This window comes from Bubalus kerabau, chromosome 5 (assembly GCF_029407905.1).
Source record: "Bubalus kerabau isolate K-KA32 ecotype Philippines breed swamp buffalo chromosome 5, PCC_UOA_SB_1v2, whole genome shotgun sequence".
Taxonomy (NCBI): domain Eukaryota; kingdom Metazoa; phylum Chordata; class Mammalia; order Artiodactyla; family Bovidae; genus Bubalus; species Bubalus kerabau.
In genome coordinates, this window is record NC_073628.1 from 128,816,326 (window position 1) to 128,888,414 (window position 72,089).

A 72,089-nucleotide genomic window follows, 5' to 3' on the forward strand; every position below is an offset into this window, starting at 1 on the left:
ATTGTCAAATTGTAAATTAACACCCATAACGAGACTAGAAATTTATCTTAAATTTAGGACATTCTGTTTTTATTTTTTCCACTGAGTTTAAAAGCTTTCCATAAATCCTAAATATTTGGAGGCTGTAAAATTGATTAAACACCTGAAATGTGGTTCCCTGGGACATAAGGAGAAAAATATTAAGCACTTTTTTAAAGTCCATGAGTGAGGACTGAGTTATGGTTTCTTTGAATAGTGAGACTTGCGCCTTCTCTAGTGAGGTCAAGAGGAAATGAAGAGAAAGGAAATCAATAGGAAAATGACTCTCATGCTTGAACCATTATTTTCTTCTTCTACCAGGCACCTGCCATTGGTTCACATAATTAGTAGTAAAGTGATTAAAAACATACTAAAACCTTGAAACAGAGCGTGGGGCAGTAGCCTGAGAAGAAAGATCCTTGCTCCTACATCATTCCATCATTCTGCCTCTTTGACGCCCCCCACCCCCAGCCATGAAATTAAAAGATGCTTACTCCTTGGAAGGAAAGTTATGACCAACCTAGATAGCATATTGAAAAGCAGAGACATTGCTTTGCCAACAAAGGTCCATCTAGTCAAGGCTATGGTTTTTCCTGTGGTCATGTATGGATGTGAGAGTTGGACTGTGAAGAAGGCTGAGTGCCGAAGAATTGATGCTTTTGAACTGTGGTGTTGGAGAAGACTCTTGAGAGTCCTTTGGACTGCAAGGAGATCCAACCAGTCCATCCTAAAGGAGATCAGCCCTGGGATTTCTTTGGAAGGAATGATGCTAAAGCTAAAACTCCAGTACTTTAGCCACCTCATGCAAAGAGTTGACTCATTGGAAAAGACTCTGATGCTGGGAGGGATTGGGGGCAGGAGGAGAAGGGGACGACAGAGGATGAGATGGCTGGATGGCATCACTGACTCGATGGACGTGAGTCTGGGTGAACTCTGGGAGTTGGTGATGGACAGGGAGGCCTGGCATGCTGCGATTCATGGGGTCGCAAAGAGTCGGACACGACAGAGCGACTGAACTGAACTGAACCCCCACCATCCCCAATCCTTTCATCCATCTTTTGAACATGACTCATGCCTTAATGCTGCTATGATGTTACATATTTCTATGGTGATTCATCTTTCAAGAGAGCCTGTGTCTAGCCTTGCAAATGGTCTAGCAGTTTACATTTTATTGGCTCTTCCCCCAAGCACTGACCTGTGACGTCTCTGGTACCCAGAAGCACTGTGTTGGTGGGCCTCCCACTTGCTGTAAGTGGGACCTTGCCTACAGCTTGATATCCTTAGTCAAGTCAAGTCAGTGTGTTCACTGAGTACCGGTTCTCAGGCCCTACTTTTTGATGTGTAAGGGCAAGGAGGAGCAGGCTGGCCAGTTGGCATCCAGTGACTGGGGGCAGAGGCCTCTGATCCACAGAATTTGGTATCTCCATCTTTTGGGGAGGTTAACTTACAGAAGGTTCTGGACTACTAAGTGGTTTGGATTTGTACCCAGGTCTCCTTGATCCTGGGCTTCCCTGGTGGCTCAGCTGGTAAAGAATCCTCTTGCAATGCGGGTGACCTGGGTTTGATCCCTGGGTTGGGAAGATCCACTGGAGAAGGGATAGGCTACCCACTCCAGTATTCTGGCCTGGAGAATTCCATGGACTGCATAGTCTATGGGGTTGCAAAGAGTCAGATACGACTGAGCAACTTTCATTTTCTCCTTGATCTTAAGAAAACGATAAAGTAGGGAGTGACAGAGAGGATACCTGGGAAGCTTCGATGGATTCTGAAGCTGGCCTGCCATTACCAGCAGGGAGTTGTCCACACCCTCCCAGCATGCACTTGAGTGAGCTGAGTTTACTTCATGTATTGGAGCAGATGGGCATCAAGTACATACTTAACACAATTCCAATGACTGTGGGCTTGAAAATTACCAACCAGGACCTGATTTCCACAATTTTCTGCCACTTGAGTCAAAGATGAACACAGTCAGAGTCTTGGATGATGAAACCTTGGGAATCAATAATTAATTCACAGAGTGAAGCAGATGTCTGGGACCACCTGCAAAGAGGACTGTCCACAGAACTGTGGTAAGGAGAGAAAGGTAGCCAGTTCTCAGCCTGGACATGTCCCCTGAGGTGGTGGAGGAGGGCAGAGGAGCTGCTAGGGTTTCTGGGCAAAGTCAGTCCCTGGAGGCAGGTCTCTTTTCTGTCTGATTGACCTCAATTTGTCTTTGATCGATTTTCTTTCCACAAGTCCAATCTATCTACAACTAGTTACCTGACTTGAATCCCATCCTAGTGCTTTGCGCGGCCGGTCCTGCCTCTCCCTGGATGGGAAGGACTGGTGGATCATTCCCGATGCCCCATTGCTTAGGGCCTGATTGGCAACCGACACTCTTTGGGTGGTGACTGTTTCCTCTCGTATGAGTCCTAAATATCAACTGATACTTGGGTTCTTTGCCTTGTGCTATGACTTTGGTCCTCTCCCTCCCCAACAAGTGGATCTCCCTTTAGCACCTGTGACCTGAAACATTCTGGGGTGACAGCAGCCTTGAACACTGTACCTCGACTTCACCTGGGAAGGGAGATGCTTCCAGACTCTGCTCTGCTGTCAGTATCTTCGGCTCCTGTCTCACTTCAGAGTGAGGTTCTTTTTAGACACACACACGTGCACACACACACACACTTTTATCCACTTGCTCTTGGCTGTGCTGGGTCTTCATTCCCACATGGGCTCCCCTCTAGTTGCGGTGCTTCTCACCGTGGTGGTGTCTCTTGTTGCGAAGCATGGGCTCTAGGGTACGTGGGCTTCAGCAGTTGTGGTGATAGTCTCCGTAGTTGTTCTGGGCTCTAGAGCACAGGCTCGATAGTTGTGGCTCTCAGGCTTAGTTGCTCCAAGGCATGTGGGATCTTCCTGGATCAGGGATCAAACCCATGTTTCCTGCCGTGGCAGGTGGTCTTTACCACTGAGCCATTAGGGAAGCCCCAGGGTGAGGTTCTTGAGCTGATCCTAGATCTGTCCCTCTTTTTACCTCCCTGCTTCATCAAAAGAGGTCTCAAACCTGGATCCTGCTCTCAGAGATCCTGCAGACTTGCTAGATCAGCAGTAAGTATGCAAACAAGACAGATGGACAGCATTCCAAAGAAGGACACAGTCCAGTGCTAAGCTGTGTGACGTGACGGGTGGTGGGAAATCAGAGAAGAGAAAGCAGTACAGGTGCTGGAGCCAGACAAGGCTCCACGGAGGAGGTGAGGTGCGGATTGGACGGTGAGGATGGAGCAGTCAGCCCTCTATTATTTCCCCATCCTGGCTACAGAGGCTCGAACTGGAGTCCTAAGGGTGTGTGGGCTTCAGATTCCGGCTTTTGTATGCGTGCGTGCCAGCAAAGGGGACTAGGTGGTTGAGAAGGTCTGGCTTCTCTCTGGATGGCCATCAGGAGCTATTAGTGAGGAAAGCAATTATTTACCAACAGACATTAAATCTTGGCTGCTTGTCCATATGGGTAATGAACGTAATGAAATGTAGTCTCCTGCCAAATGGGTATGGATGAAGTCTTAGAAAATGAAGAGATGGATTTTTTGACAGGGAGCTGGAAGCAACATCTGTCAACAAGAGGTACCCCATCCTCCAGGAAACCCTGCAGGAAGTTAAGGCGTCAGTGGAGCTGGGAACAGGGACGAAAGGGCTGGAGTCATGTGTGGTACTGAGGCGGTGAGCCCAGGGTTCACACAACAGACACGTGTGGGACTTTTTGAACTGTTTATGTCAGCTCAATTTCTGCTCTGAGATTCTGATACAGTAGGTCGGGGTGGAGCTTGGACTAAGGTGCACATCTCCACTTGGATCATAGGAAGACATGGTTTCATCCAAACTCAAATCCCAAGCCCACTTGAAAGCTGGGAAGTGCTGAGAGAATGAATGAGAGAACCACGTCAAGAATGGATAGGACCCAGAAGCCGGGTGGGCTGGTGGTTCTCAAAGTGTGGCCTTGAAACTGAGCAGGGCCCTGTGAGGCCCTCCTGGGTCCAAATCCTTTACGTGTCCCCATTGCGCATTTGTAGGGAAAAGGCTTTGTCTGCCCAGACCTTCCCTGAGTACCACAGGGCAGGTTCAAGCACTTGCAAATCAGGGAAGTAAGGGAAGGCAGAAACAAAGGAGGAGCAGTCAAGAAAGGTGGTGCAACGATTAAAGCGGGATCCTGGATCTTCCTCAAGGGATATACATAACAGTATCTTTGAATTTTTCCTACAGAAACTAGACCGTTCACCCAGCTGGAAGAGGGCAACTTCAGGCTGAGCACAGGATTCCTGGAGCACTGCCCTGTTCAGTTCAGTTCAGTCACTCAGTCATGTCTGATTCTTTGAGACCCCATGGACTGCAGCACGCCAGGCCTCCTTGTCCATCACCAACTCCTGGAGCTTGTTCAAACTCATGTCCATCGAATCAGTGATGCCATCCAGCCATCTCATCCTCTGTCGTCCCCTTCTCCTCCTGCCTTCAATCTTTCCCAGCATCAGGGTCTTTTCAAATGGGTCAGTTCTTTACATCAGGTGGCCAAAGTATTGGAGTTTCAATTTCAGCATCAGTCCTTCCAATGAATATTCAGGACTGATTTCCTTTAGGATGGACTGGTTGGATCTTCTTGCAGTCAAGAGACTCTCAAGAGTCTTCTCCAACACCACAGTTCAAAAGCATCAATTCTTTGGTGCTCAGCTTAATGGTCCAACTCTCACATCTGTACATGACTACTGGAAAAACCATAGCTTTGACTAGAGGGACCTTTGTTGGCAAAGTAATGTCTCTGTTTTTTAAAATGCTGTATAGTTTGGTCATAGCTTTTCTTCCAAGGAGCAAACGTCTTTTAATTTCATGGCTGCAGTCACCATCTGCAGTGATTTTGGAGCCTGTTTTGGAGGTAACTGCCTGTTGCTGCTGCTGCTGCTAAGTCGCTTCAGTCGTGTCCAACTCTGTGCAACCCCATAGACGGCAGCCCACCAGGCTTCCCCGCCCCCGGGATTCTCCAGGCAAGAACACTGGAGTGGGTTGCCATTTCCTTCTCCAATGCATGAAAGTGAAAAGTGAAAGTGAAGTTGCTCAGTTGTGTCTGACTTTAGCGACCCCATGGACTGCAGCCTACCAGGCTTCTCCATCCGTGGGATTTTCCAGGCAAAAGTACTGGAGTGGGGTGCCATTGCCTTCAAACCAAACAGAATAAAGTTACATACTCCACAGCTCTTACCCCAAGTTTTGCCTATTAAAAACGTTTCCCCCCAAATCATTGGGGAGTTTGGTTTTATTTTGGCCATGAGCCACCCATTCTCTTTGCTTGATCCTGCAATAAACCTTTCTCTACTCCAAACTTCTGACATTTCGGTTTGTTTGGCCTCACTGTGTATCTAGCATGGGGAACTTGCATTTGACAACAGGCTATGGACCCTCTACAACAGAATCACTCCAGATCTAATGAACTGAATCTCTAAGAGGTGTCAAGAAGGAATCTGCCCTTTTAACAAACTCACTAAGATGGCAGATACTTATGTACTTACATACTAAGTTTTGAGAAACACTCAAGAAATCTCAATCTCTAAAAATATGAGCACAGAAGCCCACCAAGCTCGTACAAGCAGTAAGGACTGGAAGTAGGATTCATTCCCTGATATGGCTGGCAATGCTTGGGCAGAAAAGAACTAGATAATCAAAGGCTCCCACACAGAGTTCTAGACTTTCTATTGTCGCCTAAAAAATATAGTTACAACCTGAAAGGAGAGAGTTATTGTATTTGGTGGGAATGTTTAGGACTCTGAGTTCAGGAGACAGCATTTCAGGAGCTCTAAGAAAATGGCTCCAGGAGGCAGGAGGGCAAGTCAGGCTATATACAAGTTTGCAACAAAGGGCACAGGCAGTCTGAACAGCAAAGATCAGGTTATCAAGTTAAGGAATTTAGCATTCTATATATGGGAGGATGCTAGCCTCTGGGCTCCCTGAATTCATTCCTTTCATTTGCATCTCAGCTATCTGAGGTCAGTTGCTCACCTTGCCTTTTGTATTCCCCCGGCTCCTCAGCAATCAGATAGAAGTTCGGGGAGCTCATTCACATTTGGAGGCCAGAAATCACTGATGGCTGTGACATTTCTTGTTTGTTACCATGGCAGGAGGCGTTTTCATTTTATACTAGCACCATCAGCCCTCTCATCCTAGACAGACTCTGTTTACATGCTAACCCTAGCATTGCCACGCAACCCTCAAATCCTGCTCTTAGTCCGGTGATAAATATTTTCCTTTTTTTTTTTGGCTGTCCTGGTTTCAGGTGGCCTCAGCCTACAGCAACTTGAAGCAGGGTTTCAGTTCCTAGCCAGAGACTGAGGTCTCTGAGCCAAGGCCGTGAAAGCCCCGAATCTTAATCACTAGGCCACCAGAGACCGGGGGCCAGTGGCAAGGCCCTCACCTGTCAACTGTGTAGAAATGAATTTCCATACAGAGACAAAAAGAGTGAAACAAGTAACGAATAGGAGGAAAAGAATAGTGGGGATAGACACACAGATGGGCTCAGAGAGAGCTGTGCCTTCCTGGTCATTTGGAGGTAGGAGATAGAAGGGCTCCAGGCCTGGCATTTACAATTGGGCTCCTGTTCACATACTCTCAGGTGGGAAGATGAACTCCCCGTGGACATTTATCATCAGCCATCTGCCATCTGTTTACATTTTTGGAAGCAGGAGAAAAACGGACCCCAGGACTACATATCTGTAATCAAATTCCTGTATATATTTTGAGATCTACACTTTGATATAAAGACCAATAACAGGAGTAAAGGTAAATAATGGACTTTGGGCATTATCATATAGAGTGGGACTAAACTTTGTTAAAAGATCAAGAGGTCACATACTTCCCATCCTTGGGGCAAGGGAGGCACTATACGCTTGCAAAAGCCTTCAGGAGGTCAAAATGACAAGAGATGCCAAACCATAGTGAGTCCGGCTCTCCCCTCACAGAAGCCTTTACAGGGGGATCCATCTGTTTAGCCATGGGACCAAAACAATATGATTCACCAAAAAGAAGACAAAAACCCAGGATTTAAACTTCCCAATGATGATATTCTTGCTCTGAGTTCGTCCATGTATCTTTCTGCATGTCCTTTTCTTTTCCAATAAATTTTTTGCTTTTCTGTTTATTTTCTGCCTCCTCACTTGAATTCTTTCTTGACAAGGTGGGCAAGAACTGGGGACTGTGGACCTAACTGCTTGCCCTTTTGGTCCAGTGGTTAGGACTCTGGTCTGGGAACTAAAATCTTCTTCCAACTACTGTTCGCTGCCTCTTGCAAGCTGCTGCTTACTGGTAATGTAAAGTGTTAGTTGCTCAGTCAGGTCCAACTCTTTGTGATCCCATGTACTGTAGCCCCTCAGGCTCCTCTGTTCATAGAATTCTTCAAGAATACTGAAGTGGGTAGCCATTCCCTTCTCCAGGGGATCTTCCCAACCCAGGGATCGAACCCCCCTCTCCTGCATCGCAGGGGATTCTTTCCCACTTGAACCACAGCTGCCTGCATCCCAAATCAGTTTGAGTCACTCATATGAACATTTCTTCCAGGTTTCCTTTGGCCAGTTATCTTGTTTTACTTAATTCTGAGTCTGTATTTGGTATATCTCAGGGTCTTCTTCTATGCATGAGTATCTCTCAGCCAAGGTGGATTCTAGTCAAGAGGCCTAGGGATAGGTTGACATCACCTACTACGGGGTGGCGCCCCCTCCCTTTCTGACTTCCAAGGAGCCTTTCTGTGCGTGTAGAGTCGGAAAGGTCTTGACTTTGAGAATGGGGAATATGTGCAGTCTTTAATCTCTTATCCGAGCAAGGCTCTGCTTGTCCTCCGTTCTGCTGTTGTGGAGCATCTGTCCACTGGGGATGGACTCCAGCTGCTCAGCCTGGGACCCAGCAGTCTTCTGCCCCAGTCCCACATCTCATCTCCTTTTTCATATTTGGAGAATTCTTGACTCTAGAAGTCTTACTGAAAAAACAGATCATGGCTCTGCTACAAAGTTTAGATACTCAATTTCCAGTCTTCTATACTTAGAAGTGGGATAAATGACATAAAGTGGGATAAATGACATAAAGCCACCTGGACTTTGCTTGGGAGCTGGTTTCTAAGGGCAGCAGAGGGTAGGGCTGGTGTCCTGTGCCAGTACAGATGTTGGGAGTGTGGCCCTTAGTTCCTGTGTTCAGCAGTAGCTATTCAGGACCACTCACTGTGGTTCTGTGGATTGAATTTGGCTATGGTCTTGTTGGTTTTTCCAGTAGTCATGGATGGATGTGAGAGTTGGACTATAAAGAAAGCTGAGTGCCGAAGAAGTGATGCTTTTGAACTGTGGTATTGGAGAAGACTCTTGAGAGTCCCTTGGACTGCAAGAAGATCCAACCAGTCCATCCTAAAGGAGATCGGTCCTGAATATTCATTGGAAGGACTGGTGTTGAAGCTGAAACTCCAATACTTTGGCCACCTGATGTAAAGAACTGACCCATTTGAAAAGACCCTGATGCTGGGAAAGATTGAAGGCAGGAGGAGAAGGGGATGACAGAGGATGAGATGGCTGGATGGCATCACTGATTCGATGGACATGGGTTTGAGTAAACTCCAGGAGTTGGTGATGGACAGGGAAGCTTGGCATGCTGCAGTCGATGGGGTCACAAGGAGTTGGACACGACTGAGCGACAGAACTGAACTGAACTGAACTGAATGGGTCTTGTTATGTAGCTTCTCTCATTTTTGGCAGTTCTACAAATGACCCATCATTCTCCTAATAAATTACTTTTCTACTCAGACTAATCAGAAGGTATCAAATTTCTGATAGGAAAAAGAAACCACTCTAGGCTTGTCACCTAAGCGTATTTAATATCAGGAACTAAATACAGAGTAATGGAGAAACAAAAAACCAAACAAGGAATGTTGAAGCGACCCAAAGATTAACAGGTGCAGAAATGTGCTGCCTCTCCTAGGACCAGAGTCACGGTGGCGCATGTGTTTTCTGATCCCGGAGGCTGAGATAACCAGTGCAAATTTGAATCAGCCTGTCTCGTGGGAGGTGGAGCTAAGGAGACACAGACAGAATCAGAGACATGGCCTGAGGCAAAGCAAGACAGGAAAAAACATCCTGACTTATCCCTCCTCCTTTCCTCCAGGCACTACTGGCAGAACTTACCCGGAGGCCAGCTGCAAGGGAGCCTTGTCAATCCCTGCCATACAGGACAGAGCAAGGGGAGGGCAGAGGATGGATATAGGAGATAACGCACAAATGACAAGTTTGCTGAGTTCATCTCTGTTGCTTTCAAATAAAAGTGTTGCTGATAAGATGATAAGGGAACATCTTCAAGTGAAATACAAAAATATACTGGATATTAAAATCTACAGGGTGGGTATTTCTTACATTGAGGGTTCTCCCAGCAGGAAAGCTATAGGTACATAGTGTCAGCCCAGACTTTATTCAGTATTGTTATCACCCAGGTCCGCTCATTTTATTGTTTCACACTCATGTGCTCTCTGCCTTCTCTCCTTCAGTCTGGAACCCTGGGGCAGTCTCTATTGTGAAAGAGAACCAGTAATAACCTTGTGCATGCATGTGTGTGTGTTAAGTCGCTTTAGTCATGTCTGACTCTATATGACCCTATGGATTGCAGCCAGACAGACTCCTCTGTCCATGGGAATTCTTTATGCAAGAATACTAGTGTGGGTTGCCATGCTCTCCTCCAGGGGATCATCCTAACCCAGGGATCGAACCTGTGTCTCTTATGTCCCCTGCATTGGCAGGCGGGTTCTTTACCACTAGCACCACGTGGGAACCGCTTCTCTTCTCAAATATCCAAGTTTCCAGTCTTTTCTAGACTTCTAAGCTTCTTGGCCCTGTGGTTTTTTTCCCATTAAGTGGCTGGAGTGCCATAGCTCATGAGAATGAATTAAGCCAGTAGGTCATCAGGGAGTGGCTATATGCCTGGTGGAGGAGTGGCCCAGGGCTGGAAGAGGCTCCAAACCGTTGTCTGTGATTTCACCTAGAGCGACCCCAGCCCCAGGGGGAGATGGCAAAGGCCTGCCCTCAGGTAGAACCATATAATAATGGTAATATAATTCATGACCCCAAGACCTCAGCTTCCAGGGTTCCTTTTCCTTGTTTTGCCCTGAATAAGATTTGGATTTGCCCTGAGTCAAAATTGGAGACTGAATTTGATGGTTTTTTTCTCTTTGTAGTGGTACCTCCAGTGCTTAACATAGTCCTATAAAAGTGTGGTGAAGAAGAAAAATAATGAATGAGTAAATAAGAGAATGAAAGAATGAATAATAGCCTCTCCATTGTGTGGCCAAGTGAGATAAATGACTTATACTTCCTTTTCTGTGGCTCTTCCTAGAGATGAAGTGGTAGCCGTGCAGTCGTGCCCGACTATTTGTGACCGCATGGACTGTAGCCTACCAGGCTCCTCTATCCGTTAGATTTTCCAGGCAAGGATGTTGGAGTAGGTTGCCATTTCCTTCTCCAATCCTAGAGATGGGCATGTGTATTTTATGATATTTGCTGCTGTAAAAAGGAAGATGAGAAGCTCAGAAGCTTAGAGGCTTCCAAAATGCAGAAAATGCAAGGAGATGGCTCTTTCTCTTTGCTACTCCAAAGAGATGGCTCAGTGGCCAAAGATGGCACTGTGTTAACTTGAGTCTGCCTTTCTGCCTTTGACCTGTATCTCTCCATTCAAAGTAATAGCCAGGTCAAGCTGCTGTGAGAAATTTCTTTGTGGATACATGCAAGCCTATGGTTCTCTCTCCTAAGGTAAGAATTTTTATGATGGGAAGGAATGGGGAGTTTTTACTCTGAAAGTTGAACTCAATTTTCAATACGGCAAAAAAAAAAAAAAAAAAAAAAAAAAAAGCAAGGGGAGACACTAGTTTCTAAACTCTGCTTGTTTTATGAGACTTTTCATTGTGAGTAACTGTTTGATGACAGAGAATTCTAGAGTCCCAAAGCTTGGAAACGGCTAGGTCTCTACGGACGGGCTTCCTCTGACTCCACTTTATTCTCCATGAAAGCCTGCCTTTGCACACACCCCCAGACACCCCCAGACACACACAGACACACACATGTGCATGCATGCATACACACTGGTGTTCCCCCATCAGCTCCAAGACTGCCTTCCTGCTGTTAATTTATGATTCTTCTTGCCTGGTGTCTGTTTTGGCTGATGCTGAAGTGACTGTCTCCCTCTGGAGATCTTGGGAAACTCCAGGAATTTGGAAAAGATCAGGACACGGGGTCTGAAAAATAACAATGGATAACATCTGGTTGGATGAATAACAGGTACAGAGGGATGTCTCACAGCTTGCCAGAGACCAGGACCATATGCTCCTTGAGGGAAAATGTCATCACATCTCCTGGGTAGCTCATTTTCTTCTCACTAGGAAGTGAATGAACGTGAGACCTCCCTGGAACTGGCTTTCTGGAAAAAAAAAAAGCTATTTTTGACCATTACCCAGGTTCTCAACCTTAAAATTGAGAGTCCCTGGAGCCACAGTCATAGAGGTGGGTAATAACATGGAAACCACTAGGGATTGCCAGGAGCCCATCTAGCTGACCTTTCATACTGGAGTCCACTATTAACCCCAGCGAGAATGGTTGGATCATTTTCCAGGAGGCAGTTCAGGCCCCATTAACAGCTTTAGGGCTGTTCATTAGAGATCTAGTCAGAAAGAAGGTGCATATTTGCGGGTAATTCTTTAAATACAGAAATGTTCCTCTCTGTTTCTCATGCTTTATGTGCAGGAGTTGCGTGTGTGTTTCTTTCCTTCACCAGCACCTTTATATTCTACTTTCTCTTCCTTCTGAGTCTTGTCTCTTTGTCTCGAGTTCTGACTCCTCCTGCTTCTCTGTTTCATTTCCTGCTTTTGCCTCCTCTCTCCTCCTCTCCCCTTCCTCTTCCCCTCCTTCCCACCTTTCTCCTCCTGCTGTTTTTTCTCCTCCTCCTCCTTCTCCCTCCCTTCTCTTCTCTCTTGTGTTCTCTCTTCCAGTTGCTCAGTCTTTCTCTCCTCTGCCTGGCTCTCCTTTCCCTATTGAACTTGCTTCAATAGTAACAGTCCCTGTCCCAGATTCACATTCTACCTAGAACTTCATAATGCGAACTTACTTGGAAATAAGATTGTCCGAAGTGAAATTAGCTGTTACAATGAGACCATACAGGAGAAGGGTGCACCCTTGATCCCATATGATGCTGTCTTAAAAGGAGAGGAGAGGCTCTGAAACAGACGAGCCCAGGGAGAACCTGTGTGGCGCTGGAGGCACACTTAGGAGATGATGTATCTCCAAGTCAAGGAACGCCAGGGACAGCTGGCCATGGCCAGAAGCCAGGGAGAGGCGAGGAAGGGCTCTTCCCTCACCTTCAAAAAGCATGGCCCTGCCTTCACCCTGACTTTGTATCTCTAGCCTCCAGAATTGTGGGAGTATATGTTGTTTGAAGCCATTCTGTTTGTGGACTTAGGAAACTAGTACACTTATCACTAGGTTCTAGAATCCTTCTTTCCCCATTCACAGCTTCATTTTTTTCAGACCCAAGCTATTAACCTCATCCACTGCATTTCTGGTATCAGCTGGCTCTTTCTCTTTGAGGGCAAAGCTCACCTCTGCTGGACTCACAGCTCAACAGCCCTGTGGACTGCTTCTCCGCTCAGAAGTGTCAGGGTTTGTAAATATTTCACGAAGGGAAACTCCTTTGACCTGATCTTCCCAAGTGAGTATGCTTTCTTCAAAAAGACAGAAAGATTCAAGAATCTGGGTTTTAAATCTCCACGTGGCCTTGGGGCAAGTATCTTAACCGCTCTGTGCTCCAATGTCTTCATCAATAAATTAAGAAAACCATTTTGGTCTCGCCTGCCTCTGGAGAATGTTGTTAACAGGAAAGAACCTTCAATAGTACATTGTAGGATGCTGTGCATGTTTTATAGCCCTTTATTGTCCAGACTTAGGATGCTGGGATGAAATAAATATTTACTGAATATTCGGAAGGTGATAGGGACTTTCAAAAATACTATTATATCAAACCTTCAAAGTAACTTGCAGATGGGTGATTCCCATTTTTAAGTGAGGAAAAAACAGACTTGAAGGGTAGTGAAGGAATGTCACATGCTAAGAAATGGTCTTAATTAAACCCAGATATTCTGACGTCTAACTCAAAGGTTATTCTCACACTACACTGTGACCCTCTGATGTATTGATTACTTTTTAATGACATATTTCCTTTCCACCTTGAAATATTTCTCTGGTTTCTCAGGAGAAGAGAGTAATCCAATAGAATCTGGTCCCTTTCATAAGATTTTTTTTTTTTCAGAAATCAAAAAAGAAACATTTTGGTGGAATAATTGATGAGAGCAGATAAGAGTCTATAGGGAGGTGAAGGATGTGGGGCATTTGTAATATTGAAGTCGCAAAGCTTTGGAGGGGATACAAGAAAGGCTGCTTCCAAAAGGAGGGTTAGATTCAAGAGTCACAGTGGGCTAGACAATGTGCACGTCTGCAGTGGAGACGAATTTATCTGCATTTTGTGTGTGTGTGTGTGTGTGTGAGATAGAGAGAGACTGAGAGACAGATAATTTCTTTATTTCTTAGACATCTTTGATTTCTCTACTTTCTACACATCTTCCTGTTGCTGAGTCTCTCCTTTCTTTCCAGAGCCATGGAAATGCCAGCTCCTTCTTTAGATGGCTATCTGACAGCCGCTTCGCTGCCGAGGGAGCAGATCCTTTTCCTTCCCTTCTTGAGGTCCCAGTTGTAGCTTCCATTTTCCCATTTTGAATGTGATTAAGGTGAAGAAAAGCTCATAAAAAAGAAAATCAAGCCGTCTGATAATTACAGCCCATGATTTGTTTATCTTTAAGAAGCCCACATTGGAGAAGCATTAGTCACTCTGAGGACGCCCACATAGGCAGATGCATCACTTATACTGAAGCATATTATCTGCTGTGATATTTATGATGGAATGAGTTTGCCAGCCATCGCCTATCAGGTCATAAACATCTTACTCAGGCTTGAAAAATGGCTTTAATATGGTCTTGTTGGAAGATTGGGTGGATGGGCAGTATGTGACTTCCCGCTTCTACACCTCCTGAGAATGGGCTGTGCAGGGTTGTGGCCCAGGGTGGAGAGCTGTGTTCCTTTGCCTCGTTTCCTCAGTCCAGTGGAATCACAGGGTCTTGGGTACAGAATCCATATCTTGTTCATCTTTGTATATGCTGTGTCTGGCACATGGCTGTGCATCAACGAATTTGTAAAATGGAAGAAGATGAGCTGATTCACCCAAGAAGATGTTTAGATTCGAGGATCACGATTTCATGAATTCCTGGGGGAAAATAGAAGAAATACTTAGCATCAGGGCTAAGGGCCCTTGAGCTTGTTTATTTGTTTATTAACTTGTTCAATCATGCATCTCCTTACTTGTCCAACAAATGCTTATCCAGAGCTGTTGTGTGCAGGGCACTGCGTGGGCTGAAAGGATGAATAAGAAATGCCTTCCACCTTCAAAGAACTTACAGTCTAGAGCTGAACGTAAGAGAGAAAGAGATAGTACAAGGAAGAAAATAGAGACGTAAACACCCTGTGGGTGTGCTGAGGATGAAAAGGTGGCTTCTAACTGGAGGCGTAGGCATGAGTAGGTGTTTGAATAGGATTAGAATGGATGGTGTGCATGTTTTATGTTTGCAAGTAAAACAAGTCAGAGCTAATCTAGCTTTAGATGTTCACCGGGAGTCAGCCGTGGTATCTCACAGAATCTAAGGAAGGACTCAGCAAATAAGCCTGAGGCAGGGTAGATGCAGAGATACTCCTTCTCTTGAGAGGCCCACTGACAGTGTGATTCAGTGCTAATGCTTCTTTGTCTTTCTGGTCCAAACTTCAGCTTCCAAGAGACGTGATATGATTAACTTAGGTGAGTGTCAGGAGTTCAGTCCCCAAACTCATTAGCTCTGGCCAGAGGAACTATCCCCAGAATCATGGCTGCTAAGACCTCCTTTGGGCGGTGGAAGGAGTTCCCAGGCCCCTTGGTGCCCTTTGACGACACTGAGAGTCTGCTCTGCCCAAGACCACCCTGTCCTCCCACCCTCCAGGCTGAGGCTTTTCAGGCCAATCCCTCAGAAAGGAATTCCTCAGAACACTTCTCGTCCAGATGGCTTGTGTCTGACTGTGTGTGTGTGTGTGTGTGCACCTCTGAACACGTGTGAGTGCATGTGTAAGCAGGTGTGACTGTGGTTATGCATGGCTGTGGGAATGTGCATGTGTGAGCAGATGTGGGAATGTGTGTGTGTGAGTGTGATTATCTGTCTGCTTCCCTGGATTCTGCTTTGGGCAGGGCAGTGGGGTAAGGAGATCATAATCAACAGCCAATCTGAACCTTCTTATGTCAAATGGGCTTCTTCTTAGCATAGCTTTCACAGGCTATTATGTGAGATGTTTTTCTTGTTCTCCACCCGAGAACATTACTAAAATTACCAAGTGCACTCTTTTGTTAACCTATCTTCTCTATGTGCCATCCCAGACAGCCTACTAGAGCAGGGAAGAAAAATACCTCTTCTGCATCACAACAACAGTTTCATCCAGTAGCTTATTTTCTGCAGCATAAGTTTATTTCATCCTCTTCAACTTCCTCTGTAGGTTTCTTTTTATGATAATCCGTAGGCTGAATAGAGCCATCTCCTTCTCTCTTCCTAGCCACCTTTTTTCTAGGCAAAATAATTCTGATTCTGTATGCTCCTTTGAGCTCCCTTTTTCAGCTTGCAAAGACATGGACTGCTCCATGTAACTGCTTTCTCTTTCTCCACTTTCTCTTCGCACATTTCTCTGTATGCCCACTGAAGCCCCACGTTTTCTCAAGCAGCTTAAGAAAGGGGACTGTGTGTCCATCTATTAGAAATTAGAGATGTCTGCCTCTCCAGGGAGGGTCGATGTCTCTCGGTAGAGAAGTTATTTGCAAAGGCCAACGGCATAGAAGAACAGGCATACACTGTTGAAAAAAAAACCCTGGGTGCCCTTCCTGGAATGAAGAGCGGACCCTATCAAGATGGCACCATGAAAGACTACTGCACGTGTATCTCAAAGGACTTCTGATGAAGCGGTAAATATTTGTGGTTGGAGCGACCACTCATGCTCCCCAGAACTTCTGTGGTTATGATAGGAGAGGATAGGAGTCTTACTTACCTCTCTAAGCCTTTTATTAAAGGAACCACCTGGCTGGCCCTGCTGATTTATTCACCACTGGAGAAAGCTGGTTGCATGCATATCAAGGCTGAATCCCTGCAGCACAGGCCCTGATTTTTTTTTTTTTTTATCAGCAGCAGTTAATTTGTAAAGTATTAACTTTTCAAGAGTCAATGTTTGCTCAGGGCCTTCTCGTCCACCCTGAATATCAGTGCTGTGCTTGGGAGCTTGTGGGGGAAAGACTGAGCAGAGAGCTGGAATTGGGGAGGAGGATGGCACAACTGTTGATTGGGAGGTGTTTATCCTGTACAGCAAAGTGATTCAGTTATATATGTGTAAATATAAATATACATATGTATGCATATCCATTCTTTTTCATATTCTTTTCACATGGTTCCCTCCCAGATTTTGAATACAGTTCCCTGTTCCATAAGTGGGGCTTCCCGGATAGTTCAGTTGGTAACGAATCTGCCTGCATATCAGAGACCCCAGTTTGATTCCTGGGTCGGGAAGATCCGCTGGAGAAGGGATAGGCTATCCACTCCAGTATTTGTGGGCTTCTGTATGTAGGACCTTACTGTTCATCCATTCTCTATATTATAGTTTTCACCTGCTAATCCCACACTCCCAGTCCATTTCCCCCCAACCCCTTTCCTGCTTAGCAACCACGAGTCTCTTCTCTATGTCTGTGAGTCTGCTTCTATTTTATTTCTGTCATATTTTAGATTCCACATATAAGTGATATCTTATGGTATTTTCTCTTTCTGATCATACTTCTTTCACATAGTATGATAATCTCTGGGTCCATTCATGTTGCTACAAATGGCATTATTTCATTATTTTTTTAAAACTGAGCAATAATCCATTGTATATGTGCACCACATCTTCTTTATCCATTCATCTGTTGATGGAGATTAGATTGTTGCCATGTCTTGGCTATTCATGAATGGCTTTACTATGAACACTGGGGTCCATGTATTTTTTTAAAGTATAAGTTTGTTTGAATATATGCCCAGAAGTAGGACTGTTGGATCACATGGCAATTATATTTTAGTTTTTTGAGGAACCTCCATACTGTTTTCCATAGTTGTAGGCCAATTCACTTTTGAGGATTCAATGAAGTAGGGAGTTCTAGACACTGCACAGAGAACTGTTTCAAAATGCTGGAATTCTACTTTGGATCTTTAAATGGGAACTTCTACTTGTCTTCCTATGTGGCATACATTTTCTTGGGAGTCTTTCCCAGAAGATGGTGGGTACATTGGAAACAGAAACCATGACTTAATCATCTCTGAATCCTGAGGATTTATCAGGGACCCAGTGAATTGAGTGAATGAGCAATTAACTCTAGTTCTTTAAATTTCTCTAGATCAAAGAGTCAGCTCTTATTAAAGCAAATCTATAGCTCAAAATCTAATCTATGTACATTCAAGTACAATATAGTATGGTAAGTATAAGTCACTTATTGACTATTACATGTTGCCACCATTTCCAAAGAAATGGTCTATCATAACACGAGTAGGTGATCTTTGTGGAGACAGTCTACAAAATATTATCTCTCAAGGTCACCATCAGTGACTCCTATGATCTCATTGAATAGTTTCAGGCTGAAAATTATCTAGTGTTTCTTTTACCTATTACAGTATTTGCTGAGCAATATAAAGTGACCAAAAAGGGAGGAGGCATTACTAGGAAGGGTGTTAAAAATAAAATAAAACGATCACGTTCACTTTTAAGAAGTTAAGCATCAGGAAGACTTGAATTCTAATCCCAGCCTTACTTCATAATATGTAGCCTGGTCACATTGCTTAACAACTCTCAGATTCAGTTTCCTCATCTGTAAAATGGGGGTATTCTTCCTATCTCAAAAGGTTACTGTGAAGACTAAATACTTGGACAGGACTCAGAACAGTGCTTAACACATAGTAAGAACTCCGTAAGAAGTTAGTTATTATTTTCATCATCATCACACTGCCACCATCATGAGGACGAAGTGAGAAAGTGTATCTTAAGGGTCTTGCATAGTCCCTGCCATATAATAGACACTTAAGAGGTGAAAGTCAACTAGTACTAATAATTACAGTTAGACATGATAGATGATACATTTTTAAGTTATGCAAAAAACCAAAAGATCTTGTGTTTCAGATAACCAGCATCAGTCTATTTCAAGGTACTTGAAACTAACATTTGTTGGGCACTTAACTTTGTACCAGCTACTCACTAGGGGTTTTACAAAATTTTTTTCCATTTAAACTAATCATTATTCATAATTTTATAGACAAGTCACTTGAGACACAAAGAGATTAAACTTCTCTCCCAAGGTTGTGTTAGCTAAGATTTCAACTGGATGTATTTGGATTCTGTGTTTGGAGTCCATAGTATATGCTCTTCCCACTTTTCAAATTTACCTAAACAACAACAGCCATGTCTCAGAGCTCTCAGGAGCTCTCAGCTGTGCTGACCTTCCTCTGTTATGTAGGGAAGCAGGCACACTTTGGCTCAGGCTGAGCTCCTCTGTTTGCCAAAAGAGCCATCTCAGGGGGCAGAGCCTGGAGTTGCAGCTCAGCAAACATATGTGAGACTGCTGAGTGCCAAATGCCACACTGAGATCTGAACTTACTAAGATGAATAGGAGGTGGTGGCGGCTGCCCTTGAGGAAACCAGAGCCTAGAGAGACAAATTCCATATAATTTGATAATGTGAGCATAACAATAAGAGTTGAAGGGCAGAGGCGTGCCTGGGGAGCTAGAGGAACACAGAGGAGGGGGACTGGGGAGCCTAGGCTTTGAAGGAAGACTTTCTGGGAGAGAAGATGACAGAACGTAATGCTGAAAGGTGAACAAGAGCCAAAAGAGGAAAGGTGGCAAGCATGTTCAGGACGAGCGGAGAGCAGGAGTAAAGCCACAGAGGTGAGACAGAGCGTGGAGTACTTGGGGGAGTCCCCAAAGTGGAAAGTGTGATACAGAAGTGGGCAGATACCAAGTGAGAAAGGTAGGCAGGGTCAGGTCTCAGATGTGGTGTGTAAGCTGCCTGGGAGTTTGGACTTTTTCCTGTACATTCTAGGGATCCAATCAAGACCTCCTGGCAGAGGAGCAATAGATAGAAAGGTTGGAACTGAAGTAAAAGAGACTGGGAGTGAGGGGACCTCTTGGGTGGCTATTATTCAGAGGGAAAGATGGTAGGAATAGAGAAGGCAGAGCTTCAAGAAGCATTAGGAGGCCAAGTTTCCAGGACTTGCTGGTTGAGTGTAAGAAGGAGGGAAAGAGGATCAAGGATGATATCCAAGATTTTGACTCAGATAAATAGGAAAGTGATGATGCAATTAACACCAGAGAGTATTAAGAGGAAGAAGCTTATGGAAAGATACAAAACATTGATTGCTGTGCATGTTGAATTTGGGGTGCTTCCTGGACACCCAAGTGAGGATAAATGTCCAGCGGGGGTTGTATTTTGAAACTGAAATTAAGGAGGAGATCAAGTTTGGAAACCATCATTTCTTGGCCACATCCAAGACCAGAAATTAGCAATGACTATATGGGCTTCCCTGGTGGCTCAGAGGTTAGAGCGTCTGCCTGCAATGTGGAAGACCTGGGTTCGATCCCTGGGTCAGGAAGATCACCTGGAGAAGGAAATGGCAACGTACTCCAGTATTCTTGCATGGAGAATGCCATGGACTGAGGAGCCTTGTGGGCTATGGAGTCCATGGGGTCACAAAGAGTTGGACATGACTGAGCGGAGCGACTTCACTTCACTTTCTTTATAGGGACAACAGAGGATGAGATGGCTGGATGGCATCACTGATTCGATGGACATGAGTTTGGGTAAACTCCGGGAGTTGGTGATGGACAGGGAGGCCTGGCGTGCTGCGATTCATGGGGTCACAAAGAGTCGGACACGACTGAGCAACTGAACTGACTGACTGATATATGTCTCTTCTTGACCTGCCTAGCCTTACATCTTCCCTACTGCCTATTTGCATGTTTAAGCAGAGTAGCACTACTGTAAAGGAAATCAAATCGCTTGGCCTAGATTCTCACCATGGTATACCATCCCTGTGCCTTCGTTTATGCTGTTCCCTCCACGCAGAAGATGGGATTTTCTACTTTCTTTACTCAGTTAATTCTTACGCAGCTTTCAAGACTCAGCTTTAGGTTCAGGGGAAAATATCTCAATCAACTCTACAAATAGCCCCAGGATGTCCACAGGCTGCAACGCAGATATGCAGCTGGTTTTGACAAATCACATGAAGTCACATCAATGAACATCTTGTGTGTTGCCGGGTTTTCCTCTCCCCATTTTCCCTTCCCTCCTCCTCTAGGATTCCATCAAGTCTTCTTTTAGGTCCTGAAGTTTCAAGCACAGCAAGCCTAAGAGTAGTGACTTCAAATCAGGGAGTTTTCCTCCCAACTGTGTTCTGCATGGCGGGGTCCCCACGTGGCCCTTACCCTGGGATTTCTCAGTCAGTGCTGTGATCTGCATTGGTTTGTTTTCAGCTGTAAGTCATGTCTGACTCTTTTGCAGCCTTCTGTCCATGGGATTTCCCAGGCAAGAATACTGGAGTGGGTTGTCATTTCCTTCTCCGGGGGAATCTTACCAACCTAGGGATTGAATCCATGTCTCCCGCATTGGCAGGGCTATCCTTTACCTCTGAGCCACCCAGGAAGCCCCTGCATTGGCTTATTGAAAGTCAATACTAAGTCCAAATGACAAACTCACATAAAGGAACACTGTTGCTTGGCCCAGCAGCTCTGGAATCAATACCATTAATTGTAGAATCTAAAGTGAAATAAAAATAGAAAGGGAGAAATGAAGGAAGGAGAAGAAGGGGAGAAAGAAGGAAAAAGAAAGAAGCAAGGATTCATTGAGTTTCTACTATGTGCTAGACTTTGGTAGTGCAGTGGTAAAGAATCTGCCTGCCAGCGCAGGAGGGGCAAGTGACTCAGGTTCCATCTCTGAGTTGGGAAGATCCCCTGGAGGAGGAAATGGCATCCCACTCCAGTATTCTTGCCTGAAAAATCCCATGGACAGAGGAATTTGGTGGGCTATAGTTCATGGAATCGCAAAGAGTCAGACACGACGGAGCACACATACACCAGACTTTATACAAAAAGCTGGTGATCTATAGGTTTACTTGACCTCCGTTTATGAAGCACTTACTCTGTTCCAAATATACCGGACACTGAGGATATAGAGGTAAATAAGCATTTACTCAAGGTTCGCAACACTTTTGATTTAGGGAGGCAGACAAGTACCTAATGAATACCCAGCAGAATCATTTTTATGTACAGAAGGCTATGGAAGCACACAGGAGGGAACGATTTTCTTTGGTTGGGGAGGGAGGTGGTCAGAGAACACTTCGCAAAAGACTTATAGGAGATATGAGCTGAGATGGAATGGGGGCGTGTCCCAAGCAGAGATCTGCAGGAGCAAAAGCACGGAAATGCACACAGCTGCCTGTATATTTGGGATTGCTGAGTACTTTGGCTCAAAGTGGCTCCTACTTGCCAGTGCCCAACAGACTAGCTCCCTGAGTGTTTACTTTCTTTATTTGCCTTTAATAATTAAGCACTAAGGAAGTGGCTTTGATTGTCAGCCTCACTCTCGGGGTTAATTAGATATTTCCAACTAACTGGCCAAATGCTTGCTTTTGTCCCAAGCTTGGCTCCCCCTTTCTTTCCCTTTCCCCAAACATTGATTTCTCCAGAGAGCTGTTGTTGGAGAACTGACTGGAGCTAATTATTCGAGATAATTAAGATCGCTAAGCAAAGCAATTCAATTCCTTCTATTAAAAAAATAATTTATTTTTGGAGAAATGTTAATGCCTGCATAACACACCATCAATAAAACTCTTTTTAAAAGGTTAAGTTGGCTGAGTGCAGCATTGAATTGAGAATGACTGGGTTCAAACGAAATCCAGTAAAGATATTTAGCAGAGTAATGAAGTTTATTCGGGAACAAATGGCTTTTGCTTATCAGAGTTTGTTTTTACTCAAGGCAGTGTTGAAATGCTAAGGACCAGGTCAGCCCAAGACAACTGTATTAAAAGAAGTTTGTTTTCTGTGACCTTTGGTTCCTGCTTTGCCCACCCTCTGCTCTTCCTCTCTCCCTCCAAAGCATAAGCCTGAGAATCTGACTTCCTTTTTTCCTTCATTTCCTTCCAAGCTTGGGTCTGTCTAAGGCTATAATTCTCTCCGGTGTCCTCTGCATCACAAAGGGATGACATGTAGGTCAGAACTCTCGTGACAACTTGGGGAGGGGGGTGGGTAGAATATACAGTATTGAAAAAGCAACCTGAATTTGATGCCAACATTTAAACATTTGGAGATGTCACATAAATCCAAATTTCTAGCTCTTAGAAGCCTGGCATTCCTCCATGATAGCAATTGACTGGAAGAGAGCAGCGCTGTCCCTTTTAGACCACGCACACGAGCCAAGAGCCCACCCAGCCTCCTCCATTTGTTACCTTACCATGCTCGGTCCTCTAGGCATTGAAGTTTGGAGCCTTTGATGGAAATTACTCTTTCCACTTTCCCCCTTCGCCATTGCACCCCAACTAGCATTTTCTCTTTTCTTGGACAGATTTTAATTTTGTGATCAGAAAACAATCTGATTAAGCAAATCCATTTACTGAGAGTAAATGGCTGATTGTTTGTTTAATCCCAGCAGGGTGATTGCATTTTCAAATGGTTTCACTTGGATCTCTGTTCAACTTTTGGGTTCTGTGCCAGAGAAAAAGGAAGAATATTAGGTTATAGGGGGAGTCTTATTGGATAGCCAAATCACCTGGGCGGTCTTCAAATGCTCTCATGGTTGCAGCATGCTTTCATGGAGAGAGAAGGGGTTTGTACTCAAACAGATCCAGGTCCACATCTGGATGGTCCCTTGTTATCTCTGGTTCACAGTTTCTGAGCCTCCGGTTTGCACATCTGGAAATATAGCTTGTTCCTAGGACTGTTGAAAGGTTCTGCTGGATCAGTAGATGGAAAGTGCTTGAAACATATTAGCTGCCAAAGAAATATTACTCTTGCCACTTTTACTTTTATCTGGGCCTGGAGAGAGATATTCTGAATGTGTCTAAATGACTACAGAATCTCATTTTTTTATTTACAAAGAATTATATTCAAAATAAATGTCAAAAAACACATTTACTATTTAAAAAACACTTGCTTAAATTACCTGATTTGGTGATGCCCATATATAACCATCATCCTAGCTAGAAACTGTACAAATCATAACTCACTCCCTTATTCATTCTTTTATTGGTGCTTGCATTTATTCAACAAGCCTCTGTTGTGTCTGTTTTAATCAGCTTTCACTAGGTTATGATGTGGTAAGAAACACACCCCAAACCTCAGTGGCATACGACTGAATAGCTATTTCTTCTTCATATTCTATACCGGTTGCAGGTCAACTATGATTGTAGTCCTGTTCTGGCTTCTGGGATCCAGGATGAAGGCGCAACCTCTATCTGGGACTTGCCATTCTTATAGCAGAGTAGGGATGGGAGCTGCCATAGCACGCAGTGCCTTTTGAAGTTGCTTTTTGGAACTGTTGACCATCACTACCCCCTCACATCTCATTGGCCAAAAAAACAAGCCACACGATCATGTTGCTGTTGTTCAGTCACTTAGTCACGTCTGACTCTCCGCGACCCCATGGAATGGACGGTAGCCCGCCAGGCTCCTCTGTCCATGGGATTTCCCAGGCAAGAATACTGGAGTGGGTTGGCATTTTCTCCTCCAGGAGATCTTCCCAACCGAGGGATCGAACCTGCGTCTCCTGCATTGACAGGCAGGTTCTTTCCCACCGACCACCTGGGAAACCCCAAACATGATCCTGGGTGCTGTCAATGGGCATGGAAAGGACTTTTCTCTTAGGAGAATGCTGCAAGCCATGGCAATGGGGAGCGATGCTTAATTGTTTTACAGGGAAGAGGGAAGCAGGTGATTGGGATGGTACGCTAAGTGCTAGGCATAAAAGAATGGACGTGATATGGACTCGTCTCTCAATGAACTTACAGTTTAGAGAGGAAGATGGACCTGACATGACTGTAGGGAAATATAATTAATGGATTTAATAGCTCATCACAAGCACTGTTGTAATATGTGTAATTTACACGTATTAAGTAATTTAGTCCTCATACAACTCTGTGATGTACGAACTGTTATTATATCCTCTCCATTTTATGTGAGGAACAGGGGCACTCATGGTCAAGAAACTCACCCAAGATCACAGAGACAATCCCCGGCAGGGCTTAGACTGAGACCTGGGTGATGTGGCTCAGGTGTTGTTTGCTTGACCACAGCACTGAACTGTTGCTCTGGGTATGATGGTAGAGAGTCCCCGAGGCTCTGGTGGCATAGGCTGGAGGTAGGGATGGGGTAACAGTAGATGAGATCATCCTTAAGGACGGAGGAGGATTTAGCCAGTTGGAGGAAAAGGCACTCTTGATGGAGAGGAAAGAAGAAACAGAGGCTCAGAGTGGCCCAATGTCCTGAGGGCGGTACCAGGAGCATTTGGACGCTGCTGAAGCTGGAGATGCGTGACTGCAGAGGAGCCACATCACGGAGTCTGGCTTTATCTTTTAAGGTTCTGGGGAACCACTTAGAGTGGCTTTGGGAGTACAGGGAGACTGGTGTGGGACGATCACAATACGTCCCTCTACTATCTCCCTCCTCCAGAAAGCTTTCCTATTAGGAAATATATTTTCCTATTTACAGGATCATTTTTCCCTTGCTGTCTGCCTCTGCCTCCCCAGGGTAAGTGTACTGAGTGTGGAGCAGAGGTCAATGGCCTCTGCGTTGATGAAAGAGACGGCTGATGTGCTCTGGTTGCAGTATTTCTACCGCATCACACTTGTAGTCCACAGGTTTGCAGAAACATTGAGTATTTTTGTTTCCCCTGTGAAGTGGAATGTCGGCAGCTTTATTTTTCTCCAGGGTGTAGTGCCGAATGTTATTTATTGTTCTGACTCTGGATTCAGTGGTGTCTTTCTTTTCTATTTCCTTCTGACAGATGATTTGCTCTTGAACAATTAGCAGACTGAAGGCTGCGTTCCATCTCCTCATGCTCTCCTGCCAAGGCACCCCAGGGAGTTCAGCAGGAGGAAGGCTTTCTTCTTGATCCTGTTACTCCTGCCCAGCATCGAGAAGGATTAATTAACCCACCAGGTTTCGCCTCATTACCAGGAAGGAAGAAGTCAGTGACACTGGAATTCAAACATGGAGAAAGCCAAGAATAGGGTGCTCGAGAGCCTGAGAGCCCTTCTAAGACAGCCCAGCTGGCCAGTGGGTGACCCGGTTGGTACAAGTTATAGACCCTCACAGTCCTTGTGTAGCATCCTCAGAACTCACACTTCCGTTCTGCAAAATCGACCACAAACTCTGAGCGGAGTCCCACGGGGGCCAATAAGAAACTGTCTCATTCTTCAGAAGCTCGCTGTCTGGTCTGAACTGGGGAGCACACTCACACCCATTTCCCTGGGTTGTTGTGTGAATTAATTAAATGTGGTGCCATGTGTGAAAGTACTTGGTAACCAAGTGCTATGCAAACGTTAGTTATTACCATTTAACACGTGATATGCTGACATTCCGACAGTGACTGGGCCCTTATTTGGGAAGAGGACTGTATGTGAAGCTAATGGTTAGGTGAAAGGAATGAAACCATTTTCTTTGCTGTTCTGGAAAGCGCAACAGATGTGCACACGAAATACCAACAACAGATCCTGGGCCTCAAAACAAAGTTTCATCTCACACACCAGCCAGGGCTGGTTGGATGGTCATCCGGAGTACTTGCTAAAATGGATTCTGAAGTTGTTTCTAAGCTCAGTTTGAAAGGATGTTGAGGCCAAAATGAAGTGCTTGTTGGTCTTCAAATCCCATTGACCCAGTGTTTATCCACGAAGACAGGCTGAAGCCTGGAGCAAGACATGGAGGCGGGTGTGGCAGGTCAACCTCAGGGAAATGTTGTGCAGAAGACGAAACCTGTCCTTGGAGCCTGATCCTGCATCTGGAAAAGTGACTGATTACAGCTGGGAGTTACAGTCCTCAGGAAGGTATGACAAAAGACATCAAAACCCTGTGCTAACGCAGGCCTGGGAACCCAAGGACGAAAAGCTGGGAGCCTCCGAACGTCCAGGAACTGGAATGGGGTGTTGGAGCAAGTAACCAGCACTGCATGCGACTCCATGAGCTGCAGCTGGAAAGCTGGGGTACACACATGGAAGACGAAGTCCAAGTTTACATCTTGCACAATGAGTCCTGCAAGTCCCTTTGAACCCACCTACCTGTTGATCTTGAACAGATCCAAGACTGTAAGGAGACAAAAAAAATCTGTATGAAGGTCAAGAAGCAACAGTTAGAATTGGACATGGAACAACAGACCATTCCAAATTGGGAAAGGAGTATGTCAAGGCTATATATTGTCACCCTGCTTATTTAACTTATATGCAGAGTACATCATGTGAAATGCTGGGCTGGATGAAGCACAAGCTGGAATCAAGATTGCCAGGAGAAATATCAATAACCTCAGATATGCAGATGATACCACCCTTATGGCAGAAAGTGAAGAGGAACTAAAAAGCCTCTTAATGAAAGTGAAAGAGGGGAGTGAAAAATTTGGCTTAAAATTCAACATTCAGAAAACTAAGATCATGGCATCCAGTCCCATCACTTCATGGCAAATAGATGGGGAAATAATGAAAACAGTGACAGACTTAATTTTGGGGGGCTCCAAAATTACTGCAGATGCTGACTGCAGCCATGAAATTAAAAGTCACATGCTCCTTGGAAGAAAAGCCATGACCAAACTAGACAGCATATTAAGAAGCAGAGACATTACTTTGCTGACAAAGGTCCATCTAGTCAAAGCTATGGTTTTTCCAGTAGTCATGTATGGATGTGAGAGTTGGACTATAAAGAAAGCTGAGTGCTGAAGAATTGATGCTTTTGAAGTGTGGTGTGGGAGAAGACTCTTAAGAGTCCCTTGGACTCTCAAGGACTCTCAATCTTAAAGGAAATCAGTCCTGAATATTCATTGGAAAGACTGAGGTTGAAGCTGAAGCTCCAGTACTTTGGCCACCTGATGCGAAGCACTGACTCATTGGAAAAGACCCTGATGCTGGGAAAGATTAAAGGCTTGAGGAGAAGGGGACGACAGAGGATGAGATGGTTGGATGGCATCACTGAGTTGATGGGCATGAGTTCGAGCAAGCTCTGGGATTTGGGGAAGGACAGGGAAGCCTGGCATGCTTCAGTCCATAGGGTCACAAAGAGTCGGACACAACTGAGTGTCTGAACTGAACTGACCTGTTGATCTTGAACAAAGCCAAGACTGTAATGAGGTAAAAGTACCATTAGGTGGCGATGTACGAAAGGTTTTTTTTTTTTTTTTTTTTTCTTGTCTCCAAAGAAGAGTGCCTTGGGTTTGTCTTTAACCCTAACCCTAGGCTCACAAGCACCCACTCCAGTGTTCTTCCCTGGAGAATCCCAGGGACGGGGGAGCCTGGTGGGCTGCCGTCTCTGGGGTCGCACAGAGTCAGACACGACTGAAGCGACTTAGCAGCAGCAGCAGGCTCACAAGAAACTAACTCATCTGTACCTCTGAGTAGACAGAACAGTTTTAGCATCCCCAAGTGCCAGCGGCATGCGAGGGTTGTATGCCCTTGGGTGAACGTGTGGGTGTGCGTATGCATGCGCACGCTTCCCTATCTGTGTGTGTTCTGCTTCAATGTCAGTGACCAGCAGATGAGGCCGCAGGAACACTCTGGCAGCAACTGACCATGCGGGGCCACACTCTGTGAAAATGGATTGCCTCTGTCTTCTCTGCTTGATCCTTGCTGAGGGAAAAGACTTAAATTAAGATTTCAAGGAGCGCTCCATGGCAACCCTCTTTAGAACAAGCTCGTTTCCCTAGAAGATGCTGATTTTCCTCCCGGTCTGAAAAGGCCTCCTAGTCCCTTTGCCCCAGACAGGCTGTATTCCTTCCCAGCTCCACTTCTTCTTTGTCTCGGTGCTATAGTTGTGTGGCCAGTGGAGGCTTCTCCCCATCCTACTCTTCTCTCTCTGGGTCTTGACCACACTGCTCATCAGCTTCCCGCCTAAGCACAGGGCTGGTACCTGCTTTCACGGAGTCCCCAAAGTCAGAGGAACAAAATCAGCCTTTCTCTGTTCATCCAGGTTGGACTAGAGCCCTCTCACCCTGGGGGTGGGTGGAGGGGGGAGCACACATTGTAGTTTTGTCTTTTTAATTGAAATAGAGTTGATTTACAATGTTGTTATATGTGTGTTCTTTGTAAGATTACTATACATTATTACAAGATTTGAGTACAGTTCCCTGTGCCGTATGGTAGGTCCTTGTTGGTTATCTATTTTACAAATACTGGAGCACAGATGTTAATCTGAACCTCCTAATTTATCCCTTCCCACCCTTTCCCCTTCGGGGACCGTAAATTTGTTTTCGAGGTCTATGAGTCTGTTTCTGTTTTGTAAATAAGTTCATTTGCATCACCTTTTACAGTCCACTTATAAGCAATATCATATGGTATTTGTCTTTGTCTGACTCACTGCCAATTTTGGTTTATAAGTCAAAACAAAGACAATGTGTGATTCTGAAGGAAAATGCGTCTTGGTGAAAGACGTACTTAAAAGTGCTGAGGAATAAATTCCCTTCTGTCCTTGTGGCCGCCCTGTCAGCAACTTTACTTGATTTTCTGTTGATTATAGTCTTGCTCTGTGTGTCTAGGGAAGAATTTCACCCATATTCCTTGAATTCCTCCCTAAGGCAAAGTACTAGGCCAGGAGCCACAAAGAGACCTGGTTTGTAAAACTCAGCCTTTGCTCTGCAGTTTCTTCTACCCAATTTGTGATGGACTAGTCACCCATCGGAAACAGTGTCAGACTTTATTTTTTTGGGCTCCAAAATCACTGCAGATGGTGACTGCAGCCATGAAATTAAAAGACGCTTACTCCTTAGAAGGAAAGTTATGACCAACCTAGATAGCGTATTGAAAAGCAGAGACATTACTTTGCCAACAAAGGTCCGTCTAGTCAAGGCTATGGTTTTTCCTGTGGTCATGTATGGGTGTGAGAGCTGGACTGTGAAGAAGGCTGAGCGCCGAAGAATTGATGCTTTTGAACTGTGGTGTTGGAGAAGACTCTTGAGAGTCCCTTGGACTGCAAGGAGATCCAACCAGTCCCTTCTGAAGGAGATCAGCCCTGGGAGTTCTTTGGAAGGAATGATGCTAAAGCTGAAACTGCAGTACTTTGGCCACCTCATGAGAAGAGTTGACTCATTGGAAAAGACCTTGATGCTGGGAGGGATTGGGGGCAGGAGGAGAAGGGGACGACAGAGGATGAGATGGCTGGATGGCATCACTGACTCGATGGATGTGAGTCTGGGTGAACTCTGGGAGCTGGTGATGGACAGGGAGGCCTGGCGTGCTGTGATTCATGGGGCCGCAAAGAGTCGGACACGACTGAGTGACTGATCTGATGTGATCTGACTGTGCTAGGTGATGCTCGTGTATGCTACACGCTCTATGAGTGGGCCCACATCAGGCAATGAACCCCTGAGTGGGCTGGAATGCCATTCTTTTCTTCCTTGCCTGAAAAAAGATAAAAGAATACAAATGTGAGCCATGTTGCAGGAATACTATTGAATCTGCTCCATTTTACACATTTACAGGAGTCGAAGCTGTTTAGTCTAACAGATAGAAATGGTACACAGATAACTAGGGTAGGAAGCAGAATATGGAAAGTAAGACACAACGCATGGTGAATTCTGGGGCTTTAGGAGATGGGAGCAGTGCAGCTGAGAGCAGGGGCGTGGGCACTGGGAAAGGGCCTCCCCCGAGATAAGCATTGATGGATGAATGAACTATTTCAAGGGATATATTTTTTTAGCTTTATTGATGTAGAGCTGACAAATAAACTTGTAAGTTATTTAAAATGTTTATTGTGATGATTTGGTCTATGTATATGTTGGGAAAGGATTCTCACCACGTAGTTGATTAGCACGTCTATCACCTCTCATATCTTTTTTATTTGTATTTTTAAATGAGAACATTTAAGTTCTTTCTTAGCAAATTTCAAACAATTGTTATTAACTATAGTTACCATGTTTTAGAACAGACCCTCAGACCTGTTTATCTTGTGAAAGGTTGTACCCTTTGACCAACCTCTCCCTATTTAGACACCCCCAGCTCCTGATAATCACCTTTTTACTCTTTGCTTTTATGAGTTTGACATTTTTGGATTCCACTTATAAGAGAGATCAAATGGTATTTGTCTTTGGGTGTCTGGATTATTTTGTTTAGCATAATACCCTCAAGTCCATCCATGTTGTTGCAAGTGGCAAGGTTTCCTTCTTTTTCGTGCCTGGATGATATTCCATTAGGTGTATATGTGTGTGTGTGTGTGTGTGGTGTATGCACGCCTGCGTGTATCTTATTCTTTATCTACTCCTCTGTTGATGGACAGCCGGGTCTTTTCCATGTGTTAGCTGTTGTGAAAATGCTGCGGTGAGCACGTGAGTGCAGCCACGTCTTCAAGATAGGCATCTTATTTCCTTTGGATGTATACCCAGGGGTGGAGTAGCTGAGTTATACGGTGCCTCTACTTGTGATTTCTGAGACCCTCTGTACTGTTTTCACAGCGGCTACACGCGTTTAAATCCCCGCCAAGCGTGCACGAGGTGTCCCTTTTTGCCGCGTCCTCACCAACACGTTTCTCTTGTCTTTTTTGATGAAACCATTTTAGCAGATGTGAGGTGATACCTCATTGTGGCTCTGGTTTGCATTTCCCTGATGACTAGTGATGCTGAGCTCTTTTTATGTGGCTGTTGGCCATTTGTATATCTTCTTTGGGCAATGTCTGTTCAGTTGCTCTGCTCATTTTAAAATTAGATTGTTTGGGTTTCTTTCTATTTTTCTTACTTTAGCTGTATGCCTTCTTTACATATTTTGGATATTAGTTCTTTATCAGGTATATGATTTGAAAATATTTTCTCTCATCCAGTAGGTTTTCGATGGTTTCCTTTGCTGTTCGGTAGTGTTTGATTTTTTGCAGTCTCACTTGCTCACTTTTGTCTTTGCTTTTGATGTCATACCTAAAATAACCATTGCCAAGACCGATGTCAAGGAACTTTCCTCTTATATATATTTTTTTTTCCCAGAGTTTCATGGTTTTCGATCTTACATTCAAATCTTTAACCCATTTTTGAATTGATTCTTCTGTATGATATGAGATAGGGTTACTCTTTTGCACGTGGCTGTCCAGTTTTCCCAGCACCATTTATTGAAAAGACTATGCTTCACTATTGTAATTCTTGGCTCCTTTGTCATGTACTAACAGACCATATATGCACATGTGTATTTCTGGTTTCTCCATTCTGTTTAGTTGTCTGTTTTTATTACTACAGCTTGGTAAATAGTTTTAGATAGGGAAGTGTGATGTCTTAAGCTTTGTTCTTTTTTCTCAAGATTACTTTGGTTGTTCAAGGTCTTTTGTGGTTCTACATAAATTTTAGGATTGTTAAAAATATTTCTGTGAAAAATGTCATTGAAATTTTGATAGACGTTGCATCGAATCTATAGATTATTTGGGGCGCTATGGACATTTTAACAATATCAGTTCTTCCAATCCATGGGTTTGGAATGTCTCCATTTATTTGTCTCTCCTTCAATTTCTTTCCTCAGTGTCACGTGGTTTTCAGTGTACAGATTATCGCTCTCTTTGGCTACATTTACTCCTAGGTATTTTATTCTATTTTGATGCAATTGTAAATGGGATTGTTTACTACACGGTATTTTTTTTAATGTTTTTATTGAGATATACTTCAAATGCTACAAAATGCATCTATTTAAGGTGTGCGGTGCACTGGATTTTAGTGTGTTCATGGAGGTGAGCAATCTCCACAGCAATCTACATTTAGAACATTTTGCCTGTTGCAAAAAGAAACCCAGCATTAACAAGCAGTCGTTCCTGTTTCCCACCACTTCTCAACCCTAGAAAACCGGTGATCTACATTGTGTCTCTGTAGATTTCTGTATTCTAGGTATTTGATGTTAACGGCATTATATAATATGTGGTCTTCTGTGGCTGGCTTCTTTCACTTAGCATGATTTCAAGGTTCATCCATGTTGTAGCATGCATGTATCAGTATTTTAATTTTTTATGGCTGGAGAATACTTCATTGTATACCACATTTTGTTTATCCATTCACCAGTTGTAGCACATTTGAGTTATTTCCAAATTTTGGCTACTGTGAGTAATGGTGCAATGAACATTCATGTACAGGTTTTTGTATGAACATAGTTATCTTGGATATGCACCTAGGAGAAGAATTACTATGTCATATGTTACCTCTTACATGGAACTTTTTGAGAAACTGCCAAACTGTTTTCCAAAGTGATTGCTACTTATTTCATCCCCATCAGCAACAATGAGGATTCCAACTTCTCTTTACACTTGTTATTGTCTGTCTTTTTAATAATAGACATCCTGGTGACTATGATATGGTATCTTTTTGGGGTTTTGATTTACATTTCCCTAAATACTGATGATGCTGAGCATCTGTTCATGTGCTTATTGTCCATTTATATGGGAGTTTAGGGGAAGAAATGCTTATTCAAATTCTTTGCCCATCTTAATTGGGTTCTGTGTCTTTTTATTATGGAGTGAATGAATGAGTTTTTGAGAGGCAGAGTTTAGTAGCAAAAGCTTCCATATGGAAAAAGGTGAATGCTAGTCAAGAGTGGGAAATAAAACTGATTGGCTGAAGGGTAGCATTTATGTAGGAGATGTGAATCTGGATTTAGCAGAGATGACTGCCAAACATCTCTATTTATCTATCAAATGGGGATAACAATGAGACAAGATGCAATAAAGAACCAGTGTTTACAGATAGGATAAGCTCATATAGAAACTGATGACATTGTTGTTACTGGCTGCCTAAAATGGGTTGATCATGACCTTAGAGATATTATGTATGATCTGATTTAATCCTCCCAACCACTCTATGAGTTCTCCGCTTTTCATATGGGGTAACTAAAGGTCAGAGAAGTTAAGTAACTTGCCCCAGGTTATTCAGCTAATAAACTGCAAAAATAAATGCCAAACCCAGGCCTGTCAGCTTCTGCATGCCTTGGGAGCTGCAGTGCATCACTTGGGAGAAAGAACTACAGAAGAAAGTTTGGGGCTTTTATTGTATAGAAGCTTGACTCCTCAGAACACAAGTTTATGCTTAGTGAGAAGGCATGGGGAGCTGCCACCCATGAGTAGGGAAGACTAGAAAGACAGAGCTGGATAGTTTTGGAGTAAGGGTCCAGAAGCTGGGAGATGGGTTTGGAGGCCAGTTGAAGAATATAGAGGGCAAAACTGAAGAGGTCACAAGTCACCCAGGAGCAGCACAGATATGCGGAGCTGTGCTCAAGCCAGCTTCTGCCAGTGCATGAGGGCCAGTTATGAAATTTTCAGTCATGTGTTAAACATTGCTTTTATTATAAATTAAATTACATAAACTCAAAAATTAAAAATTCATGTTAAAAGCAAAGATAGTATCATATGATCCAGAAATATCACTCCTGGGGTATAAATCCAGAGAAAACACTAATTTGAAAACATACATGCACCTCAAATTTCATAGCAGCACAAATTACAATAGCCAAGACATGGAAGCAACCCTAATGCTCACTGACAGATGAATGGATGAATGGATAAAGAAGATGTGGTACATATATACAGTGAAATATTACTCAGCCTTAAAAGAGAATGAAATGATGCCATTTGTAGCAACATGGATGGACCTAGAGATTATCATTCTAAGTGCAGTCAGACAAAGACAAATATCATATATTACTTATCAGATCAGATCAGTCGCTCAGTCATGTCCGACTCTTTGCAACCTATGAATCACAGCATGCCAGGCCTCCCTGTCCATCACCAACTCCCGGAGTTCACTCTGACTCACGTCCATCGAGTCAGTGATGCCATCCAGCCATCTCATCTTCTGTCGTCCCCTTCTCCTCTTGCCCCCAATCCCTCCCAGCATCAGAGTCTTTTCCAATGAGTCAACTCTTCTCATGAGGTGGCCAAAGTACTGCAGTTTCAGCTTTAGCATCATTCCTTCCAAAGAAATCCCAGGGCTGATCTCCTTCAGAATGGACTGGTTGGATCTCCTTGCAGTTCAAGGGACTCTCAAGAGTCTTCTCCAACACCACAGTTCAAAAGCATTAATTCTTCGGTGCTCAGCCTTCTTCACAGTCCAGCTCTCACACCCATACATGACCACAGGAAAAACCATAGCCTTGACTAGACGGACCTTTGTTGGCAAAGTAAGTCTCTGCTTTTGAATATGCTCTCTAGGTTGGTCATAACTTTCCTTCCAAGGAGTAAGCATCTTTTAATTTCATGGCTGCAGTCACCATCTGCAGTGATTTTGGAGCCCAGAAAAATAAAGTCTGACATTGTTTCCACTGTCTCCCCATCTATTTCCCATGAAGTGGTGGGACCGGATGCCATGATCTTCGTTTTCTGAATGTTGAGCTTTAAGCCAACTTTTTCACTCTCCACTTTCACTTTCATCAAGAGGCTTTTTAGTTCCTCTTCACTTTCTGCCATAAAGGTGGTGTCATCTGCATATCTGAGGTTATTGATATTTCTCCCGGCAATCTTGATTCCAGCTTGTGTTTCTTCCAGTCCAGCGTTTCTCATGATGTACTCTGCGTATAAGTTAAATAAACAGGGTGACAATATACAGCCTTGATGTACTCCTTTTCCTATTTGGAACCAGCCTGTTGTTCCATGTCCAGATCTGACTGTTGTTTCCTGACCTGCATATAGGTTTCTCAAGAGGCAGGTCAGGTGGTCTGGTATCCCCATCTCTTTCAGAATTTTCCACAGTTTATTGTGATCCACACAGTCAAAGGCTTTGGCATAGTCAATAAAGCAGAAATAGATGTTTTTCTGGAACTCTCTTGCTTTTTCCATGATCCAGTGGATGTTGGCAATTTGATCTCTGGTTCCTCTGCCTTTTCTAAAACCAGCTTGAACATCAGGAAGTTCACGGTTCACATATTGCTGAAGGCTGGCTTGGAGAATTTTGAGCCTTACTTTACTAGCGTGTGAGATGAGTGCAATTGTGTGGTAGTTTGAGCATTCTTTGGCATTGCCTTTCTTTGGGATTGGAATGAAAACTGACCTTTTCCAGTCCTGTGGCCACTGCTGAGTTTTCCAAATTTGCTGGCATATTGAGTGCAGCACTTTCACAGCATCATCTTTCAGGATTTGGAATAGCTCAACTGGAATTCCATCACCTCCACTAGCTTTGTTCGTAGTGATGCTTTCTAAGGCCCACTTGATTTCACATTCCAGGATGTCTGGCTCTAGGTCAGTGATCACACCATTGTGATTATCTGGGTCGTGAAGATCTTTTTTGTACAGTTCTTCTGTGTATTCTTGCCATCTCTTCTTAATATCTTCTGCTTCTGTTAGGTGCATACCATTTCTGTCTTTTATTGAGCCTATCTTTGCATGAAATGTTCCTTTGGTATCTCTGATTTTCTTGAAGAGATCCCTAGTCCCTCCCATTCTGTTATTTTCCTCTATTTCTTTGCATTGATCGCTGAAGAAGGCTTTCTTATCTCTTCTTGCTATTCTTTGGAACTCTGCATTCAGATGTTTATATCATTCCTTTTCTCCTTTACTTTTCGCTTCTCTTCTTTTCACAGCTATTTGTAAGGCCTCCTCAGACAGCCATTTTGCTTTTTTGCATTTCTTTTCCATGGTCTTGATCCCTGTCTCCTGTACAATGTCATGAACCTCAGTCCATAGTTCATCAGGCACTCTATCTATCAGATCTAGGCCCTTAAATCTATTTCTCACTTCCACTGTATAATCATAAGGGATTGATTTAGGTCATATCTGAATGGTCTAGTGGTTTTCCCTACTTTCTTCAATAAGTCTGAATTTGGCAATAAGGAGTTCATGGTCTGAGCCACAGTCAGCTCCTGGTCTTATTTTTGCTGACTGTATAGAGCTTCTCCATCTTTGGCTGCAAAGAATATTACTTATATGTGGAACCAAAAAAAAATGACACAAATAAACTTATTTACAAAACAGAAATAGATTCACAGACATAGAAAATAAATTTATGGCTACCAATGGGGAAAGGCAGGAAGGAATAAATTAGGGGTTTGGGATTAGCAGATACAAACTATTTGTAAAATAAATAACAAAGTCCTACCATATATCACGGGGAATTGTGTTCAATATCTTGTGATAATTTATAATGGAAAAGAATCTGAAAATAGGTAGGTATGTATGTTCATGCTCACTTGCTTCAGTCATGTCTGATTTTTTGCTACCCGATGGACCATAGTCCGCCAGGCTCTTCTGTCCATGGGATTTTCCAGGCAAGAATACTGGAGTGGGTTGCCATGCCCTCCTCCAGGGATCTTCCCGATCTAGGGAGGGGATCCACGTCTCCTGTGTTCCAGGCCAATGTGTTACCACTGAGCCACAGGGAAGCCCCATATATGTGTATGTATATATGTGAAAAAGTGTGTGTGTGTGTGTGTGTGTGTACACATATAACTGAAATTAACACAGCTTTGTAAATCAACAAAACTTCAATTAAAAATACCCATACAGGTGGCACTAGTGGTAAAGAACCCACCTGCCAATGCAGGATTCATAACAGACACAGGTTCGATCCCTGGGTTGAGAAGATCCCCTAGCAGAGTCAGACATAACTGAAGCGACTTAGCATGTGTGCATGCACACACACACACACACACACACAAAGTTAATACAATACTCAAAATTCCTAGCTTCTGGGTTATTTGACTGCTTTTTGCTGATATCTATGCTCTTGAGGTTACTTCATCTGGTTTTCTATATGGTGGAAAGACCATGTGATGGGGCACTGATGTAGGTCTTATCCCAAGGTTCACTGACATCATGTTGGCACCTTGAAATTGTCCACAGTGGGGTAGTTACAGCTAATTCCAAGAATCCGGGGTTTCCTTGGGAGGGTGTTGCTTGTTGTTTAAACATTTACCAGCCACCAGTGGGCAGCAGAGATGTTGGTAAGAACCGGGCAGTTCCACAGATGGCGTGCAGAGGGAAAGGCCAAGGAATGGTGTGAGGGTTTCTGGTCTGAGACAGTCTCCTGCAACTTCTGCCCGTGAGGGATGTGGGGTGTGGAGCGATGGGGAGGACAGGCTGGCCGGGACTGCTTTCTCCAGGAGGCGTGTCTGTTTCAGGCTTTGAGAGAGAAGGAGGGATCGGTCCAGGGATGGTGGAGAACGTGGCACACACAGGCTTAGCCTGTGGGTTCTTTGTTTAGTCACCTGACGTCTTCAGCCACAGGACGAGGAGTGGGGCTTTCCAGGGCAGAGATTTTACCTCTGACGGAGTGCTCCAATGATCACATTCTCTGGGAAGCTAAAAGCCTACTAATAACTAGGTGTCTGACTTTGGGAAGCTTACTTAACCACTCTAAGCCTCAGTTTCCTCCTCTGTTATATTAGGACATTGAATGAAGCATTTCCAGCTTGAGTTCTCTGAGCCTTTGCCCTTCATGCCATGTCTCCTTGCTGTCTGCTCAACTGCTGGGAAGACTTGACTGAGTTCTGGGGGCTCTGCTCCCAAGAGAGTAATTTATGAAGCAGTCACTCATCTGGGCGTCATCCATCACGTGGGGGAGGAGGGACTGTGATGCCATCAGCCTGCGTAAAGGTGCTACAGAAAGGCTTTATCAAACGAAATGGGACGGATGGATGGCAGGCTTCCCAGTGTCAGGGAAATATTGATTCAGGCAAATGTATGATCTGTCACATGAATATCTCAGAGGCTGTTGCAAATAGAGACACTGCGGTATGGAGAGTGTTTTTTACATGATGAAGGATGGCTTTTTTGGTGCCGCTTCACTGCAATGAGAAGTGATGTGTGGAGCTCTAGCCTCACTCCCAAATGGTGCATTATGGAAACAATGATGCTCTTTCATCATGACAGGTAAGCGGAGAAATGTACAATTATGGTCCTAATAAAATCAGAGGAAGAGAGATGACAGCGGCTTCTCTAGGGACCCAGAGTTGCCTGGGACCAGGCAAGGTGCAAGGCTGCTAATCAGACTCTCCTGAAGGTGCCCTTCGGAGGGGGTGGCGAGGAAACTGCCGACTCCCTGTGCTGTTGTTTATCTTGCCTGAGAATCAGCGAGCCCACAGGCTTTATCAGGCCTTAGTCACGCTAGTTACTTCAATCTATTGGATTCATCTTAATCGAAAGTGTCCTAATTTTACATTTAAACCCACTTTCTATTTCTCTCCGTATTGGCATTTAAGCCTATAAACAAACCTGCTTTGATGGTGCTGAAACTGAACTCAGAGAGGTCATTTGACTCATCGAGGCTATTTTCCTATTTGGCACAAAAGCCAGGACCAGAATTCAGGCTTCCCAAATAGTCCAGGACTGATTTCTACCATTTATCAGTTTTGAAGAATACTACAGAGAAAATGTTTACCTCAGTAAACTCCCCCATAGCCCATTTGGAAATGTCAAAAACTGCATTCCATTCGAACTAGTGTTAAAGGACAAGACCCTTCTTATCAGCCTTCTTCTTTGGGCGTGGAGAAAGATACACTTGGATTCCCATTTCAACTCTGCTATTTCCAACCCTATATGTTCCAAATACTCACTATTTCTAAGCCTCAGTTACTGTTACCATATCTTTAAATAGAGATGAACTCATAGTCAACCTGTATTAACTGAGCATCTATTATGTGCCAGGTACTAGGATAGATGCTGATAACCATAGTGCTGACCTCATTAGTATTTTGGCAAAAATTAAATGAAATGAAGGCAAGTAAAGTACTAGGCATGGTGCCTGGCCATTGTTAAACATTCAGCTGGTGCTAGCAATTAACATGGGGATAAAGTTCCCAAATGTCCTCACTTCTTCCTTTCATGGATATTTATTTGAGGGCCTGATATAATCTAAGTGTTAAGGAGTGGAAAAAGCACCATCTCTCTCACTGAGGAGTTCTATCTCATGGCACTGCTCATCCTGGGATTGAATCCTGTCTCTGCTATTGGTTCAATAGTGTCAAGCCTACGCAATGTCTAGTCCAGCACCTCAAACAAAATTATCACTCAATTAGTGATGCTGATTACCATTACTATATTATCATTACTCTTAGATTATTATTAAGAGTATTCAGTGCAATATGGGGCTTCCCTGGTGGCTCAGACAGTAAAGAATCCGCCTGCGATGCAGGAGACCCGGGTTTGATCCCTAGGTCAGGAAGATCCCTTGGAGAAGGGCATGGCAACCCACTCCAGTATTCTTGTCTGGAGAAGTGCATGGATGGAGGAGCCTGGAGGTCTACAGTCCATGGGGCTGCAAAGAGTTGGACATGACTTGGTGACTACATGATCAAAAAATGTAATATGAATGTACTAGGTGCCTAGAACACCAGAAGCATTTAATTGATGATGCTGAGCGTCACTGCTGTTAGATAGATGCTTTCAGTGCAACGTGAATATCCTGTAGGGAACAAAAAGCAAAGGGGCCATAAAGGTATGAGTTCTCAGAGCCAGCCTTTGACAGGTGTATAGAAATTACTCTGAAAGGAAAGGAAGAGAGGGCCTGCCACAGCCAAGGGAACAGAACATGCAGAGCTCAAATGATCTAGAGAGGGGGCAAGTTCCGTGTGGCCAGAGGAAAGGGAGAGCTGGGGAGGGCATGTCAAGGTGAGGCTAGAAAGATGGGGCGAAAAGACACTGTAAGACACCCAGGAGTGCGTTCTGTGGAAACTGGCAGTGGGGAGCCATTGCTGATTTATCAGGGCACGTTTTGGGATGGGAGACCAGACAGGCTGCTTTTCCTGGCCCCTCCTGTCACCGCACCTCAGTCATCCAGCTAAATGCTCAGCCAGTAGCCCTGAAAGTGATGCCCCTCTGTCCCTGCTCTTAGGGGGCCGAGCCTGGGGTGGGATTTATACTCATCTTGCCCCCTGCATGGCCCTGTTTCCGTGGAAGCTTGGCTGAGCATCTGAATTCACCTCCCAGAGCAAAAGGAAGACAGATTCTGAGCCAGACTGTTTGAGCTCCACTTAGCAGAACTTCATTTCCAAAGTGTCCAGGTTCAGGGGCTTCAAGGCTGAGGCAACGTCCCTGTGATTGATACCTAGAGCTTGATGTGGCTGATCCTGCCCACTGATCTCCCTGGGACTCGTCGAATAAGGAAAAAGCAGATGTGAGCAAAATCTCTCCTGCAAGCCCACCGTATCAGGGAGGTCGAGCTCCCTCACTGTTCTTTCTCTGTTTCTCTTTCATTTTAGTTGTATGTTGGTGCCTTTCCTGATAATCAGCATCAGTAATTGAATGGTAATTGTGTTCGGGCATCTAGTACATTCATATTTTCCTGAAAGTATCCATTTATCTGTTTAATAACAATCTAACAGCAATGTTAAAAGGATAATGATAATCTGCATTATTAGTTGAATGCTAATTGTGTTTGAGGCACCGTGCTAGACGTGCACACAGATAAGCTTGACACCTCACATGACCTTGCATGATTATGCCAGGAGCAGAGGAAGGTTTCAAACCCAGAATGCCCTGTGCCCTAAGACAGATCTCCTGTTCTCTGTTCTACATGAACGATGAACTGTTTTCCACTCACCCCTTCGAGATTTTAGCAGTGCTATTCACTTGTCCACAGATTGCCCCTGCATTTTAATTTCCTCTTGCTCAGCAGCAGGTGGTGGGACAGGGGCGCAGCTGATTTCTGAACCGATTTTCCCTTCAGGGAGTGGCTTTGGCATCTCTCCCGGTGAGTTCTCTGCGTGGAAGTCACACTGTCCGCCTGGCAGCGGTGCCGAGCCCAGGTCTCTCCCTTGGCCTGCGGGAAGTCCACCACCTCTGGTCGGGAGCACCCTTGCTTGGCTGCTTCTGGGAGGATTTGAAGGGATGGCCATTTCCTGCCGCAAAGGGTCAGACTGCGTGGGTCAGAGAATCCAGGCCTTGCCCTTACTGGAGCTTCTCTTTTCTCTCTGCTTAGGAACTAACTCCCTCAGCACAATATAAACAGAGGCGATATCTACTGGTATCAGACCTTCAATTTCTTACAAAACTTCCAGAGCCTGAGGTGTTCCATGGAGACCCAGGACCTCACAAGCCCAGCTGGGTCCTTCATGGCAGAGGTCCCCAACCCCTGAGTCACAGACCAGTATGGGTCCATGGCCCATTACAAACTAGGCCACACAGCAGGAGGTGAGGACAGGTAAGTGAGCGAAGCTTTAGGAGAGTGTTCTCAAACTGTGGTGTTGGAATCCCTGGATGTCCCTAAGACTCTTTCAGGATATCTAGGAGATCAAACCACATTTTTTTTTTTACATGTATAAAACAAGAAATGAAATGTGATTTTATTTAAGGCAGTACTGGGCTACTTCACAAATCATTACCTCAAATATTTATACTGCTCCACACTACTAGTTTCTATCACATTCACAAAAGATTTTTTTAAAATACCAAATGCTTAAAATCTTTGATGTAGCAAATTCTTTATTCACATTTCCATTATATTTCATGGAGTCAAAGTAACTATATCCAATTAGAAGTACTGAAAAAAACAGTAGCCATAGGAAATTGCTAAGGAGTCTGTTCTAATTTCACATGAATATCACCCAAAAAATCCTGGAGGATAAATTTACAAAAAGCAGAGAAAGGTGTTGGTATAATGTGTCTACTTCATGAAAAGCAATTTTCTTGTGAAGAAATGTTTTATGTAAAAATGAATGAACTATGGCAGAGTCTCTAGTCTTAGTTCAAAAAATTCTTAAAACAATAAAAGAGCAGTTTTAAAAACTTGATCACTGAGTTAAAAATTAAAATTCCAAATGTAAAAAAAGACACTGTTCATGCAAATGCTAAAATATTATTTTCCTTTCCCACCGTGTTGACATTCGCGCTGGTCGTGACAAAGCAGTGGGGGGTGAATCGGCTGGCAGCTTAGCAGGACTCAGGCCATGGCACCGAGCTGTGCTAGGAATCACGTTTTTCACCACAACACATTTGCTGAAGGGAAAAGTGAAACTTTGGGTTTCCTTAAGGGACCTTCATTGGGTTCTTCAAAATATTTTGTATGGCAAAACAAGAAGTGTCCATAGAGCACTCTGCCGTGTGCCAAAGTACCATGAACATCTGTGGAAGAGCAGTTGTGTGCTTTTCCCATGGAACGCCACGTTTACCGGAAAGAATGGCCGACAGGCAAAATACCATTATTCATACCTGGGTGTTTAGCAGGTATTTTCTAAAAAAGGCATGACGTGGGCCAGTCAGTTCAAGGAGAACAACTGGCAATATTCTTGACAGAAAGAAAACTGAGCTTTCAAGTGAAAATCAGACTTTTGAAGAAATTCTAACTACGCTGTAAGTTTGATAGCTCCCCAGTTCTTAAGATTTTTCTGATGAGATTGATGGTGATATTAATCACTGTGACTTTTTTGGAATGGTATATAATGAACTGTGTCAACAATCGGAGGATCTGCATAAATCAATGAACGAAAATATTTTCTAAATGACCAAAGCGTACTGCTAGAAAATCATGCATGGATGCATACCTTTACTTGTTGGATTTCTCTACTATCAGCTTAAGTTTAAATTTTTCAAGTTTGCTAAGTCACTAAGTTACTCTTTTTTATGTGTTTTCCAGCTTCTAAAATGGTGTTGCTTGTTTGTTTTTGAGCATTTAGGTTTTAAATCCCTTTGCAGTAATACAAGTGAGATTTTGGGAAAGAAGAAATGTAACTATGTGTCTAATCTGTCACAATTTAGAAGTATTTTTTTTCCCTTTGAATGGATTAAAATCACCTGAGATGGTCTAAAATGACCAGATTTTCAGTTGTCCTTTCTACCAACCCCACTTTTAGAGCCTGCTCTGCAGATAGATGTGTGTGTGTGTATTCATATGTGCATTTGAAAGAGAGGACAATCATGTGTGCAGACAGATTTCCAGTCCTATAATTTTTTACCATTGGTTTCACGGTCATTTCTTCAACTATAGTGAAGGTGAAAGTCGCTCAGTCGTGTCTGACTCTTTGCGACCCCGTGGGCTATACAGTCCATGGAATTCTCCAGGCCTGAATACTGGAGTGGGGAGCCTTTCTCTTCTCCAGGGGATTTTCCCAGCCCAGGGACCGAACTATCTTTTGAACGTCTGTTGTACATCATGCATGGTGACAGATGTGCAAGGATATAACTCACTATAGTTCCTTTCCTCAGAGAGTTTCTACTATGGAGAAAGAAAAATTTCAAACTCTTGGAATAGTACAGCGTGATACATAACTGATTGAAATTGCAAGGTGTTGGGACTAGGTGGTCTAGAACTGAACAAGGGGAGAGAGAGGAGGGCTGGGTAGGTAAGGGCTTAGAGAGGCAGTGAGGCTGCAGTGAGCCCCAAGGGCAACCTTTGGAGGGGAGAAGTGGAGAGGACATTCTAGGAGGGGGAACCCTGCGTATCCCCGCCCCGGCCTGCTGACTTCTGGCTACGCTAGCCTTTCATATCGCTGGCCGGTATCTGTCCTCTTGCAGAAATATGCTCACGTTCACTGCCCGCTGGCATCCTTCTTCTCCCATTCTTTCTTCAGTTCACTTCGAACTCAGTAAAAGTTTACTTCCTTGAGAAAGCTCTCCTTGGTCCTCTCAATCCAGATTACCCACCCCTCCACCTGTGACCAAGTGTTCTATTCTCACATTATGCATCAAGCTTCTTGTTCTTGGTTCCTCCGCCAATTGGTAATTGTACATGTATTTGTGTGATTATTTGTCTGACTTCCATTTTTCACACTCAACAGGAAGTTCCAGGATGGAACTTGTCAAAGTGAGATCCAAAGAAATAGTTACGTCAGAATCAACCAGGTGCTTAGGAATATAATGCAGATTCCCAGGTCCACCCGGGTCTCACTGGATCCGAATCTCTGAGTGGAGCTTAGGAATCTGTGCTTCCATCATTTCCTGAAGGATGCCCATTGTCCACCGCCTGCTCTGCCGCTGTCTGCAGCTATGAACTGGACTTGGGTACCGGTCATCAGGGGGAACTTCCCACAAGGACCTGAAGGATCTTGTGGGAAGATGAAATAGCATGAGGAATCTCATTCTCAGAAGGTCTGTAAATGCAGTGTGAATTTTCCTTCAGATGGGTAGATGTAAGAAGTTCTTCCTTAGCCCACGCCAGGAAGATCTGTGAAATGAATGTACTTCTTTATTATGCCCACAGGAGGTCAGTGAAACATTAGGCCTATCTTTTTTTTTAAATAAAATTCAGAACGGAAGAATTTTGAACAGTGCTGTTTTAGAAGTAGACTGCTTCCACATCACAAAGGATAAGCCTTATTTACTAATAGGCTTCTTGGGTGAGTGTTTGAGTTTCTATGCAGCCAAAAATCCAGCAGCGCCCTGCTCTTTATAGAGAAAGGTACATTAGCTTTCAGGTTCATAAACTTTAATCCATCAGTAGGCTTTCTAAAATAACTGTCCTTGGAGCTCTGGGAGTCATTTTAAGGCAGAGAAAATTCTCTGCTTTGAATTGCTCTAGGTCTCCTCTTGAGAAGAGTTCAAGATGTCTGGCAGTTCTTGATTCAGTGTCCCCCCAGTGGACTGGGGGCAGACAGATGATTAGCTGAGTGTAGAAATGGAATAATGGAGGCTCAGAGAGGCTAGACCACTGGACTGGAGGACCACTGCCCCATCATCTGGGGCCGTCCTTCCGAGCTGTGCTCCACGTTCTAGGGTGTTCAAGCCAAGTGTTCTCCTAGCCCATTGATACCATCCTGTTTGTCTTTTATCGAGCTGCTGTCCAGAGCTCAGCAGTTGGGTTTTTCCCTAGCTCAGTTTCTTTCTCATGGTCATCAGGTGAGAGTGGACGAAGCAGGATTAGGGAAGAACCCATTGTAGTGGGCCTAGGGATCTACACCCACTTCCTGAGCACTTGTCACTGTCCCAGCATAAGACCCAGCCTTGCCCTGGGGGTTGCCCACAGCGACTCCTCACTCAGAAGAGCCCTCTGAGGCTGCAGGGCTTCAGTGGGTTTCCTCCCCACCCTCTTTTATTTTAGACACATGCAAATGGCTTCAGGACCAACACATTACAGATCCAGACAGTGTCAGGTCATAAGTACCTGACTCCAAGTGAAAGATCGTGCTGACCTACACTAACAAACTCATGAATTTATTAATTAGGTTACTCGTCAGATGATGTAAGAGGACCTCCTCCCTGCCAAGCATTTTCCCAGGTCCTCAGGGTCTCAGAGATGCATGAGGTGTGGGCTCTGCTGTGAAGGAAATTGTTTCAAGGAGAGGAGGATGACTGTAAAACCAGTCATGGCTGAGTTACGTTCTGAAAAGTGCTACAATAGCTGTATATCTGGAGAAAAGAGAAACATAAGCAAGAGGACTTCTCTCACCTGGAGGGGATAAACTGATAAATGACACTTTTTACACATCCTTGAGAACATCCCAGCGAAGATTCGTGGCTATTGTGGAGTGAAAGAAAAGGCGAGAAGCGAAACGGGCTCCCTCCCTTATGAGACTCCCTGTGGGACTGGGGAATATGGTGGACCAGTTCTGCTGAGTGGAATGTGTTGACAAGTTCAGTGTGAAGGGCTCCTACTCTTGGAGCCTTCCTGGACAGAGCAGAGTCTTCCAGATTGCAGAGGGGGATGATTCTGTTCCCCACCACCCCCTTCCCAAGACTCATTGATCAGATAGAGGTCCTGCTTGAATCCTGAGTACCGGTTCCCCTGGACTGACAAAGAGGCCCATCCGGCCAAGCCACGGGAAGGCAAGGACTGCCCAGGACTGCCCTAGATCTGGTCTACATTCTGGGGGCTGACAGCTTCTCCCATCACACAAACCTTTCTTCTTCCTCCCCTCTCTCGACTCCCTCTCATTAGATGACCAACCCATCCTTGTTGGCCTGGGATTGTCTCCCTTTTCACATGGAAAGTCCTGTGTCCCTGGAACCCCCTCAGTCCTGGGTAATTTGGGATGCTTGGTCATTCTTTTGTTTTGTCACCAATGAATGAGATGGACCCAACTAGACAGAGAGCGCCAGGCTGGCTCTGAGGCACCCTGGACTCTTGTGTCTACACCCATGCCCAACTGATCTGCTAAGTAGCAAGGATGATTTCTCTAGCAAAACCCACAGCAAGTGTATTGTTTTCCTAGGGCCACCTTAATAAAGAACCACCACCTTAAAGTGGCTTAAAAGAGCAAAATCTTATTGTCTCACAAGAGTGGAGGCTAGAAGTCCAAGATCAAGGTGCCAATTTTCCTCTGAAACCAGAAGGGGAGAATCATTCCTTGCTCTTCCTAGTTTCTGGTGAAGTGAAGTGAAAGTCGTTCAGTCATGTCTGACTCTTAGTGACTTCATGGACTGTAGCCGGCCAGGTTCTTCTGTCCATGGAATTCTCCAGGCAAGAATACTGGAGTGGGTAGCTGTTCCCTTCTCCAGGGAATCTTCCAAATCCAGGGATCAAACCCGGGTCTCCTGCTTTGCAGTCGGATTCTTTACAGTCTGAGCCATCAGGGAAGCCCTAGCTTCTGGCGGTGGCCTGTAATTCTTGGCTTGCAGCTGCAACACTTCAGTCTCTGCCTCTGTTGTCATGATCACATTCTTCCCATGTATCTCTGTCTCTCTCATCTCTGTAAGGATATCAGTCAAATTGGATAAGGGTCCACCCTGTCCAGTATGACCTCCTCTTAACTAATTACATCCACAGTGGCCTTATTTCCCAACAAGGTTATGTTCCAAGGCGCTGGGGGTTAGAACTTCAGCATATCTTTTGGGGACACAAGTCAGCCCATAACAGCAAGTGGGAAAGGATGGATCGGGGCCCCTTTCTTTAAAAGGTGGCTGTGTACACAGCAGGCATTAAGGCATTCATAGAGTTGCTTCAGATCACTAAATTGGCCTTTTGGGGAGCTCTCTTTCTGTCCCTGTCTTTTGTTTTTGTTTCTGTATGTTTCTTCTTTTATCTGTTCCTCTGCTTTTTCCTTTTCCCATTCCCCAACCTCCATTAACGGAGAAGGCAATGGCACCCCACTCCAGTAGTCTTGCCTGGAGAATCCCATGGATGGAGGAGCCTGGTAGGCTATGGTCCATGGGGTCGCTAAGAGTTGGATACGACTGACACGACTTAGCAGCAGCAGCAGCAGCAACCTCCATTAAGCTGCTGCTCCCAGTACGCCCCCCTGAACCCCGCCTCCCCAACCCTCGCCACACAGACTATACCTTCTTGTAGGACAGCTCTTTGCTTTCATAGTTCCAGGACTTACCACAACCTTTATCTCAGCTTGAACCCTTTCCTTAGAGTCATTGCTTTGTACTTTCAGTCCTGGGGTCTACAGAAGGACTGGAGGCGTGATGGTGATAAAGGCAAGGAGATTCCATACAAAAGAGTATCGCTGAACAATAAAGATGTAATCTGCCCAGAGCTTTCTTTATTCCTTTGATCTCTTCTTCATGTTGTGTTTTTCTTATATGATTTCATTTAGGAAAGGAGTTCTGCTTTAAAAAAGAGAGACAGAGAGAGAGGAAATTACATCTCTAAGACATATAGTGAGAGGAGTCTTCTGCTCGTAAGGTTGATAGTTCAAGCGGGTAGTGACTTGGAGAGGTGCTAGAGAGCTGAATAAGCATTCATTCAGTGTTAACACTCATTGGAGAAGGAAAAGGCAACCCACTCCAGTGTTCTTGCCTGGAGAATCCCAGGGATGGGGGAGCCTGGTGGGCTGCCATCTATGGGGTCGCACAGAGTCGGACACGACTAAAGCGACTTAGCAGCAGCAGCAGCAGCAGTGTTAACACTGGCCTGAGACACACATTAAATATGTGAAATCCCACTCTACCTTAACTTGTCCTTTTTTTTTTTTGCGTGGCTTGTGGGATCTTATTTTTCCCCACCAGGGACTGAACCTGGGGCCTCAGCAGTGAAAGTGCAGAGTCCCAGCCACTGGACCCCAGGGAGTTCCCAACATGTCCTTTTTTAAAAAGCTAAGTGGAAGTCCATCATGACAAATAAATGCAATAGTCCTCAGCGTTTGGAAGGCAGGGGGTGCATGGTGAAGCTTGGTTTCAGAATCACTACGTCCTCTCCTCACTCCTGCAGATACCAAAGTGTGTGGATGCTCTTGTCCTTTCTACAAAACAGGGTAGGACAGCCAATCTTTTGCATTCTGATCGGATTCAGTTGGTTGAATCCGTGGATACAGAGGGCTGCCTGCATGATTGGCAGCTGCCCTGGCGGCTGGCCCCGAGTCCTGCCTCTTTTCCTTTCCCTTTGGCCACTGCTAAAGTTTGCAGGAATGTTTTCCCTTTTGAGAACTGTCAAGTGGTAACCCAACCCCCAAGTTTTAGGTGAAGATGGGGCCCAGAGAGGAGTGGTAGTTTGCCCAAGGCCCTGCAGCAATTGTTGGCAGAGCACCAAGTGGAGCCGAGCTTTCCCAGGGTGAGAGCTGAGCTTGGGCCTCGGCCAAGAGCTGAACAGGACTCCTCTTGCTTTGACGTCCGTAATCCCCATCTCTTGGCCAGGAATTTTATCCTCTTGTTGTTCCACCTGTCCAGCGACCAGCTCTTACTCATCCTTCAATATTGCATCCTCCTTTACGAAGTTGAGAATTTCTCAACTGTCCATGCCAACTTAACTCTTCCCATGTGCCCACCCTGTGTGATCCATATCAGAGAGCTTCTTACATTCTGTCACGTAGATTTGTCTGGTGTCAGTCACTACCGCTTCTTATTAACCTATAATGTGCCTCATTCCTGAAAGATTTCAGATGACCATTTTCTCCACTATTTGGGGGTATTCAACAGGGTAAATCTAGCATCTAGCACAGTGCCATCGCGTTGTAGGTGTAGAGCCATTATTTTTTAAAATAAAAGAATTATACAGCTGGGTGGAAATTAACGTATATTCTAAGCCAAGGTGCTCCAAACTTTAAGGCATGTTAAACCATTTGGAAATTGGTTTAGAATCAGAATTTAGATTCTGATTCAGGAGGTGTAGGTTAGGGGCCATGATTCTACATTTAACAAGTACCCAGTGGATACTGATGTTGCTGGTACTCAGATCATACTTTTGGGTAACATAGAGAAAACTGTGGTATCCTCTGTTATCCATAATGATAAATGTCTGGAAGGTATGGATAGAGTAGGCATAGTCAAGGAGTTGAAGGCATATCCAGGAGCGCACACAGCTGGGATTCAGAATGAGACTTGCAGAAATCCTCCAGCTAACAGTTCCTGCCTGCCTGGGGCTCAGCCAGAAATGGACATTGGCACTGCTGACTTGGGGAAAACTCAAGGCCATCAGGAGGTTCTCTCCCCATTCACCATGATGGGGCCTTTGGAAGGGAAGACAGACTGGGAATCTCAGGAATACTTTCTCACCTTTGGGAAAGAACATGCATTTTTATAGAATGCTACACATACACTGTCTCAAAGATTCTTTAGGGAGAGGTGTCATCATATGGAAGACAAAACTGAGACTCACACACATACAAAAGGCTTGCCAGGGTTACTCAGGCCACAGGGCATTGATGAAAGGGATACTGCGATTTGATGTTCATTACATCTATGCTTATAGCATGCTCCCTATCCTAACATCTTACTACTTTAGCATTGTAGCTGTTTGAATAATTATCTTCCAGGCAAACTGGGACTTAGTCTGAGTTGTTTGTCATCGAACTCTTGGCACCTAATGTGGGGGTCTTGGACCTAGGAAGCACTGCAAGAATATTGGTTAAAGAAAAGAATATTGAGTTTCACCATGGGAGGGTCTCCACTTATACACTCCGTCAAGATTATGGATTGTGTTCAGCTGATGACAATAGAGCGCTAATGAGGTCAAGGCCGTGGGTTTGGTTCCCTTGTATGCGTGACACAGCTTTGCTTTGTTCCCCGCCCATGCTTCTTAACACACTCAGCAGTCTCAGTGAAAACGGGACCTATCACTGATTCAGGAACTTGGCCTCCTGAATCAGAGTCTTTGGGGCTGGCCCTAAGAATCTGCATTTTATTTTATTTATTTATTTTTTTTAACTTTATTATTTATCTATTTTTATTGAGGTATAATTGGTCTACAATTAATTTCAGGTGTACAATATAGTGATTCTAAATTTTATAGATTACACTCCCTTGAAAGTTCTAAGGTACTGTCTGTATTCCCTGTGCTCTACAGTATAGCCTTGTAGCTGATTTATTTTATACATAGTCGTTTGTACTTCTTAAACTCCTATGCAAATCTTGCATTTCCCTCCTTCCCTCTCCCCACCTATAACCAATAGTTCATTCTCCATATCTGTGAGTCTGTTTCTGTTCTGTTATATTCATCCATTTGTTTTATTTTCTAGACTACACATATAAGTGATAACATGGATTATTTGTCTTTCTCTTTGTGATGTATTTCATTAAGCATAATACCCCTCCCCAGGCCCATTCATGTTGTTGCAAATGGTAAAATTTCATACTTTTTAATGGGCATCTAATACTCCATTGCGTATGTATGTATATCTACATCTGTCTATACATATACCACATCTCTTTTAAAAATTTATTTTTAACTGAAGGATAATTCCTTTACAACATTGCATTGGTTTCTGCCATACATCAATATGATTTAGTCATAGCTGTACATATGTCCCCTCCCTCTGAAACTCTCCCACCCCTCTGGGTTATTACACAGCCTTGGTTTGAATTTCCTGAGTCACACAGAAAATCCCCATTGGCTGTCTATTTTACATATGATAGTATATATGCTTCCACGCTACTCCATTCGTCCCACCCTCTCCGCCTTCCCCCTCCACACATGTCCATTCATCTGTTCTCTATGTCTGCATCTCCATTTCTGCCCTGAAAATAGCTTCATCAGTACCATCTTTTTAGATTCCATATGTATGCATTAATAGACGAAGAATCTGCATTTTAAATAAAACCCAGTGTGATTCTTTAGGGCTCGAAGACCTTTGGTTTAGGCTGGTCAGTCATGTCTCCCCAGAAAGGGTTAAAAAATCTCTGTCCCCGCCTACTCCCCTCCCCCACCTGCCCCTGTGACTCGCTCCAAGTTGGGCAGGATTCAGACGTGCCAGTCAGTCATGGATTTTCTTTGAAGCCCCTTCGAACTAATTCCTCTCCCTTCCCTGAAGGGCTTAGAGTGGGACAAGCACACTTGGCTCAGGAACAAACAGAAATTTCACCCCAAATCCCCATCTTCGCCCTCCTCGCCTCCTCCCCACCTCGAGAAACAGTTCCGGGCCCTCCCTTCCCTGTGCTGGTGGAGAAGGGGGTGGGTTTGAGCAGGAAAATGATTCATCTGTCAGGTGGGCATCAAGAGATACAAGTCCAGTCTTTTATCCCTTTAAAAGTCCTGCCGCAGGGAGAGGGCAGTAAACCAGGACTCCCTGTACTCCGAGGCCTTTGGTTGCTCCTCATCCATCTCGAGATAAATCAGATCAATTAAGTTCTCCTAGGAACACAGCGTTTCTTTTTCTGTTCCGTGCCTTCCCAACAGCAGCTCTGCCACCGGGGGCTCGGCAGCCTCCTCCCAGTGCTACAAGGATGGGGTGTCTCTCCTCAGCTCTGGGAGAGATGGTTTCTATCATCTGAAACAACAGAGTTTGAACTCAGAGGGCTGGATTCCAATCCAATCGCTACTCCTTACATACATGCCCCATGATTTGGCCAAGTCACTAAACGTCTGTCTCTCTTTTCTCAGCTCTAAAAAAGAGGTGATTCTATTCTGCCTTGCCTTCACTAGGGCATTTGAGGGCAAATAAGATGACTCTTTGTTTTGAGAAGGGTAGAGCTGTGACCTGTTCTAAGCAGGAGATGACCTGAGTGATGTCCTGAAGTCCTCTCCATCAGCGTTCTATCTGTAGCCAACAGGAGGTGAGCCGCTGGGGCCTCCAGTAGTCCGCAAACATCGTTGAGAGCAGAATGCTGCCATACTTGAAAAATTCACATTTCCAGGCTCTGCCAGAGAATCAGTGGTGTGCCACGTCATTCTAGGGCGGATGGACTGGTGGTCCAGGTATCACCTCCAAGCAACCCTAGAAGCTCCATGTCATTCTAGTGCAGAAGGACCAGTGGTCCAGGTATCACCTCTGACATCCCTAGGAGGAGATGAAGAGGCTGGCTCACTCCATGCGTGAGGCTGATGGAGAACTCTACCTTCCATCACCCTTCGGAGACTTTGACTCTACAGCTGCCAGTGTGTATCAAGAGATGTTGTTGTCCAATCACTAAGTCGTGTCTGACTTTTTGCGATCCCATGGACTGCAGCACACCAGGCTTCCCTGTCTTTCACTATCTCCCAGAGTTTGCTCAGACTCAGGTCCATTGAGTCGGTGATGCCATCAGCATCAAGAGATGGGAAGTTGCCTATTCAACTTCCCTATAGTTTTTAAACATGTTAGTTTGAACTTGTTATCTTATTTGTCCCCAAAAGCCCTAGTGAAGGCAGAGAGGAATAGAATCATTTCTTCTTTAGAGCTGAGAAAATAGAGACAGACGTTTAGTGACTTGGCCAAATCATGGGGCATGTAAGGAGTAGAGATTGGGTGGGAAGCTGGCCCTCTGAGTTCATGTTAGTTTTGGGGGAGCTAAACAGGCAGTTCACACTATTAGGTTTTGAGGGACTCCTGGCCCAGCCCCTCATCTGAGTGTCTTCTCAGCCATGCCCGCTCTCATTGGCACATCCAGGGTCTGGTACCTCGGGTCCATGATCTAGGAATGAGCTGTCCGTTCAGTTGATTCTGAGGTTCCTGCACTGACCCCTTCATGTTTTTATTTTCAAGAGGTTTGCTATCTTCTTTGTCAGAAAATAATTCTTTACGAACAAGAATTTTGGGAACCTTGACAGGGGCTGGTGCGTCAGATAACAGCATAGAGGATCTGACCCACTGGGCCTTTTGAGAAATTCTTAACCAGGTAAACAATTGCATCTCAGGCTGTAGGGTGTCAATTATACAAATGATGTCAGTCTCCCACTGAAAACCTTCCGATGGGTTCTCATTATACTTAAACTCTAAACACCTTACTCTGGTCCTCGCCTGCAGCCCTGGGCTCACCTTATATGCTCAGTGTCTCCCACACTGACCTTCTTCCTGTTCATCTGATGCAAACCAGCCCCACTGTGTGCCCTTTTCAGTGACCATGTCTTCTACTCAGATTCTCCTTTCTTCTCACTTTGTAGGAGCTGGCTCTTTCTTGCTCTCAGATCCCTCCTTAAATGTCACCTCCTCGGAGAAGCCTTCCCTGACTACTCAACCTCCTACTTGTCTTATAACATGATCCTATTTTCATTTTTTACAGAGCACTCAGCACTCTGATGTTTTTCCTCTCTATTTCTTGATTTTTGTTTCTATTAAGCTAGAAGACAAAATCTCTTGTTCGCTTTAAAATTTCCTGCTTTTAGTATAGTTCTGGGCATGAAGCAGGCCCTCAGGAAATATATGATGACTCAGAAAGAATTGCTTTTAGAGCTGGGTGATCAGAGCCTCAGTTTCTTCATTTATTGAGTAGAGATTGTGTAACATTGACTTTGCAGAGATGTAAGTATTTAATAGGAAAGAATACGTAACAGCCAGACAGAGAAAGACAAATATCACCTATATGTGGGATCTTAAAAATGGTACAAACGAACTTATTTACAAAACAGAAAGACTCACAGAATAGAAAACAAACATGGATACCGAAGGGGAAAGGAGATGGGGGAGGGATAAACTAGGAGTTTGGGATTAACAGATGCATATTAGTGTATATAAAATAGATAAACAGCAGGTCTTACTGTATAGCACGGGGAACTCTATTCAATATCTGGTGATAAACCATAATGGGAAAGACCATGAAAAAGAATATATATATATAAAATGTATAACTGAATCATTCTGCTGCACACCTGAAACTAACACAACATGTAAATCAACTGTACTTCAATTAAAAAAAACTGCCTTGAACATAAGAGATGCTGACAAAAGCAATTATTAATTAAAAGAACTCCCCTCCTCCTCCTCCCTCTGGCTGTCTCTCTGCCACTTAGGAGCCCATGGCCTTGGGGGTCATTTTCACTCTCTGGGCTTTGTGAGGGGAAAGGAATGTCACCAGGTCGTCGGCACAGACAGTCTGAATTTCCTGTTTACCAAGTGGAAGGAAGCTAGGTCTCTTTTTCCCCAGCCACAGGGCCTAAAGGGCTTCCCTAAGTTAGCATGGAGGTGCTCCTTTCCTGCCTAGATGGGCATGCCTAGCTTCGGAAGGGAAGCTAGTGAAAGGGACCATTCTTTGAATACTAAGCAGGATCTTAATTTCTCCTTGAATTGACAAGCTTTATATTATGGCTCTGCCATTGGCAGATAGGGGAGAACCTTGATAGTGGCTGAGTTAAATATGGCCGGGATTTACGGTAGAATAAAAGGTCCCAGATTAATAGGGTTTCTTTTCTCCGAACCGTAAATTGGAAGCCCTCATGCCTGATCGGCTACTAAATCTCCAGTGCCAAGGGCTGCTGGATGGAGAGCTTTGGAAGCATCCACCTGGCAGCTGAAGCTTCAAGCAGATGATCTCAACAGAGGCTTTGCTCCGCAAGGCGTGCTGGGTTGAAGGGCAAAGAGACCTACCTTTGGCATGGTGATCATCACACTGGCTTAAGAGGACTTCAGCCTTTCCCCAGTCATCTCAGGGGAGGGCCTGAGCAGAGAGCAGCAGGTGGAGGGCTGGAGGGAGCACAGGCGGGCAGCATCATGGTTCAGCGGCTCGGAGTTATTTGCGCAAATTTGATAAGCAGCTTCTCACCCTCCCTCTCTGAAAGAATGCCGCAGAGACAGAAAATGGTCCAGGGTTTGTGACTGCTCAGGGCCATGCCTGCAAGCTCCCAAGGACATTTTCCCTGGGAAAATACCCTGCAGCACTTTAAGAAGCAGACTCTGGGTACAGCAAATAGAGTTCTCTCACTTATTTGAAGTCTGGTGGGTGAGGGCCAGAACACAAGGCTGAAAGGCAGGAAATCTGTTTCCTTGTCACAGTAAACTTCAAGGCGGTTAGGACGTGTGATCGATGTCATCTTAGGAATGAAGAAACCAAGATCCAAGGAGATTAGGTGACTTGTCCACAGTAAGCAGCTGGGAGACAAGTCACTGAACAAGAAACAGATTCCCCGGACACCTCAGCCCTTCATGTGTTCTCCTGTTCAAGCTGCCTTCAATGCCCCTGCCCATAAAGAGGAGCACAGGCGGTGATGGGAGGATCCAGGGTTTTGTCCTGCTGCTTCCAGCTTTCTCCAGGCAGGGAAAGAGACTGTGGACTATGATGGTTATGAAGACAGGCTAAGATATTCAGTGCTTTTATGGGGCCGAGAAAAGATGCCTATTCTGGGTAAATGTAGCCTTGTGCCAGGCCCAGACTTTTGCCTCAAATTATCCTTTAGGCCCCTCATAGCTCAGTTGGTAAAGAATCTGCTGGCAATGGAGGAGACCCTGGTTTGATTCCTGGGTTGGGCAGATCCACTGGAGAAGGGATAGGCTACCCACTCCAGTATTCTTGGGCTTCCCTGATGGCTCAGCTGGTAAAGAATCAGCCTGCAATGTGGGAGACCTGGGTTCAATCCCTGGGTTGGGAAGATGCCCTGGAGAAGGGAAAGGCTACCCACTCCAGGATTCTGGCATGGAGAATTCCAAGGACTATCCATGGGGTTGCAAAGAGTCGGACATGACTGAGCGACTTTTGCTGAGAGTTGGACTATAAAGAAAGCTGAGCACTGAAGAACTGATGCTTTTGAACTGTGGTGTTGGAGAAGACTCTTGAGAGTCCCTTGGACTGTACCAGTCCATCCTAAAGGAAATCAGTCCTGAATATTCACTGGACTGATGCTGAAGCTGAAACTCCAATACTTAGGCCACCTGATGCAAAGAGCTGACTCATTGGAAAAGACCCTGATACTAGGAAAGAAGGTGGGAGGAGAAGGGGATGACAGAGGATGAGCTAGTTGGATGGCATCACCGACTTGATGGACATGAGTTTGAGCAAACTCTGGGAGTAGGTGATGGACAGAGAAGCCTGGCATGCTGTAGTGCACGGAGCAGCAAAGAGTCGGAGACGACTGAGCAACTGAACTGATACTTTAGGCTGTTGTTTTTTTCTCATTTTTGCAGAGAATAATGTACACACCCACACACAGCTGCTCTACTGATGGGAATTCAAATCACAGCTTCATAAGGAGGCTTTCCATCACAAAGACTTCCCATTTACCTCTCTCCTCCTCCTTCTGCTCTTTGAAGCAATTCCTTCAAGGAATTATCTGCTAAAAACACCCGGACAACTTACCCCACTGCCTATCTGGGACTTTTGACAGAACTCCCGCCACAACTTCACCCTACCTGGACCATTCAATCTAGGAAGGACATAAAAACAAGCAGCAGAGGTTGGAAAAGCTCTGCTGAGGTTGACAGTCAGGTGGGATCCACTCCAGGCATCATTTCTTCTCGTGTCATCTACCATCTTCCTGGTGGCTTCCACTGTTTTCCTGGCCAGTCTTGGAGTGCTTCCAACCCATCTGAGTCATTAAGCTGCTTTGGCTAGAGCTTCCACAGACACATATCAGAATATTAATGTGCAATCCACTTTTTCTTTTTTCTTTTTTAATGTCAACAACTCAACTTACTTTTGGCTTTTACTTTGTTGAATTAAAAGTCAATTTCTCTTATGAACAGGAAGGTGACCTTCTCTTGGATAAAATACTAACATTTTCCCACTAGTAACTGTGCTTCTGAAGACCAAACCCTCCCTGCCATAAAGTAAAAGGAACATCTAGTGTGTGTGCATGCACATGTGTATGTGTGTGCTTGTGTGCACAGGCATGCATGTTAATTATTTAGGATTCATTAAAATTGCACTCAGGGGTCTAATGAAAAAGAAAAATAAAATAAAGCTTTTGGGTTGAGGGCAATGCGAGTATGTTCTTCAAATGAGAAGAGGCTGAGAAAAAAGGAGAAAGGAGGAGAATCTGGTTCCGGGATCTTGTTGGAGTAAAACAGCCAAGTTGGGGCTCCAGACAATTGGGCAGAGAGAAGCACTATGGGGCACTAAGTGAGTTTCTAGGAGGTAGGATAGAGTAAGGCGTTTGCCAGGTGAAAAGTGACAGTATTGGCTGCTGAGTCATGTCTGCCTCTTTGCAACCCCATGGACTATAGCCCGCCAGGCTCCTCTGTCCATGAATTCTCTAGGCAAGGATACTAGAATAGACATGTCCTTCTCGAGGGGATCTTTCCAACCCAGGGATCGAACCCAGGTCTCCTGCATTGCCGGCAGACTCTTTACTGTCTGAGCCACCAGGGAAGTCCTGGTGGAAAAGTACCCGATATGCAGTTCACATGAAGGGACCACCTCGTGTGCCCCTAGAGTCCTTGTCAGCCAAAACTCCAAGGACTTGCCAGTCTTTTCTCTATCATCATATAGGTGCTCCGTGAAGCTGTCTCTCTGCAGAGGCCCCAGGTCAACTGTAATGGTGGAAGGGATTTTGAACATACAGCATGGAGGGCAAGATGGGGAGGAGCTGGTGTACCTGTCTGAGGAAACAAGGGCCCAGGGACTTAAAACACCTGAGGCTTGATTTCTCAAATAGGTAACCTGCTCAAAGTTGATAGGATTATTTTTTGGTGAGATTAAATCCAGTCCTAAAGACATGAGGACCACTTGCAATTGTGAAGAACATAACTGCAGGCTATGTTATGAAATAAAGAATCCCTTGGTCATGAGCCAAGTTTGCCCCATGATGGAACTTAGATAAAATCCTCTAAAAATCCAAACCATTTTGGAAAGTGGATTTTCCTAAGCCTAACTAGATATGCAGCTACTCTTTAGGTTCTCCCTTAGAGGAGAAGCAATACCCCCTTGGACAGGAGACAGAAGGGTATCACAGGAAACCCTTCCATCTTCTCTACTCACATTCAAGTTGGAATGTATTTGTGACATTTGCTGGGACAAGACTTCTTAGAAGTAAGACTCATCGGATATTGTAGATAGAAAGCATCTCAGAAATCACATCTATTTTAGCAATATCCTCCCCTTGATGGATGGCCACTTGAGGACAAGGCCCACCAGGTCTCATTTGACTTCAGTTCCCTACACCAAGAACATCATTTGTCAAATAGCAGATGCTCAATAAATATTGATGGAATTACTAACTGATTGAGTAAATGAATGCATCTCTCTCAGTAACACAGATTCTCTTCTTGGTCAAAATCCTAACTGGGCACCTCTGAATTGTCTTCTCAACTAAGCTGTGACTTTTGGGTTTCTGTGTTCAACTTTTCTTTGTCCAATTTTAGCAGGAATTCTGCTAAATCAGTTTAACCCAAATCCTCTACCTTTAATATCTGATTAAGTTCTTCATTCACTACTATTTCCCAGGTGATGTCTGATCACCCTGGAATCACCTTGGCATGCCTTCAGCAACAATCCCATTAGGTTAATTTAGCCAGAATCCTCTCTTAGCCCTGATGTTTCCTCTTCACTTCAGTCGCTCAGTCGTGTCTGACTCTGTGACCCCATGAATCACAGCATGCCAGGCCTACCTGTCCATCACCAACTCTCAGAGTCCACCCAAACTCATGTCCATCGAGTCAGTGATGCCATCCAGCCATCTTATCCTCTGTCGTCCCCTTCTCCTCCTGCCCCCAATCCCTCCCAGCATCAGAGTCTTTTCCAATGAGTCAACTCTTCGCATCAGGTGGCCAAAGTACTGAAGTTTCAGAGTCAGCATCTGTCCTTCCAATGAACACCCAGGACTGATCTCCTTTAGGATGGACTGGTTGGATCTCCTTGCAGTCCAAGGGACTCTCAAGAGTCTTCTCTAACACCACAGTTCAAAAGCATCAATTCTTCGGTGCTCAGCTTTCTTCACAGTCCAACTCTCACATCCATACATGACCACTGGAAAAACCATTGCCTTGACTAGACGGACCTTTGTTGGCAAAGTAATGTCTCTGCTTTTGAATATGCTATCTAGGTTGGTCATAACTTTCCTTCCAAGGAGTAAGTGTCTTTTAATTTCATGGCTGCAATCACCATCTGCAGTGATTTTGGAGCCCCACCCCCCCACCCCCAACTAAAGTCAGCCACTATTTCCACTGTTTCCCCCTCTATTTCCCATGAAGTGATGGGACCAGATGCCATGATCTTCATTTTCTGAATGTTGAGCTTTAAGCCAACTTCTTCACTCTTCTCTTTCACTTTCATCAAGAGGCTTTTAGTTCCTCTTCACTTTCTGCCATAAGGGTGGTGTCATCTGCATATCTGAGGTTATTGATATTTCTCCCAGCAATCTTGATTCCAGCTTGTGCTTCTTCCAGCCCAGCATTTCTCATGATGTACTCTGCATAGAAGTTAAATAAGCAGGGTGACAATACACAGCCTTGATGTACTACTTTTCCTATTTGGAACCAGTCTGTTGTTCCATGTCCAGTTCTAACTGTTGCTTCCTGATCTGCATACAGGTTTCTCAAGAGGCAGGTCAGGTGGTCTGGTATTCCCATCTCTTTCAGAATTTTCCACAGTTTATTGTGATCCACATAGTCAAAGGCTTTGGCATAGTCAATAAAATGGAAATAGATGTTTTTCTGGAACTCTCTTGCTTTTTCCATGATCTAGCAATGTTGGCAATTTGATCTCTGGTTCCTCTGCCTTTTCTAAAACCAGCTTGAACATCAGGAATTTCACAGTTCACGTATTGCTGAAGGCTGGCTTGGAGAATTTTGAGCCTTACTTTACTCGCGTGTGAGTTGAGTGCAATTGTGTGATAGTTTGAGCATTCTTTGGCATTGCCTTTCTTTGGGATTGGAATGAAAACTGACCTTTTCCAGTCCTGTGGCTGACCACTGCTGAGTTTTCCAAATTTGCTGGCATATTGAGTGCAACACTTTCACAGCATCATCTTTCAGGATTTGAAATGCCTCAACTGGAATTCCATCACCTCCACTAGCTTTGTTCGTAGTGATGCTTTCTAAGGCCCACTTGACTTCACATTCCAGGATGTCTGGCTCTAGGTCAGTGATCACACCATCGTGATTATCTGGGTCATGAAGATCTTTTTTGTACAGTTCTTCTGTGTATTCTTGCCACCTCTTCTTAATATCTTCTGCTTCTGTTAGGTCCATACCATTTCTGTCCTTTATCGAGCCCATCTTTGCGTGAAATGTTCCCTTGGTATCTCTAATTTTCTTGAAGAGATCTCTAGTCTTTCCCATTCTGATGTTGATGTTTCCTCTTAGGAAGTTTTAATCCTCTGACTCCCTCTCTGCTCCTTGGCTGTAAATTTACACTTTTCCTTGTACGTGGAGTTGAATCTCATCTTTCTTCCCTACTGTAAAACCCCTTTGTAATAATGACCCATCCCTTGAATAATGTCTGCCTTACCATCTTTTGTTGAGTGCCATGAGTAAGTTTTATTTAGCATCAGCTGCTATCTGGATATCTCCAGGGATAGGGACAGGCTGCTTACTAGCTCAGAAGGCAATTTAGTGTTTTTGTAGATCTTTCTGATCATTAGGAAGTTATTTAAATTGAGTCAAAGATGGATTTCCTGCAAATTTTCTACATGTGCCCTGGTTCTGCTCTCTGAAGGCAGCAAAAAAGCCTCTTCCTTTATTCTCTTGCTATAGATTTTGCTGTCCTATTTCTCATGTGCTCTTTCTTCAGTAACCAGTGACCTCATGCTTTTCCCTGCTGGTCTGGAACATATGCAGTGAAGTGTTTAACTCGGAATGCCTTGCCAGGGCATTGCTCTATGATTTAGGTCTCTCCTTCTCTCTTGGCCCTGTTCATGTTGAATGAACTCGTCACAGGTGTCATCCTCTTTCAGCTAAAAAAAAAATAGCTGCTATTGTAGAAAACTAGCTAAAGGATATTTCTGGTGGCTATATTATCAGTGATGTTTATTTTCTCCTTTACATTTTCTTGTAATAATGGGAAATGTTTACAATGAGAATGCTTTCCTTTAATAATCGGGAAAAAATTTTTCTATTATGGAAGAAAGATACTGATAAACTAGCTTATAATAGAGCGTTGAACAGCATTGGCCTAGAGCAACTTTATCAAATATCTACCGTTGGGGAAGAAAAAAAATTCCTCTACTCGTCTAGGCTCATTTGCCTGGCCTAATAACTAAATTGAGATAAGACAGATTAACAGGAGAAAAACAAATTTAATTATGCATATACAGGAGCCCCAAAAGAATATATGACACCCATAGAAAGTCAGGCAGTTGAGACATGCCATCTTGAGCTAAGGAGAAGGGAGGAGGGGGCCTAGGGCTTCAAAGGGAAGGAAGACAGTTTACAGGAAGCTGGGAAAAGCAAGTAGTGGGCACGCAAGTGTTTGTCCTGCCACATAGAGACAATGGGACACAGGAATTTAGTCTCTAGGCCCTGCCTACCTTCCCCCCACCCCAATTTACCACACCTAGTCCATATTCTTTGGTGATAGCTCTTAAGGAGAAAGGTAAAAAGTTCTTCCTGAGTCTTTTGGGCCTTGATGGTCTTCAGCTCAGATTAATCCACATGCCAAAAGGACACATTTGGGGGAGAATCTTTCTCGAACCCTCCAGTCCTGCCTTTAAAAGTTGAGTTAGTAGATTGCTCTATCTTACAGAACCAGTCCCTTAGTCTGAAAATAGATGAGTTTGGTTAAACAATTGTGTCTCATTTTAAGAGGCTTCAGTCAGGTGGGTTCCAAAAGTGAGGCCTATGTTGCAAGTAATCAGGTACTTAATAAGAAGCATGTCCATGGAGACAAAATAAAACAGAGGTTAATGATTGGAGCTGACTCAGTCATTGGAGATTTCTAGATGTCCAGCTCAAGACATCTTCAGATGGTATGAGGGCAGGCAATGTCAGTTTGATATATTTATTGGTTTGCAACTTGAATGTCTCTGGTGACCTTTCTGAGTAGCCACACAGCCACAGGCACAAAAATTGTCCATACATGAACTGTTCCAGTGACTTCTCTACAGTTGATATCAAGTTGTCCAGGCTTATTTGTGCAATGGGCTTTATTGGTTCCAGAAAGTCAACCTTAGTTCCTTAAACCTGTCTGGTCATATACTAGTCTATATACATTCCTCTCAAATGTAACATTTCATTCAAAGCCTTGGTAATATAACCAAGGTTTCTAACTGTGTCCTGTTACAAGGAGAATGGGTTCTTAGTGAACTTGTGCAAATAATTGTTATGGAAATAAGAATAATCCCTGACAATTTCTGAATTCTGGAGGGATCAGGCAGGGAAAAATGTGTTTCATTTTTGTTCACAAAGATACATTTTACCAAATTGCTCTAAGTCATAGGTAGTATCCCCTGGAGGAGGATTGCAACCCATTCCAGTATTCTTGCCTGGGGAATCCCATAGACAGAAGAGCCTGGCAGGCTGCAGTCCATGGGGTCACAAAGAGTCGGACAGGACTGAGTGACTAAACAAGAACAACATAGGTAGCAAAGAGAAAAGAGAAAAAAGTTTGCTCCACTCTGGGAAAAATAATACATAAAAGAATCAGCAATGTTTCAAAAAAAAAGTCATAAAAAATTATTATCATCCTCTATCAATTCATTCAGTCCAATGAACTTAATATTTGTTATACTAAAATCTAGTTTTCCCACTAGTCCTGAAAATTTTTACTCAGTTTAGTTAAGTGATATTAAAATTAAAATCATCAGAAAGTTGTATTCTAGAATACTTGTAAAAGTCTTTTCCATGAATCTCTCTGAAGATGAAGTTTTGCAAGAACACTTTGGCAAAAGCATCAGAGTAAAACAATTACAGAGTAAATGATGAAATACTTTAAAATGTCCACTTTTAAAGATCTGACAAGCATTTATTATAATGCAATTGATGAGGAAAATTACTTATTTCTATGACATAGAACATTTTAGGACAATAACTCTAATTATAACTAACAGCATACCAGGACATATAAGAATTTTAAATATTTCATACAATTTTTGGAGCACTCACATTAATAACATATCTATATAAATATAATCTAAGGTTTAGCATCACTTATTTGGTAATGCTTCATGAACTTATTAAGCAAACCTAAGTATTTTAACATCTTTCTTTTTACAAGGAGAGAGAATAAAACTTTTAAGATGTTCCAGAGGCCCTCTGGAAAATCCCACAGTTACCTCTGGGTCAAAAAAATCTTCATTTAAAATTTGATTTGGGGAAGTTTGTTAAAAATATCAAAAGTTTTGAACACAACTAAATAGAATCACAGATCATTATGAAACAATACTTAATTATGCATTTAAGCAAAATGACAAGAAGATTTCAAAGGCAAACATAAAAATTTGGACAGTTCTGATGAAAACCATGCTCCTTTAATACTGAGAAGACTTCATTTAGTTAAGTAATCAAAAGACCAGGTGATAATTTGTCAAAATAGGCTCTAGTCTGGCGAGAGTCATGAACTCACCAGTCTGAGAGGCTGACTAAAACTTCAGGCTCAGAGGGTCTGAACCTCTGTTCTACCCTATGGTTTTCCATCTTATGAGAAATGACAGAAGAGACAGAGACAAGGAAAAACAGTGGTCATCTCTGGGAGGGAAAGGATCAGTAAAAGAGCAAGAGTGCTCACAACAGATCTTGACCAGAGCTGCTGTACCTAAGAAACTAGCTTCACAGATATTTTTTCCTGCTAATTTAAATGTAGAAAAGTAAAAGGAGACTCTCACCACTCTCGCTTCCACTGGACCTTGCAGGCTAGAGGACTGACATGGTGAGAATTTCCCCCTTTTGCTGGCTTGTTGTCAGCGGTCCCAAATTTTCTCAGCTGCAGCAGCCTCAGAGTGAGGAGTGTCCAGCAAAAAAAGTCAGTCCCATCTGGGTCACCAACTGTTGAGAAAGAAAAAAATTTCCTCTGCTGTTCTAGGTTCATTTGCCCGTTCTAATAATTAAATTGAGATAAGACAGAGTAACAGGAGAGAAACAAATTTAATTATGTCTGTACAGGAACCCCATAAGAATACGAGGCCCACAGGTAGTTAGGTAATTGTGTTAATATGCCATTCTGAACTAAGAAGGAGGTAGGGGACTGGGGCTACAAAAGCGAGGAAGAAAACTTACAGGAAGATGGGAAAAGCAAGTGTTTGGTAAACAAATGTTTGCCCTGCCACACAGAGACAGTGGGACACAGAGAGGAATTTAGTCTCTAGACCCTGCCTACTTCCCCTCATCCCAATTTATCAGAACTTGTCCATATTCTTTGAAGCTAGTTTTGATGATATCTTTCTTTCTGGGCCAGATGCTCAATCTAACATCTTTTGGGGAGTAAAGGGAGAGGTAAAAATCTCTTCTTTTATCTTTTGGACTTTGATTGATTTCACCTCAAATTAACCCACATGCCAAAGTGGCACATTTTAGGAAGACTCATTTTGAATCCTTTCATTACTAAGTAACAGGAACTGACAGGTAATACAAAGATAAAGAAAAATAACCTTTTCATAGTTAATTTGCTCAAACAATTATTCCCCCATTGGAAAAAAAAAATGCTCAAGTTGCTATGGGAGCACCAAGGACGTGCACCGAAAGTGAACCGGGAGAGCAGCAAGGAACTTTGAAAAAGCTGCCCAACAGGAAGCAAGAAGGGGACCAAACTGAAAGACGCATGTGTGAATGTGCTAAGTCACTGCAGTAGGGTCCAACTGTTTGCGCCCCTATGGACCATGATCTTTCAGGCTCCTTTGTTCATGGGATTCTCCAGGCAAGGATAAGGGTGTGGGTTGCCATGCCCTCCTCCAGGGGATCTTCCAGACCCAGGGATTGAACTGGCATCTCTTATGTCTCCTGCATTGGCAAGCAGGTTCTTTACCACTAGCCAAGTGGGAAGCCTGGAAGTTGCACTGATAGGCAAGAGATTGTGGCCCCTTTAAGTAAGTTCCAAAGGTTTGTTGAGTTGGGAAGGCAGGGTGTGAGGAAGAGACGGGGAGGGGCAGAGGCAAGCGATCAAAGTCATGGAGGACATGCTGCTGGAGTTTTAGACTATTTTGTGTGCATGCATGTGTCTGTAAGGGGATGGGTAAGGAGGCAGGAGCCTTTAAGCAAGGAAAACTAATAATGTTGTCTAGAGAAATGATTGCTAATGGTAGAGTTCCTGGCAATGTGATGGTGAGGAGGAAAGATTTCAGGGTGAAGACAGGGGAAATAGGAGTGTATATGTGCTTTCATTTTTCAAGGAATATTATACTTGCAATTACTCAGGGTCCTTCTGCTCTGCCACAGGAAATGGGAAAAATCATTGCTCAAGGCCTAAGAACATGTGTTCTAGGACCAGTCTTCCTAAATTCTAATCTCAGTTCTGTTAACTCTTAGCTGTGTGATCATGGCTGGTCTGTGTCTCATTTTCCTCATCTGTAAGTGAAAATAATACTAGTACCTGCCTTATTCAGTTGTTGGGAAGATTAAATAAATTAGTACATGTATAACTCTTAGTTCAGTTCAGTTCAGTTCAGTAGCTCAGTCATGTCCAACTCTTTGCGACCCCATGAACCGCAGCACGTCAGGCCTCCCTGTCCATCACAACTCACGGAGTTTACCCAAACTCATGTCCATTGAGTTGGTGAACAACCATCTCATCCTCTGTCATCCCCTTCTCCTCCTGCCCTCAATCTTTCCCAGCATCAAGGTCTTTCCAAATGAGTCAGCTCTTTGCATCAGATGGCCGAAAGAGTTTCAGCTTCAACACCAGTCCTTCCAATGAACACCCAGGACTGGTCTCCTTTAGGATGGACTGGTTGGATCTCCTTGCAGTCTAAGGGACTCTCAAGAGTCTTCTCCAACACCACAATTCAGAAGCATCAATTCTTCAGTGCTCAGCTTTCTTTATAGTCCAACTCTCACATCCATACATGATTACTGGAAAAACCATAGCCTTGACTAGACAGATAATGTCTCTGCTTTTTAATATGCTATCTGCTGCTGCTGCTGCTAAGTTGCTTCAGTTGTGTCCGACTCTGTGCGACCCCATAGACGGCAGCCCACCAGGCTTCCCTGTCCCTGGGATTTTCCAGGCAAGAACACCGGAGTGGGTTGCCATTTCCTTCTCCAATACATGAAAGTGAAAAGTGAAAGTGAAGTCGCTCAGTCGTGTTCGACTCTTAGCGACCCCATGGACTGCAGCCTACCAGGCTCCTCCGTCCATGGGATTTTTCAGGCAAGAGTACTAGGTTGGTCATAACTTCCCTTCCAAGGAGTAAGTGTTTTTTAATTTCATGGCTGCAATCATCATCTTCAGCAATTTTGGAGCCCCCCAAAATAAAGCCAGCCACTGTTTCCACTGTTTCCCCATCTGTTTGCCATGAAGTGATGGGACCAGATGCCATGGTCTTAGTTTTCTGAATGTTGAGCTTTAGGCCAACTTTTTCATTCTGCTCTTTCACTTTCATCAAGAGGCTCTTTAGTTCTTAAGAAGTATTATTATTAGGTGTGGCTTATCTTCTAAAGGGTACCAGAAGACGCTGCCCCCAAATATACCTCTTTGGCATACGGGTTATTTTGAGTTAAAGAGCAATTGAAAACCAGCAGGAAGAGCTCTAAAAGAAGGACGCAAATTTTCTTTTCACAAAGGAAATTTTCATTTGTGGAGATGTCTCTCTTGCCCATGGTCTTCTCAGGTGGCTCAGAGGTAAAGAATATGCCTACCAATGCAGGAGACACAAGAGACACGGGTTCAATCCCTGGGTTGGGAAGATCCCCTGGAGGAGGAAATGGCAACCCACTCCAGTATTCTTGCCTGGAGAATCCCATGGACAGAGTAGCCTGGTGGGCTCCAGTTCATAGGGTCACAAAGAATCAGAGACAACTGAGTGAGTATAAACACACAGGCATGCTTTCTTGCCCATTCCAGGAAGAGGAGGACTCTTAACAATTCTTATCACCAATGTAGATCTGCATAACAAAATTTACTAAACATCATTTTACTAAAAAACAAGTTTATTGTCATTTTCCTAGCCACCTTTCCATGACTTGTCTCCTCATTCCCCTCTTCTCCCCAAGAGCCCCAAACCCTTTTCCCTTTGTTTGGCCTGAGATGATATATAAGCCCAAATTCAAACCCTTCCGAGTTACTCACTGCCCATGTTAATGAATGCCTGCTTATTTCTCTCTTGTTAATCTGGCTTTGGCCAGTCTCCTTAACGGGATTCCTGCTGGAGAACCTAAGATGGGTAAAGAAAAACCAGATGTTTCTCCTCTACACTTTTCATCATTGTTTTATCTAAGAGGGAGGAGGAAGTGTCAAATGGGGTCGGAAGCAGCATGCCCCATCACTGACCTTGTGACTTGCACAGTTTAACCTACCAGTCCTAGTTTTCCTATTGGAAATGCAAATAATGATAATTCCCACCTCATGGGGTCTTTCGGGGATCAAATGAGATAATGGATGCAGAACCACTTTATAAATTGTACATTGTTGAATAGCAGCCACTAGACTAATATTCTCTCACCATGAATATAAAGAGGGCAGGGATGGGTCTCCCTGTTTAACAGAGAAACTGAAGGCCAAAGGGGTTCAGTAATTCACCACAATTCTTCTGCACGTCCGGGTGGGATCTGGCCTGGGACAAGCCTCTGCTCTCAGCAATTTTCCTACACTGTCTGGTCAAGTGTGCTCTGCTGGCCACCTCCAGACCCAGAGTCCACGTGATAAAAGCAAAATCTTGGGCCAGCTCTGACAAAGTCCCGATGTGGCCCCCTCCTGCCACTTCACTGGGTTCTAATTGTCTCTTTCTTCAGAAAGAGGAATAATTAAATAGAAGTTTTCTTTTAATAGGCCTCAGGTCAGGCTCAGCATTCTGTATCCTTGGTCAATTTCCCCATGTTTCTTAGCTCATCTTGGGGAAAGGAAACTGTCCAGAAGCAGCTCATTTGCATCAAAAACACTGCAATTTGTAAGTAAATGGTATCGCTTTTAAATGCAAAAGAGTGTCCTGAGTTGACAGAGAAGACTGTCTTTGATCCTTCAAATAACTGCAACCCTTAATGTTCTGGAAATAATCTTTCCTTCTCTCCAATTACACCCATCCCAGGAGAAGTCTCCCTTACCCCTCTTCAAAATACAGCCATTAAAGTTTCGGCAATCAAGGGCAACTGTCCTTTCCCACAGAGGGACTTATTTGAGGAACAATCCTCAATTGGGCAGATACACTGAGATGCTACTAAATACCAAGCATTGGGAAACAAGATGAATAGGACACTGTTGCAGCTGTTAGGAAGTTTACAATCTCGGATGGAAGATAAGGCTGATGAATGTGTAATAGAAGCTAGAATATGCTGCTTGAAGACAGATGCAAAATGCTTCATGAGATAGTCTGAACCTGCTTGGGAGATAGGAAAGACAGGGAGAGGAGGTGGTTATTTGTCTGGAGCTCAAAAGCTGATAAGATCTCTCCAGCAAATCAATTCTCCACCATCGCCACTCTCCTTACTCACCTCACAGAAGACTAGTTGCTTTGCTCAATGTTGGTTTCCCATATTTGACAGTCCGTTATGTTAAAAACAAGACAACAGACCCCAAAATGAAGTCACTTGTCACCAAACATCATCAAACCAAGACTTAATGCTTAATTTAATGACAGTTTCAGCCTCTCTCGGGCTTCCCTGATAGCTCAGTTGGTAAAGAATCCTCCTGCAATGCATGGGACCCTGGTTCAATTCCTGGGTCGGCATGATCTGCTGGAGAAGGGATAGGCTACTCAGTGCAGGATTCCTGGACTTCCCTTGTGGCTCAGCTGGTAAAGAATCCACCTGCAGTGCAGGAGACCTGGGTTCAATCCCTGGGTGGGGAAGGTCCCTGGAGAAGGGAAAGGCTACCCACTCCAGTATTCTGGCCTGGAGAATCCCATGGACTATCTATAGGGTCACAAAGAGTCGGAGATGACTGAGCGACTTTCACTTTACTTCAGCCTCTTCCAGGTATGAAATCTTAAACCAGTCAACCTGGAATTACCTGGTTGGACACTAACGAAGTCATCTGACTGATAGATCCCTACTGTTGTCTATAGGAAGATGACCTTGTCAGAAGCAATCCACTTTTAGCAGGGATAAATTCCTTGTCCCGATCCCTCCTATATATGAGTCTTCTACTTTGTGCAACTCCTCAGAGCTCCTTTTTAGTTGCTAGATGGGGGTACTGCTCAATTCATGAATTGTTCAATAAAACCAATAAGATCTTTAACACTTTGCCAACTATTAATACAAGCTGGCACTTGCCAGCTACTTCTACAAGGATTAAACTCTGAGCTGCTGCAGCTGCTAACCTTCAACACACCCTGAAGGGAGTTCAGGGTGGCGATCAGGAATGAGGCACTTTGTGCTGTGGGAAAAACCGGCAGAACAGGTCTTCAGATAGTTAGATATTTCCAGGAGATTTTATGAACCCACTTCTCTGTATCTCCTCGTAACTAGGGAAGCACTAAAATCGTGAACGGTGACATCTGCTCTTCTGACTAGCAGTAAACCACTGCCAAGTATGTGCTTGACTGCATGCACCCCCTCCTCCCTTCTCTAAAGTCACACATAATGCTGACTTTTCCCTCACCGCTTTGGAGCAGTTTCTCTGAGCCATCTGAAATGCTGCCTGCCTGGCTACAGTTCTCATTTTGCCCCAAATAAAACAACTTAGAACTTTCACATTGTGACTACTTTCTTTTTAGACAGTTAACTCAATTGATTTCTTTTTTTAAAACAGTCTTTAGTGAAAACATCTCTCCCTCCAGGAGTCCACCAGGAATAAACTTCACCATTGTTCAAAAACAAACTTCAACCAACTGCATTTGAAGATCTAATAGGCTTGCTTTATTCAATGATTCATGAATTGGGCAGCTTGCTATCTGGCCAGTAGAAGGGCACTCTGAGGGGTTGTACAAAATGGAAGGTTTGTATAGAAAGAAGAGTGGGGTAAGAGAGCTATTAGAAAAAGAAGAGAAAGGATTACTCCTAGGCCAGGATATCTTCTTTTTTGGGAGAGGGAAAGGCAAGGGATTCATGCAGATTGCCTCTGGGGGATGGAGAGAGTCCACAAGACAGATTTCTTTACTGCTGCTGACTGGAAAATTCCAGATTGGTTGATTAAAGTTACATTTCTGGCAAAAGTCTAAATTGTAAGTAGGTTATGTATTAAATCTAAATGTGATTTTATTTAATGAAGTATCATGGGTTTTAGCACAAGTGACATCATTTTGGGCCTGTGCTTATTCTCTTTGATGCCATCTAAAGTGAATTGGTGTAGCCTATTAACTAGCTCCCCAGTTTCTTTTTAGCCTTTGTTGTGTATTCTCTGTGCCTGAATTCCTTCTTACTTGGGGCAGACTTCAGAATGCTGAAGATAGTTCAATAGGAGATAGAGTTGGGAGTGGGTTAGAATCCAGCCTCTAACCATACACAGCGTATAACCCTGGGGAGAGTTATATAACCCTGAACCTCACAGTCCTCATCTATGAACTGACGGTAATAGTATCACTGTGCTGAGTTACTGTGGAGGGATAGTAAGTGAACACAAAGCGGTTAGAAACTACTCCCTAAGAAAGTCTGTTTTCCTTATGGCTATAACTCAGTTTTATTGGGTATGTTAGGCCATTTCCTGGGTTTGTGGGAAGATCTTTTCCTAGTACAAGGTATCTGCTGTTGTTGTTTAGTCGTTAAGTCGTATCTGACTGTTTTGCGACCCCACGGACTGTAGCCCGTCAGGCTCCTCTGTCCATGGGATTTCCCAGACAAGAATACTGGAGTGGGTTGCCATTTCAATCTCCAAGGGATCTTCCTGACCCAGGAATTGAACTCAAGTCTCCTGCATTGGCAGGTGGATTCTTTATCACTAGATGATAAATAAGTGCTCACTGAGTGAACTGATGCTCTGTTTCATCTATAAGCTTGTGTGCACTTTTGCTCCCATCTGGAATCAATACCTTAAGCCTCTCTTTGCCAACAAAGGTCCATCTAGTCAAGGCTATGTATGGTTTTTCCAGTAGTCATGTATGGATGTGAGAGTTGGCCTATAAAGAAGGCTGATCACTGAAGAACTGATGCTTTTGAACTGTGTTTTTTCATAGATAGCATATATATATATATACATCTTGCTTTTGTATCCATTCAGCCAGGTATGTGTCTTTTGGTTGGAGCATTTGATCCATTTATATTTAAGGTAATTATTGATATGTATGTTTCTTTTATAATTTTCTTAATTGTTTTTGGTTTATTTTTGTAGGTGTTTTAAGTTCTTTTGCTGCTGCTGCTGCTAAGTCCCTTCAGTCGTGTCTGACTCTGTGCGACCCCATAGATGGCGGCCCACCAGGCTCCCCCGTCCCTGGGATTCTCCAGGCAAGAACACTGGAGTGTCTGAAATGTCTCTCACTTCTGTTTACTCTTTTTAAAGCTCCTCACCTCTACTCTGGTCTTTCATTTGTCATCTGAATGACTGTAAGATCTCTGCAGCTAGGCTCCCTGACTTTAGTCTCTTTCCTGATCAACTTGTCAATCCTAAATCATTAAAACTTTAAAAAAATATTAAGCAGAGTACATTCTGGCTTTCTGTCTGAAGAAACAGACCTTCATAATAACCTGAAAGCCCAGATCAAGTTTCACATTTTTGTATTCCTGAGTTACTTGATGGGATAAGGTAGAACAGGAAGAAGTAGATCTTGGGCCCTAGCTCATCATCCACACCCTTTTGTCTTCCCATCCCTGACTCTGCTCATAACAAAAGAATTATGTAGAGTATGTTGCACATACATGTGAGAATTCTGAGTTGGCACATGTAAGATTTATCCACATCCCATGCAAGCAGCCAAGCTTTGGCC